Source organism: Ambystoma mexicanum, chromosome 1p (assembly GCF_040938575.1).
Source record: "Ambystoma mexicanum isolate Mex_15411 chromosome 1p, UKY_AmexF1_1, whole genome shotgun sequence".
Lineage (NCBI taxonomy): Eukaryota > Metazoa > Chordata > Amphibia > Caudata > Ambystomatidae > Ambystoma > Ambystoma mexicanum.
This window is the reverse complement of record NC_090921.1, coordinates 45,994,404-46,066,492: the sequence shown is the minus strand read 5'-3', so window position 1 is coordinate 46,066,492 and position 72,089 is coordinate 45,994,404.

Genomic DNA, 72,089 nt, shown 5'->3' with positions numbered 1-72,089 from the left:
GTGGGCAGGAGGGTGAAAGACACGGGGCAAGAGCGGGGGTGGGCTGGAGGTTGAAAGACACAGGGCAAGAGCAGGGGTGGGCGGGAGGGTGAAAGACACGGGGCAAGAGCGGGGGTGGGTGGGAGGGTGAAAGACACGGGGCAAGAGCGGGGGTGGGCGTGAGAGTGAAAGACACGGGGCAAGAGCGGGGGTGGGTGGGTGTGGGTAGAGACACACGGGGCAAGAGCGGGGGTGAGTGGGAGGGTGAAAGACACGGGGCAAGAGCGGGGGTGGGCGGGAGGGTGAAAGACACGGGGCAAGGGCGGGGGTGGGCGGGAGAGTGAAGGACACGGGGCAAGAGCGGGGGTGGGTGGGAGGGGTAGAGACACACAGGGCAAGAGCGGGGGTGAGTGGGAGGGTGAAAGACACGGGGCAAGAGCAGGGGTGGGCGGGAGGGTGAAAGACACGTGGTAAGAGCGGGGGTGGGCTGGAGGGTGAAAGACACGGGGCAAGAGTGGGGGTGGGCTGGAGGGTGAAAGACACGGGCAAGAGCGGGGGTGGGCGGGAGGGAGAAAGACACGGGGCAAGAGCGGGGGTGGGAGGGAGGGGGCAAGAGCGGGGGTGGGTGGGAGGCTGAAAGACACGGGGCAAGAGCGTGGGTGGGCGGGAGGGTGAAAGACACGGGGCAATAGCGGGGGTGGGCGGGAGGGTGAAAGACACGGGGCAAGAGCGGGGGTGGGCCGGAGGGGGAAAGACACGGGGCAAGAGCGGGGGTGGGCGGGAGGGTGAAGGACACAGGGCAAGAGCGGGGGTGGGTGGGAGGGTGAAAGACACGGGGCAAGAGCAGGGGTGGGCGGGAGGGTGAAAGACACGGGGCAAGAGTGGGGGTGGGCAGGAGGGAGAAAGACACAGGGCAAGAGCAGGGGTTTGCGGGAGGGAGAAAGACACGGGGTAGGAGCGGGGGTGGGAGGGAGGGGGAAAGACACGGGGCAAGAGCGGGGGTGGGTGGGGGAAAGAGACGCGGGGCAAGAGCGGGGGTGGGCGGGAGGGGGATAGACACGTTGGGCAAGAGCGGTGGTTGGCGGGAGGGGGCTAGACACGCGGGGCAAGAGCGGGGGTGGGCGGGAGGGGGATAGACACGCGGGGCAAGAGCGGGGGTGGGCGGGAGTGTTCGATAGACACGCGGGGCAAGAGCGGGGGTGGGCAGGAGGGTGATAGACACGCGGGGCAAGAGCGGGGCTGGCAGGAGGGTGATAGACACGCGGGGCAAGAGCAGGGGTGGGCAAGAGGGTGAAAGACACGGGGCAAGAGCGGGGGTGGGTGGGAGAGTGAAAGACACACGGGGCAAGAGCGGGGGTGGGCGGGAGGGGGAAAGAGACACGGGGCAAGAGCGGGGGTGGGCGGGAGGGGGAAAGAGACACAGGGCAAGAGCGGGGGTGGGCGGGAGGGGGAAAAAGACATGAGGCAAGAGCGGAGGTGGGCGGGAGGGGGAAGAGACACGGGGCAAGAGCGGGGGTGGGCAGGAGGGGGAAAGACAAGGGGGAAGAGCGGGGGTGGGCGGAAGGGGGAAAGACACGGGGCAAGAGCAGGGGTGGGCGGGAGGGGGAAAGACACGGGGCAAGAGCGGGGGTGGGCGGGAGGGGGAAAGACACGGGGCAAGAGCAGGGTGGGCAGGAGGGTGAAAGACACCGGGCAAGAGCAGGGGTGGGCAGGAGGGTGAAAGACACGGGGCAAGAGCGGGGGTGGGCGGGAGGGTGATAGACACGGGGCATGAGCGGGGGTGGGCGGGAGGGTGAAAGACACGGGGCAAGAGCGGGGGTGGGCCCGGAGGGGGAAAGACACGGGACAAGAGCGGGGGTGGCAGGGAGGTTGAAAGACACGGGGCAAGAGCAGGGGTGGGCGGGAGGGTGAAAGACACGGGGCAAGAGCGGAGGTGGGCGGGAGGGCGAAAGACACGGGACAAGAGCGGGGGTGGGCGGGAGGTAGAAAGACACGGGGCAAGAGCGGGGGGGATGAGGGGGAGAGACACACGGGGCAAGAGCGGGGGTGGGTGGGAGGGTGAAAGAGACGGGGCAAGAGCGGGGGTGGGCGGGAGGGTGAAAGACACGGGGCAAGAGCGGGGGTGGGCTGGAGGGTGAAAGACACGGGGCAAGAGCGGGGGTGGGAGGGAGGAGGAAAGACACGGGGCAAGAACGGGGGTGGGTGGGGGAAAGAGACGCGGGGCAAGAGCGGGGGTGGGCGGGAGGGGGATAGACACGCGAGGAAAGAGCGGGGGTGGGCGGGAGGTGGATAGACACGCGGGGCAAGAGCGGGGATGGGCGGGAGTGTTCAACAGACACGCGGGGCAAGAGCGGGGGTGGGCGGGAGGGTGATAGACACGCGGGGCAAGAGCAGGGGTGGGAGGGGGTAAGAGACACGGGGCAAGAGCGGGGGTGGGCGAGAGGGGGAAAGAGACACAGGGCAAGAGCGGGGGTGGGCGGGAGGGGGAAAGAGACATGAGGCAAGAGCGGAGGTGGGCGGGAGGGGGAAGAGACACGGGGCAAGAGCGGGGATGAGCGGGAGGGGGAAAGACAAGGGGGAAGAGCGGGGGTGGGTGGAAGGGGGAAAGACACGGGGCAAAAGCAGGGGTGGGCGGGAGGGGGAAAGACACAGGGCAAGGGCGGGGGTGGGCGGGAGTGGGAAAGACACGGGGCAAGGGCGGGGGTGGGCCGGAGGGGGAAAGACACGGGGCAAGAGCGGGGGTGGGCGGGAGGGGGAAAGACACGGGGCAAGAGCGGGGGTGGGCGGGAGGGGGAAAGACACGGGGCAAGAGCGGGGGTGGGCGGGAGGGGGAAAGACACGGGGCAAGGGTGGGGGTGGGCGGGAGTGGGAAAGACACGGGGCAAGAGCGGGGGTGGGCGGGAGGGGGAAAGACACGGGGCAAGAGCGGGGGTCGGCGGGAGGGTGAAAGACACCGGGCAAGAGCGGGGGTGGGCAGGAGGCTGAAAGACACGGGGCAAGAGCGGGGGTGGGCGGGAGGGTGATAGACACGGGGCAAGAGCGGGGGTGGGCGGGAGGGTGAAAGACACGGGGCAAGAGCGGGGTGGGCCCGGAGGGGGAAAGACACGGGGCAAGAGCGGGGGTGGGCGGGAGTGTGAAAGACACGGGGCAAGAGCAGGGGTGGGCGGGAGGGTGAAAGACACAGGGCAAGAGCGGGGGTGGGCGGGAGGGTGAAAGACACGGGGCAAGAGCGGGGTGGGTGGGAGGGTGAAAGACACGGGGCAAGAGCGGGGGTGGGATGGAGGGGGAGAGACACACGGGGCAAGAGCGGGGGTGGGTGGGAGGGTGAAAGACACGGGACAAGAGCAGGGGTGGGCTGGAGGGTGAAAGACACGGGGCAAGAGCGGGGGTGGGCTGGAGGGTGAAAGACACGGGCAAGAGCGGGGGTGGGAGGGAGGGAGAAAGACACGGGGCGGGAGGGAGATGGAAAGACACTGGGCAAGAGCGGGGTGGGAGGGAGGGGGCAAGAGCAGGGGCGGGAGGGAGATGGAAAGACACGGGCAAGAGCGGGGGTGGGAGGGAGGGAGAAAGACACGGGGCGGGAGGGAGATGGAAAGACACTGGGCAAGAGCGGGGTGGGAGGGAGGGGGCAAGAGCAGGGGCGGGAGGGAGATGGAAAGACACGGGGCAAGAGCGGGGGTGGGCGGGAGGGGGAAAGACACATGGCCAAGAGCGGGGGTGGGCAGGAGGGGGAAAGACACACAGGGCAAGAGCGGGGTGGGCGGGAGGGGGAAAGACACACGGGGCAAGAGCAGGGGTGGGCAGGAGGGGGAAAGACACACGGGGCAAGAGCGGGGGGTGGGGGAAGGGGAGAGACACGCGGGGCATGAGCGGGGTGTGGGTGGGAGGGGGAGAGACACGCGGGGCAAGAGCAGGGGTGGACGGGAGGGGGAGAGACGCACGGGGCATGGGTAGGGGGGAGGGAGAGCGACACACGGGGCATGAGCGGGGGGTGGGGGGAAGGAGAGAGAGACACATGGGGCATGAGCAGGGGGGCAGGAGGGGGAGAGACACACGGGGCATGAGCGGGGGTGGGGGGGAGGGAGAGAGACACACGGGACATGAGTGGGGGGTGGGCAGCGGGTGGGGAGAGACACACGGACATGAGCAGGGGTGGGGAGAGACACACGGACATGAGCGGGGGTGGGCGGCAGGTGGGGAGAGACACACGGACATGAGCGGGGGTGGGCGGCGGGTGGGGAGAGACACACGGACATGAGCGGGGGTGGGGAGAGACACACAGACATGAGCGGGGGGTGGGCGGCAGGTGGGGAGAGACACACGGACATGAGCGGGGGGTGGGCGGCGGGTGGGGAGAAACACACAGACATGAGCAGCGGGTGGTAGAGACACACGGGGTGGGAGAGACACACGGGGCAAGAGCGGGGGGTGGGCGGTTGGGAGAGACGAGCGGGGCACGTGCGGGGCAAGAGCGGGGGTGGCCGGGAGGGGGAAAGAGGCATGGGGCAAGAGCGGGGGTGGGCGGGAGGGGGAAAGAGACACGGGTCAAGAGCGGGGGTGGGCGGGAGGGGGAAAGAGACACGGGGCAAGAGCGGGGATGGGCGGGAGGGGGCAAGAGCGGGGGTGGGCGGGAGGGGGAAAGAGACACGGGGCAAGAGCGGGGGTGGGTGGGAGGGGGAAAGAGACATGGGGCAAGAGCGGGGGTGGGCGGAGGGGGAAAGAGACACGGGGCAAGAGCGGGGGTGGGCGGGAGGGGGAAAGAGACACGGGGCAAGAGCGGGGGTGGGCGGGACGGGGAAAGAGACACGGGCCAAGATCGGGGGTGGGCGGGAGGGGGAAAGAGACACAGGGCAAGAACAGGGGTGGGCGGGAGGGGGAAAGAGACACGGGGCAAGAGCGGGAGGGGGAAAGAGACACGGGGCAAGAGTGGGGGTGGGCGGGAAGGGGAAAGATACATGGGGCAAGAGCGGGGGTGGGCGGGAGGGGGAAAGAGACACGGGGCAAGAGCGGGGGTGGGCAGGAGGGGGAAAGACACACGTGGCAAGAGCGGGGGGTGGGGGAAGGGGAGAGACACGCGGGGCATGAGCGGGGGGTGGGGGGAAGGAGAGAGAGACACATGGGGCATGAGCAGGGGGGGCAGGAGGGAGAGAGACACACGGGGCATGAGCCGGGGGTGGGGGGAAGGAGAGAGAGACACATGGGGCATGAGCGGGGTGGGAGGGAGGGGGCAAGAGCAGGGGCGGGAGGGAGATGGAAAGACACGGGGCAAGAGCGGGGGTGGGCGGGAGGGGGAAAGACACACGGGGCAAGAGCGGGGGGTGGGGGAAGGGGAGAAACACGCGGGGCATGAGCGGGGGGTGGGTGGGAGGGGGAGAGACACGCGGGGCAAGAGCAGGGGTGGACGGGAGGGGGAGAAACACACGGGGCATGGGTGGGGGGGAGGGAGAGAGACACACGGGGCATGAGCGGGGGGTAGGGGGAAGGAGAGAGAGACACATGGGGCATGAGCAGGGGGGGCAGGAGGGAGAGAGACACACGGGGCATGAGCGGGGGTGGGGGGGAGGGAGAGAGACACATTGGACATGAGTGGGGGGTGGGCGGCGGGTGGGGAGAGACACACGGACATGAGCGGGGGAGACACACACGGGGCATGAGCGGGGGGTGGGCGGCGGGTGGGGAGAGACACACGGACATGAGCAGGGGTGGGGAGAGACACATGGACATGAGCGGGGGTGGGCGGCAGGTGGGGAGAGACACACGGACATGAGCGGGGGGTGGGCGGCGGGTGGGGAGAGACACACGGACATGAGCGGGGGTGGGGAGAGACACACGGACATGAGCGGGGGGTGGGCGGCAGGTGGGGAGAGACACACGGACATGAGCGGGGGGTGGGCGGCGGGTGGGGAGAAACACACAGACATGAGCAGCGGGTGGTAGAGACACACGGTGTGGGAGAGACACACTGGGCAAGAGCGGGGGGTGGGCAGTTGGGAGAGACGAGCGGGGCAAGAGCAGGGGTGGCCGGCAGGGGGAAAGAGACATGGGGCAAGAGCGGGGGTGGGCGGGAGGGGGAAAGAGACACGGGGCAAGAGCGGGGGTGGGCGGGAGGGGGAAAGAGACACGGGGCAAGAGCGGGGGTGGGCGGGAGGGAGCAAGAGCGGGGGCGGGCGGGAGGGGGAAAGAGACACGGAGCAAGAGCGGGGGTGGGTGGGAGGGGGAAAGAGACACGGGGCAAGAGCGGGGGTGGGCGGAGGGGGAAAGAGACACGGGGCAAGAGCGGGGGTGGGCGGGAGGGGGAAAGAGACACGGGCCAAGAACAGGGGTGGGCGGGAGGGGGAAAGAGACACGGGGCAAGAGCGGGAGGGGGAAAGAGACACAGGGCAAGAGCGGGGGTGGGCAGGAAGGGGAAAGATACACAGGGCAAGAGCGGGGGTGGGCAGGAGGGGGAAAGAGACACGGGGCAAGAGCTGGGGTGGGCGGGAGGGGGAAAGAGACACGGGGCAAGAGCCGGGGTGGCCGGGAGGGGGAAACACACGGGGCAAGAGCGGGGGTGAACGGGAGGGGGAAAGACACATGGGGCAAGAATGGGGGGTGGGGGAAGGGGAGAGACACGCGGGGCATGAGCGGGGGTGGGCGGGAGGGGGAGAGACACACGGGGCATGAGCCGGGGGTGGGCGGGAGGGGGAGAGACACACGGGGCATGGGTGGGGGGGAGGGAGAGAGACACACGGGGCAAGAGCGGGGGTGGGTGGGAGGGGGAAAGAGAAACGGGGCAAGAGCGGGGGTGGGCGGAGGGGGAAAGAGACACGGGGCAAGAGCGGGGGTGGGCGGGAGGGGGAAAGAGACACGGGGCAAGAGCGGGGGTGGGCGGGAGGGGGAAAGAGTCACAGGGCAAGAACGGGGGTGGGCGGGAGGGGGAAAGAGACAAGGGGCAAGAGCGGGAAGGGGAAAGAGACACGGGGCAAGAGCGGGGGTGGGCGGGAAGGGGAAAGATACACGGGGCAAGAGCGGGGGTGGGCGGGAGGGGGAAAGAGACACGGGGCAAGAGCTGGGGTGGGCGGGAGGGGGAAAGAGACACGGGGCAAGAGCCGGGGTGGCCGGGAGGGGGAAAAACACGGGGCAAGAGCGGGGGTGAGCGGGAGGGGGAAAGACACACGGGGCAAGAACGGGGGTGGGGGAAGGGGAGAGACACGCGGGGCATGAGCGGGGGTGGGCGGGAGGGGGAGAGACACATGGGGCATGAGCGGGGGGTGGGCGGGAGGGGGAAAGAGACACGGGGCAAGAGCGGGGGTGGGCGGGAGGGGGAAAGAGACACGGGCCAAGATCGGGGGTGGGCGGGAGGGGGAAAGAGTCACAGGGCAAGAACGGGGGTGGGCGGGAGGGGAAAGAGACAAGGGGCAAGAGCGGGAAGGGGAAAGAGACACGGGGCAAGAGCGGGGGTGGGCGGGAAGGGGAAAGATACACGGGGCAAGAGCGGGGGTGGGCGGGAGGGGGAAAGAGACACGGGGCAAGAGCTGGGGTGGGCGGGAGGGGGAAAGAGACACGGGGCAAGAGCCGGGGTGGCCGGGAGGGGGAAAAACACGGGGCAAGAGCAGGGGTGAGCGGGAGGGGGAGAGACACACGGGGCATTGGGGGGGAGGGAGAGAGACACACGGGGCATGAGTGGGGGTTGGGGGAAGGAGAGAGAGACACTACCGTCGCCACAGGTACTGATGTTCCCCTCAAATGCTTTCTCTGCTTATCACATCATCAGGGAGGCCGTCTCACTTGCAACAAAGAGCCAGTATAGGTGTAATTAATCCATATTGATTCTGCTGCAAGGAATTATGGTAGCTATAGTCATCAGTTTGGGAGGGCACCTGCTCACTCCCAAACACCCACAGTTGCGGAGGGAGGGTAGTAGCCCACAGGGTGGCACTCCAAAGCCAGGCATATATCACTTTGGTGCAGCAGCCAATAGGACCCTGGAGCATCCACCCTCCAGAGTACCTTAAACATAATCAGCAGTGAATGGAAGGGGTGCACTCTGGTTCCCTGCACAATTCACCCCCCCCAGCTACTGATGTTCTCCTTCGACCAGTTTCTGTGCTGATCACCTCATCAGGGAGCTCGTCTCACTAGCAGCAAAGAGCTACTGCAGGAGTAATTAATCAATGTTGATTCTGCTGCAAGGAATTATGATAGCTGTAGTCATTAGGTTTGCAGGGAACCTGCTAACTTCCAAACACCCACAGTGCGGGAGGGGTGTAGCCTACAGTGTGGCACTCCAAAGCCAGGCATATATCACCTTGGTCCAGCAGCCACTTTATGACACCTGCTGATTTTATCACTCTTCCAGTAATGTGACATACCTGGCAATGTGGTGATATCGATGTCAGGCATGACATCCCACATTCTCACGGGTATTTGGCATTTTTCCCCCAGGTATCAGCTTTGCGTGTGCATTTAGCACTTTATGCCATTCTGTTCTTGCAGGATGCCTTTTGCACTTCAGTATTGCTCATCTTTTAAGATTTCAGATTCTGTGATTTTAGTGCTGCTATTCCTGCGATGCACTTTGCATTTGAATGTTATGCCGTAGCTTTCCTTATTCCAACGTGGCGACAGTGCAGTCACTTTCACATGTCCAACATATAGCACATTTTACTATGCAGCGTGCAATAGTGGAGCACATCTGATGAATGATTGTAATGTAAAAATTTCGCATGTATAAGCAAGGGTGTATTTTCAGATTTTACGATAGAATGACAGCAGATATATTTTTATGCAGTTTGACTTTCATGCTATTTACACACCATTGCATGAATATTTAACTGGCTAGTGACCTATTCAAACATGGCTGACCTGAGAGACTATTGTAATGCATGCAGGTGAACACCATGGAGTTGCAGTCTAATGTTTTTAACCAATAATGTTGTGATTTTAATGTGAAAAAATGCCTAGAGTGGCACAAATAATTGTGCTTTTCTCCTTTTCGTGTTGACATTTTCTCAGTAAAATAATGTTCTAAACAGACACATTTTTGTCTGTGTACAGCTGCCATGTGTTTAGTGCTACCCAATCAACTGCCGACGTTACCCTTTTGTTTATATATATATATATATATACATATGTATTTAGTCGATTGGTTCAAACCATCTTTAAATATGGCAGCATATGACCACTGCGGTCTGTAATTAATCCTTTACTGGCCTTTCCTTTATCACTGGCAGAGCTGTTTTCATATATTAAAGGTTTCCACTTGACAACGTGTTAAATTCTTGCTACCAATGTTTTGCTTTATGATCTGTTCAGCAACCGAGTCACAAGATAGGTCTGCGCTACATAAATACGTAATTCTAATAATGAACTGCATTTTCTAACCATCCTTCAGCAAACATTACAGTCATTAAGGGATTAGGCGGATGAATTCTGGGCTGGAGTTCAATCAAAGAGAAGAACATTCTGAGTTTTAATTTCGGTGTCAGTCGTGGTCCGAACATTGCAGAGAATGAAAGTTATTTGAAAATATATTCACTTATAGTTATGAGTCTGGCGGTAATGATAAAAAGAGCAGCATTTTAAATACCACACTCCTTTACCACATTGGAAACTGACTTCACCACAACCGACTGGGTGCACTTGATCCTCCCCCTCCCTGTGACCCTCTGCGCACTTGCTCGATCCATATGCACACGCCTGAAGATCGTCTGCCTGGTCTCCCCTGTTACCCCTAATTGCGCTGTTAAACTGCAGAATCGCTGTCAGTTGCTATATTCCAAACTGTTAAATGTACTGTATACGCACTTACTTATGATCGTCTCAGTTTTCAAGGGCCCTGAGCGCCTGTTCTTTTTTTCCCCATGTTCCCAACCACGTTGAGCGCTTTGACACACTTGCCTCTGTATAGGCGCTATGTAAATAAAACATACTATACAATACAATACATACCGGATTAAAACTACTGAGGTCTTTGCTTCATGCAGTATTCTAGTGGAAAATTGCATGAAGTTAATGCCGCTTAATTACAGGGTGAAATACCTCAGAACTTACTGCAGAGACTGCCCAAACTCTGCCAAAAATCAGGGTCCAATCCTATAAAAAGTGGAGTGCTCAATAGTATACACATAGGCCCTCATTACGACCCTGGCGCAAAGCGAAAAACGATGGCGGTAAACGATTACCGCCATCGTCTTCCGCTAGGGCCGATTACGACCCGTGACTGTAAACTACGATGTCATTAGCGGCAACGTAGCTAACGCTGCCGCTGACTGCGCCAAGGGCGCGCGCACGCAAACATCCACACCATACTTAGCGCCATGGCGGAAAGGTACGCGAATGCCGTCCCAAGCGAACATGCCCCTAACGCCATCACCCAGCCCGTTAAGTACCTTACCGCCATGGTGCTAATTGCGCCATCGCGAACCAACCGTAAAGGGCCATGTAAAGTGAATGCAGCTGCCACAGGTGCACAGAAACAGCACAGGTGAAGGCAATACAGACTCAGGAAGTACAAAAAGAGCACACCCCACCCCTTCCCACACCCAGTCACACTCCACAATGATACCAATAGGACTAGCAATGTTGGGGCTGGAGGACCTGATAGCAATGCGAGTGCTACAACAGCAACTACAACAACAACAACAACAACAACAACAACAACAACAGGCTGCACAGAGGAGACGCAGGAGGAGAAGGAGGGCAAGGCAGGCCCAGCAAGCCCCACCAGCACAGCCAGTGCCACCACACAGGCAGCCCCCAATCCCACGCATCAGAGCCAGCCCATTCAACCTCACCGCTGAGCAGATCCACACCCTGTACCGACTGGACCGGGACACCATCACCACCATTGTGGACATGATACACAGCGACATCATCTGCATGATTGAAACACCCACTGCCACCCCCCCTACTGAAGGTAGTGTCCGTGCTCCACTTCCTGGCCACAGGCACCTACCAGCACACAGTGGGGCACTTGCATGGCATATCACAACCATTATTCTCGCGTACACTGATGCAAGTGCTCGATGCCCTCCTCAAGCACACAGATGACCACATCTTATTACCACGGTCTGCCCAGGAGATTGCCAACACCAAAGTGGGTTTCCATGCACTGGCGGCCGGCATACCTGGTTGCATTGGTGCCATTGACTGCACCCATGTCGAATTGGTGGTCCCACATGCCATGGAGGTACCGTACCGCAACCGTAAACATTTCCACTCAATCAACGTGCAAATGGTCTGTGACTCCAACAGGATCATCACACATTGTTCTGCCAGATACCCCGGATCAACCCATGATTCAATGGTCCTTCGGAACTCCACAATACCACGCTACATGGAGCGACATGCAGGCCCAAGATCCTACCTACTCGGTGAGTCTAATGTCATGAGCATGGAAATGCAAAGTGGGTGTTCAATGACGTACCAATGCATATTTCATCTGGCAGATACAGGGGGGTGATGCATACGTCACATGGGTGCAACTAGCAGTAGCCAGATCATTCCCTGTGGCAGCACTGACGTCAACAGAGTAGTGTACACATTATGCCTGACCTAATCATCCCAACATGTGAATGAAAGTGTATCCCAAAAATGACAGAACCATCTGCAAGTGCATTGTGCAAATTGTGACCGCATTGACCCTAAAGAAAACCACCAACATGCACGTCACCATGCACCAACTACTGAAAGGCCTGTCCCCCACAACTGCGCACAAAGGAGGCACATGACAGACAGGGACATCAATGCACCACTACAAGACCCACAAACTGTCCCCATTGATACCAGTAATGCTCACTGGGGTCATAATGAGCCAGACATCAATGTTGCTATCATGTGAGCTTCAAGCTCACAGGACACGTGCAAGGTCACATGAATGACGGCCTGAACAGACACAGTGGATGGCCATTCACAAGGCAATCATCCCCCCTGCATTGTGTTTTTGCATGCAAAACAGTACATGAGAGCCATGAACACATACTGGTTGCACAGTGTAAATCCATTAGCACAACTCTAATTGGTGCACAGTAACAGTCGGAATCAAAGCATGGTTGTGCGTCATGTTCACAAATCAATCTCGTTCCTGACACATTCATTTCTCACATTTTACAGGTGATGCGGGCTATCCCCTGAAGAGGTGGCTCCTCACACCAGTGCGGAACCCATCGAACCAGCATGAGGAGGACTACAACCGTGCCCATGCACGTACCCGTGTGGTGATAGAGCAGGCTTTTGGCCTACTGAAGGCAGGTTTCCGCTGCCTCAGCAGGTCTGGCGGGGCACTCCTGTACCGCCATGAGAAGGTTGCAAAGATCGTCATGGCATGTGTCATGCTACACAATATGTGCATCAGACGAAACATGCCTCTGCCCCCTGACGCAGAACCCCAACCACCTGATGATGGGGATGATGATGATGGGGATGGGGCAGCACCTCAGGGAGGCAGCGATGCACAGGAGGGGCATATAATGCTTCAGAATGTCATTGACCGATACTTCTAGCACACACAGCGTGTGTGTAACATATGGATGGCACTTGGGGCACTGTGTGTGTCGGGTATGTCAACACTGTGGACTGTAAAATAATAAAGCACACATACGCAATGAGCAATGTCCACACATTTCGTTTGTGAGAAATGAAAAAGTGTATTGTTCTTCTGAATAGGTATAACAGAACCCCTCCCCCTCCCCCTGAACACTCCAACACACCCAATTCCCCCCTCCCCCTCCCCCCTGAACACTCCAACACACCCAATTCCCCCCTCCCACTCCCCCCTGAACACTCCAACACACCCAATTCCCCCCTCCCCCTCCCCCTGAACACTCCAACACACCCAACTCCCCCCTCCCCCTCCCCCCTGAACACCCTGCAAACATGTGACAGTGCCCGTGGTGAAGTGTGTATAGTTTTGCACACTATTGACTGCCCCCTCTCCCGGAACCTGGGGCCCCGCTGCCTGTGCTCCTCAGGGTCCTGGATGACCTGCGGACGGGAGTGGCTTGTGCTGAACTTGCAGCTGAGGATGTACCGGGCTGCTCAGTACGGCATGTGTCCACAATTGTCTGGATGAGCTGGCTCATCATCTGCCGCACTGCAGCAAGTTCGGTGCATATGTCCCTGCTGGCAGTTTGGATGGCAGACCTGATGCCATCAGCACTCCTCTCCATGGCTGCACTGGCACTTCCACATTCTGCAACATGCTGCGTGAGGAGTGTGCCCAGTGCTTCCTGCCTGTTGGCAATCTGCTCCAGCGACAGCTGGAATTATGGCCCAATGGAGGGTGTCAATGGGGTACCAATGGGACTACTCCCATCTTCCACAACTCCCACTGGGCTTGGAGTTGCCGGCCATGAATTAGCAGGCGATTGGCCCTGGGTGTCATCTCCATGATGGCTGATTGGGGATAGGTGTGGTGAGTGAAGTTGTGTGTTGTGGTCAAGTCCAGTGTCATCCTCCACATCACTATTGGAGCAGGCAGCGATGGCTGCAGTCTCCCCAACAGTACTGCTCCCTGCTGACACATTGCCCTCAGTGGGCAACAGTGGGTGTTGTTGGGCTGCAGGCGCTGTCACGACCCCTTCCTCGGGGGACTTTTCTGCCCTGGCCTCTTCAGCCTGGCTTGGTTTCGGCCTGGGTCCAGCAGAGGTGGATGCATGGTTCCCTTCTCCCACTTTCCTGGCCTTCTTGGCTGGGGTGCTGGTGCTGTCGCCCCTGCCAGTGTCCGATTGCGAGCCTGTGGTGGAGCAGAGGAGGGTGACTGTTATTGATGGTTCAGCGGACATTGAGCAGGCATTGTGAAGAGTGTAATGGATAGATGGTGGAGTTAGTAGCCCGTGACATACAGGTTGCCTCCCTTTAGGTTCGGTTTTGCATGCAGGTGTGTGTCTGCCTACTGTACAGTGTACATGCTGCATGTGCGCAGGGTGTGGCTCATCTGCTGATGTGTTGCGTCTGCCACATTGTGATTGTCACGTGCAAGTGTATCAGGGTGACTTGCAAGGCTGGATATGAGGCACCTACCTGTGTCTCCAGATGTCGGGGCCCCTCTTTCCATCTCGCCGACACCTTCGATGTACTCAATGCCAATCAGAGAGGCACATGTCTCCTCCCATGGCTGCATCTTCAGTGGGGAGTGTGCTCCCCCGCCAGTTCCCAGGGCCAGGTTACGGTTGGCAGACATAATGCCCCGGACCCTGATCTGCAGGTCGTCCCACCTCTTGCGGCACTTTTTGGAGGTGCGTGGGGTGGTTCCAACAGCACTGACACGTTGTGCCACAAGTTCCCACACCTCCTTTTTGCGGCCTATGGCTGGCCGGGTCATCTCAGTGGAGAAGACAACATCGGCCTTCTCCTGGAGCGTGTCTGCAAGCATTTGCAGTTCCTCACGACTGTAGCGCTCCTGCCGCTGCCTGTCACATGCCTTCTTCACAACTTTCGGCATGGTTGGGTGAGGAAATGGGTGGGTTATGGGAATGACAGGGTTTGAGGGTTGGTTGTGGTGTGGTTGGGTAGGATGGCAATGGATTGTGTTTTTTAAGATGGCCGCTGTGCTGTTTCCTGTTCCGCCGCGATTACGCTATTTCTGTTTCCGCCTAATTGCGGTCACCGCTAATTACGGTGACCGCTGACTACGGTCGGTGCAATGATGGGTGGCGGTAGGTCACCCTGCACTGTTAACGAGGCCGGTAAGGGCTATTTAAGGCATGGCGTAGTTTACGTTACCGCCATGGCGTAATGCTCGTGCGCGATGGGTCGTAATATGGCGCTCTTATCGCCATCGGACCATGGCGTTAACGCTCATTACGCCATGGCGGTAATTTCGATTACTTACCGCCTGGGTCGTAATGAGGGCCATAGAAGCTTAGTATATAGGGGCAGTTGCAACAGTTCTCTTTGAGCAATGTGGGCAGGACTATCATTTTGTGCCTGTGGAGATTCTGCAAAGTATTTGCATGGAAACACCAAAAACTACAAAAATGCGGATTTGAGTGCCATGCTCCTGGAAATCACTATCTCCTCTTCTACTGTGTTCAGGCTTGGGGTCGTGCTGACATGCATTTTGCAACATTATTGCGGGATTTTCATCAATATCCCCTGAGCTTTGATTAGAGAGGAATAGTTGGGGTAAGGAAATAGGGGATCCTATACCAGAATGTTGCAAAGGCAACTCAGCAGGTTAGTTGACTGTTGCTGAGAAGTTCTTTGTTTGTACCTTCCTGTAAATCATATGGCTTTTTTCCTATTCCTACTGAAACATGTGCTGCACAATGTGGTGTTTCGACCTCAGGATTAGAAAGGCTCCCTCGTTTCACTCGGTATGGGAACCTCTGCCCCTATAACGAAAATCAAAAGCTGGCCCCCCGACAATATACACATAGTAAGTGAACATATGTTAAAGTGAAACTTGCACATTTAGTTTAATTGTGCTTTCCCCTAAGACGAAACTGCACAAGACTAAAGAGTAATGCCCTTTCAAAAAAATTAATCAATACGGAAAATAAATTACCTGAGAGAAGAGATTTTCCAATAACTACGCTGACAAAGTACAAATGGTGCCCGTCTTTTAAAAATCTATAGTGAAATATTCCCTGGTAAACACAATCCCAATACGAGACCTGTTCCTTGATGACACTTTTTATGGGTAAATGTCAGAACTGGGAACATGATAGCCTGGGTGAAATCCTGGTTGCCAACCACTTGAATAAGCTTGCGGTCCTCAAAAACACATGAGGGGGTTGTGACTGCCCTCTGAAAAACCTGGGCAGACACTGTCCACCCACATGTACCCTCTGCTTGTGCCCTGAAAAACAGCACATGGCCACAACCAGGCAAAGTCCATTTGCCAGTCTACAGGATTGCACCCTTTCTTGCCACATCCAGGATGCCATTTGCACTTCATACATGCTCATCTTTTAAGATTCTGGATAAATCTGCTCCCCATTTACATCTCGATATTCCCATTTCGTAATGCATTATTGACTGTAAGCTCAACACACTTTATAACATCTGTATATTCATTATACTTTCCAGTAATATGTCACACCTGGCAGTGGGTTACATCAATATTTATATCATGCATGGCACTCCACATTATTGTGGGTATTTCGCAATCCTACCCAGATGTCTGTTTTGTCCATATATTTAGCACATTATGCTATTTTGTACTTGAAGGATATATCCTGTCCCTAAGATTTGCCTATTGTCTCAGATTTCAGTTTCTGTGTTTTTAGTGCTGCTATTCCTGCGATGCAATTTGCACTTGAATTTTGTGCCATAGCATTCCTTATTCCAATCTCGCAGCAGTGCGGTCACTTTGACACCTCCAACATATAGCACATTTTAATATGCAGTGTGCAATAGGGGAGCCCATCTTACGAATGAGCTATTTTAATATAAAGAGTTTGCATGCATAAGCAAGTGTGTATTTGCAGATTTTATGATACAATGGCAGCAGATATATGTTTATGCAGTTTGACTTTCATGCTATTTACATACCATTGTATGAATGTTTAACTGGCTAGTGACCTATTCAAACATGGCTGACCTGAGAGACTGTTGTAATGCATGCAGGTGAAAACCATAGATTTGCACTCTAGTGTTTTGAACTAATGATGTTATGATTTTAGTGTGAACAAGCGCCTAGAGTGGCACGAATAACTGTGCTTTTCTCCTTTTTGTGTTGACATTTTTCTCAGTAAAATATTTTTCTAAACAGACTTATTTTTGTCTGTGTACTGCTGCATGTGTTTAGTGCTACCCAGGCAGCTGCCGGCGTCACCCTTTTGTTTATATATATATATATATGTATTTAGTTGATTTGCTCAAACCATCTTTAAATATAGCAGCATGTGACCACGGTGCTCTGTAATGAATCCTTTACTGGCCTTTCCTTTATCACTGACTGAGCTGTTTTCATATATTAAAGGTTTCCACTTGACAACGTGTTAAATTCTTGATACCAATGCTTTGCTTTATGATCTGTTCAGCAACCCAGTCACAAGATAGGTCTGCGCTATAAAAATACGTAATTCTAATAATGAACTGCATTTTCTAACCATCCTTCAGCAAACATTACAGTCATTAAGGGATTAGGCAGGATGAATTCTGGGCTGGAGTTCAATCAAAGAGAAGAACATTCTGAGTTTTAATTTCGGTGTCAGTCGTGGTCCGACCATTGCAGAGAATGAAAGTTATTTGAAAATATATTCACTTATAGTTATGAGTCTGGCGGTAATGGTAAAAAGAGCAGAATGTTAAATACCACACTCCTTTACCACATAGGAAAACGACTTCACCACAACCGAATGGGTGCACTTGATCCTCCCCCTCCCTGTGACCCTCTGCGCACTTGCTCGATCCATATGCACACCCCTGAGGAGCGTCTGCCTGTTCTCCCCTGTGACCCCTAATTGCCCTGTTAAACTGCAGGATCCCTGTCAGGCCTCTGTGCTGAATCCCAAACTGTTAAATGGACTTTTAACGCACTTACTTATTATCGTCTCAGTTTTCAAGGGCCTTGAGCGACTGTTGTTTTTTTCCCCATGTTGCCAAACTCCTCGAGCGCTTTGACACACTTGCCTGTGTATAGGCGCTATATAAATAAAAAATACAATACAATACATACCGGATTAAAACTACTGAGGTCTTTACTTCATAGTATTCTGGTGGAAAATTGCATGAAGTTAATGCCACCTAATTACAGGGTGAAATACCTCAGAGCTTACTGCAGAGACTGCCCGAACTCTGCTGAATCTCTGCCAAAAAGAACAGTTCAATTCTAAAAAAAAGTGGAGTGCTCAATAGTATACATATAGAAGCTTAGCATTTAGGAGCAGTTGCAACAGTTCTCCTTGAGCAACGTGGGCAGGACTATAATTTTGTGCCTGTGGAGATTCTGCAAAGTATTCTCATGGAATCACCAAAAACTACAAATAATCGGGATTGAGTGCCATGCTCCTGGACATCGCAGTTTCTTCACTTGTAAATCGCTCCCACTTTAAATGCTCTGCCAGAAGAAATAATTCATTAAGGGCTCCCTCCATGCCCCCCAGCAGTGTCAGCCAATCCCATGGGAGGGGGTATTTTTCTTTAGAGAGTCAGGGGGCTGGAAGGGGAAACCTTAGTCTGACTCAAGCTGAAAAGTGAGTTGGAAGCAGCACAGATCCTGTTTAAAACAATAATACTTGGTGTAGTTGAGCCAGTGGGGGACCCCTGCCAGAGGGCTCCTAGGCCATTGCACAGATGCCCCATGTCATGGGCCGACCCTGCCTAGGAGTCAAAAGGCCCCGCTCGGCAGTGAACTGTGTATGAATGGCTGTAGGCGCTATGGTCTTTGCAGGTAATAGGGAGGCGGTGTGTGGGTATAGTGATGGGCATGTCCCTTAGGAGGAAAGGGGGGGCTGCTTAAAGCTGCATGCTATGGGGGACAATGACACACTCATGGTGGCCATTTAAAGCATTATTGTCTTTCTTTGTGTTTTGTTAGTCATGATAGTACAGTGGAGTGGAGGACAAGAATGGGCAACCTCTTCCCCTGTCCACCTGCCCTCCATCCCTCCATATTAGTACTCGATGCCTCTTCCCTCATTTCCCTCACCACTTTACGTTCTAACCTCTCCTGCGAAAAAAAAGACATCAGAAAACAACAAAAGAAAGCTGCCTTTTAGGAACCACCTTTCACAGTAAAAAAAAAGAGCAAAATAAAATCTTATCAGCCCAAGTAAAGCGAGGGCAGATAATGAGGGCTCTGTACCGATATCCCTCATTCCAGCCCCTTTACCAAGATGGCCACCATGGAAAGGGAAGGCGAGGTGTATAAAGAACACAACGGTGCATGAGCGGGTTTGGGGGGGCACAGGGGAGACACATGGGCATGAGCGGGGGGTGAGAGGGAACAGGGTACAAACGGGGCATGAGCAGGCGGTGGGGGGGACAAGGAAGGAAACACAGGGCATGAGCGGTGGTGGGGCGAACACGAGACAGACACGGGGCATGAGCAGCGGGTGGGGAGGAACATGAGGGAGACACGGGGTATGAGCAGGGGGTGGGGAGGAACACGAGGAAGACACGGAGCATGAGCGGGGGCAGGGGGTAACACGAGGGAAACACGGGGCAGGAGCGGGGGGTGGGGGGAACACGAGGGAGACACGGGGCATGAGCGGGGGGTGGGGGGCAACAGGAGACAGACACGGGGCATGAGCGGGGGTGGGGAGAACAGGAGACAGACACGGGGCATGAGTGGGGGATGGGGGGAACAGGAGACAGATACGGGGCATGAGCGGGAGTGGGGAGAACAGGAGACAGACACGGGGAATGAGCGGGGGTGGGGGGCAACAGGAGACAGACACGGGGCATGAGCGGGGTGTGCGGGGGGCAACAGGAGAGAGACACGGGGCATGAGTGTGGAGTGGGGGAAAGCAGGAGACAGACACGGGGCATGGGTGGGGGTGGGGGGAACAGGAGACAGACACGGGGCATGAGCGGGGGTGGGGGGAACAGAAGACAGACACGGGGCATGAGCGGGGGAGTCGGGGTAACAGGAAAGAGACACGGAGCATGAGCGTGGGGTGGGGGGGTACAGGAGACAGACACGGGGCATGAGCGGGGGCTGGGGGGCAACAGGAGAGAGACACGGGACATGAGCGGGGGTGGGGGGAACAGGAGACAGACACAGGGCATGAGTGGGGGGTGGGGGTACAGGAGACAGACACGGGGCATGAGCGGGGGAGGGGGTACAGGAGACAGACACGGGGCATGAGCGGGGGTGGGGGGCAACAGGAGAGAGACACGGGACATGAGCGGGGGTGGGGGGAACAGGAGACAGACACAGGGCATGAGTGGGGGGTGGGGGTACAGGAGACAGACACGGGGCATGAGCGGGGGAGGGGGTACAGGAGACAGACACGGGGCATGAGCGGGGTGGGGGGCAACAGGAGAGAGACACGGGGCATGAGTGGGGGGTGGGGGGAACAGGAGACAGACACGGGGCATGAGCGGGGGTGGGGGAACAACAGAGACAGACACAGGGCATGAGCATGGGGTGGAGGGCAACAGGAGACAGACGCAGGGCATGAGCGGGGGTGGGGGGCAACAGGAGACAGACACGGGGCATGAGCGGGGGGTGGGGGGCAACAGGAGACAGACACGGGGCATTAGCGGGGGGGCAACAGGAGACAGACACGGGGCATGAGTAGGGGGTGGGGGAACAGGAGACAGACACGGAGAATGAGCGGGGGGTGGGGAGAACAGGAGACAGACACGGGGCATGAGCGGGGGGTGGGGGGCAACAGGAGACAGACACAGGGCATGAGCGGGGGTGGGAGGAACAGGAGACAGACACGGGGCATGAGCGGGGGTGGGGAGAACAGGAGACAGACACGGGGCATGAGCGAGGGGGTGGGGGGCAACAGGAGACAGACACGGGGCATGAGCGGGGGTGTGGGGGGGCAACAGCAGAGAGACACGGGCATGAGCGCGGAGTGGGGGGGTACAGGAGACAGACACGGGGCATGGGTGGGAGCAAGAGGAGACAGACATGGGGCATGAGCGGGGAGTGGGGGGAACAGGAGACAGACACGGGGCATGAGCGGGGTGGGGGGTACAGAAGACAGACATGGGGCATGAGCGGGGTAGTGGGGGGCAACAGGAGAGAGACATGGGGCATGAGCGGGGGGTGGGGGGTATAGGAGACAGACACGGGGCATGAGCAGGGGGTGGGGGGCAACAGGAGAGAGACACAGGGCATGAGCGGGGGGTGGGGGGGTACAGGAGACAGACACGAGCATGAGCGGGGGTGGGGGGTACAGGAGACAGACACGGGGCATGAGCAGGGGGTGGGGGGCAACAGGAGAGAGACACGGGGCATGAGCGGGGGTGGGGGGAACAGGAGACAGACACAGGGCATGAGCGGGGGAGGGGGGAACAACAGAGATAGACACGGGGCAGGAGTGGGGGGTGGAAGGCAACAGGAGGCAGACACGGGGCATGAGCGGGAGGTGGGGGTCAACAGGAGACAGACACGGGGCATGAGCGGGGGGTGAGGGGCAACAGGAGACAGACACGGGGCATGAGCGGGGGGTGAGGGGCAACAGGAGACAGACACGGGGCATGAGCAGGGGGTGGGGGGCAACAGGAGACAGACACGGGGCATGAGCAGGGGGTGGGGGGCAACAGGAGAGACACGGGGCATGAGCGGGGGGTGGGGGGCAACAGGAGAGACACGGGGCATGAGCGGGGAGTGAGGGGCAACAGGAGACAGACACGGGGCATGAGCGGGGGGTGGGGGGAACAGGAGACAGACACGGGGCATGAGCGAGGGGTGGGGGGAACAGGACACAGACATGGGGCATGAGCGGGGTGTGGAGAGAACAGGAGACAGACACGGGGCATGAGCGGGGGGAACAGAAGACAGACATGGGGCATGAGCGGGGGGTGGGGGAAGGGGAGAGAGACACACGGGGCATGAGCGGGGTGGGTGGGAGGTAGAGAGACACACGGGGCATGAGCTGGGGGTGGGAGGGAGGGAGAGAGACACAAGGGGCAAGAGCGGGGGTGGGCGGGAGGGAGAAAGACACGGGGCAAGAGCGGGGGTGGGCGGGGAGGGAGAAAGACACGGGGCAAGAGCAGGGGTGGGAGGGAGGGGGAAAGACACGGGGCAAGAGCGGGGGTGGGCGGGGGAAAGAAACGCAGGGCAAGAGCGGGGGTGGGCGGGAGGGGGATAGACACGCGGGGCAAGAGCGGGGGTGGGCGGGAGGGGGATAGACACGCAGGGCAAGAGCGGGGGTGGGCGGGAGGGTTCGCTAGACACGCTGGGCAAGAACGGGGGTGGGCGGGAGATTGATAGACACGCGGGGCAAGAGCGTGGGTGGGCGGGAGGGTGATAGACACGCGGGGTAAGAGCGGGGCTGGGCGGGAGGGTGATAGACACGCGGGGCAAGAGCAGGGGTGGGCAAGAGGGTGAAAGACACGGGGCAAGAGCGGGGGTGGGCAGGAGGGTGAAAGACACACGGGGCAAGAGCGGGGGTGGGCGGGAGGGGGAAAGATTCACGGGGCAAGAGCGGGGGTGGGCGGGAGGGGGAAAGAGACACGGGGCAAGAGCGGGGGTGGGCGGGAGGGGGAAAGAGACACAAGGCAAGAGCGGAGGTGGGCGGGAGGGGGATAGACACGCGGGGCAAGAGCGGGGGTGGGCGGGAGGTCGGATAGACACACGGGGCAAGAGCGGGGGTGGGCGGGAGGGTTCGATAGACACGCGGGGCAAGAGCAGGGGTGGGGGGAGGGTGATAGACACGCGGGGCAAGAGCGGGGGTGGGCGGGAGGGTGATAGACACGCGGGGCAAGAGCAGGGCTGGGCGGGAGGGTGATAGACACGCGGGGCAAGAGCGGGGGTGGGCAAGAGGGTGAAAGACACGGGGCAAGAGCGGGGGTTGGCGGGAGGGTGAAAGACACACGGGGCAAGAGCGGGGGTGGGCGGGAGGGGGAAAGAGACACGGGGCAAGAGCAGGGGTGGGCGGGAGGGGGAAAGAGACACGAGGCAAGAGCGGAGGTGGGCGGGAGGGGGAAGAGACACGGGGCAAGAGCGGGGGTGGGCGGGAGGGGGAAAGACACGCGGCAAGAGCAGGGGTGGGCGGGAGAGGGAAAGACACGGGGCAAGAGGGGGGTGGGCGGGAGGGGGAAAGATACAGGGCAAGGGCAGGGGTGGGCGGGAGGGGGAAAGACACGGGGCAAGAGCGGGGGTGGGCGGGAGGGGGAAAGACACGGGGCAAGAGCGGGGGTGGGCGGGAGGGGGAAAGACACGGGGCAAGAGCGGGGGTGGGTGGGAGGCTGAAAGACACGGGGCAAGAGCGTGGGTGGGCGGGAGGGGGAAAGAGACACGGGGCAAGAGCAGGGGTGGGCGGGAGGGGGAAAGAGACACGAGGCAAGAGCGGAGGTGGGCGGGAGGGGGAAGAGACACGGGGCAAGAGCGGGGGTGGGCGGGAGGGGGAAAGACACGCGGCAAGAGCAGGGGTGGGCGGGAGAGGGAAAGACACGGGCAAGAGGGGGGTGGGCGGGAGGGGGAAAGATACAGGGCAAGGGCAGGGGTCGGCGGGAGGGGGAAAGACACGGGGCAAGAGCGGGGGTGGGCGGGAGGGGGAAAGACACGGGGCAAGAGCGGGGGTGGGTGGGAGGCTGAAAGACACAGGGCAAGAGCGTGGGTGGGCAGGAGGGTGAAAGACACGGGGCAAGAGCGGGGGTGGGCGTGAGGGTGAAAGACACAGGGCAAGAGCGGGGGTGGGCGGGAGGGGGAAAGACACGGGGCAAGAGCGGGGGTGGGCGGGAGGGTGAAAGACATGGGGCAAGAGCAGGGGTGTGCGGGAGATTGAAAGACACGGGGCAAGAGCAGGGGTGGGCGGGAGGGTGAAAGACACGGGGCAAGAGCGGGGGTGGGCTGGAGGGTGAAAGACACGGGGCAAGAGCAGGGGTGGGCGGGAGGGAGAGAGACACACGGGGCATGAGTGGGGGGGCAACAGGAGACAGACATGGGACATGAGCAGGGGGTGGGGGGCAACAGGATAGAGACACCGGGCATGAGCGGGGGGTGGGGGGAACAGGAGATAGACACAGGGCATGAGCGGGGGGTGGAGGGAACAACAGAGATAGACACGGGGCAGGAGAGGGGGGTGGAAGGCAACAGGAGACAGACACGGGGCATGAGCGGGAGGTGGGGGGCAACAGGACACAGACACGGGGCGTGAGCGGAGGGTGAGGGGCAACAGGAGACGGACACGGGGCATGAGCGGGGGGTGGGAGGCAACAGGGACAGACACGGGGCAAGAGCGGGGGTGGGCGGGAGGGTGAAAGACACGGGGCAAGAGCGGGGGTGGGCAGGAGGGTGAAAGACACGGGGCAAGAGCGGGGGTGGGCGGGAGGCCGAAAGACACAGGGCAAGAGCAGGGGTGGGCGGGAGGGTGAAAGACACGGGGCAAGAGCGGGGGTGGGTGGGAGGGTGAAAGACACGGGGCAAGAGCGGGGGTGGGCGGGAGAGTGAAGGACACGGGGCAAGAGCGGGGGTGGGTGGGAGGGGTAGAGACACACGGGGCAAGAGCGGGGGTGAGTGGGAGGGTGAAAGACACGGGGCAAGAGCGGGGGTGGGCGGGAGGGTGAAAGACACGGGGCAAGAGCGGGGGTGGGCGGGAGAGTGAAGGACACGGGGCAAGAGCGGGGGTGGGTGGGAGGGGTAGAGACACACAGGGCAAGAGCGGGGGTGAGTGGGAGGGTGAAAGACACGGGGCAAGAGCGGGGGTGGGCGGGAGGGTGAAAGACACGGGGTAAGAGCGGGGGTGGGCTGGAGGGTGAAAGACACGGGGCAAGAGTGGGGGTGGGCTGGAGGGTGAAAGACACGGGCAAGAGCGGGGGTGGGCGGGAGGGAGAAAGACACGGGGCAAGAGCGGGGGTGGGAGGGAGGGGGCAAGAGCAGGGGTGGGTGGGAGGCTGAAAGACACGGGGCAAGAGCGTGGGTGGGCGGGAGGGTGAAAGACACGGGGCAATAGCGGGGGTGGGCGGGAGGGTGAAAGACACGGGGCAAGAGCGGGGGTGGGCCGGAGGGGGAAAGACACGGGGCAAGAGCGGGGGTGGGCGGGAGGGTGAAGGACACAGGGCAAGAGCGGGGGTGGGTGGGAGGGTGAAAGACACGGGGCAAGAGCAGGGGTGGGCGGGAGGGTGAAAGACACGGGGCAAGAGTGGGGGTGGGCAGGAGGGAGAAAGACACAGGGCAAGAGCAGGGGTGGGCGGGAGGGAGAAAGACACGGGGTAGGAGCGGGGGTGGGAGGGAGGGGGAAAGACACGGGGCAAGAGCGGGGGTGGGTGGGGAAAGAGACGCGGGGCAAGAGCGGGGGTGGGCGGGAGGGGGATAGACACGCGGGGCAAGAGCGGTGGTTGGCGGGAGGGGGCTAGACACGCGGGGCAAGAGCGGGGGTGGGCGGGAGGGGGATAGACACGCGGGGCAAGAGCGGGGGTGGGCGGGAGTGTTCGATAGACACGCGGGGCAAGAGCGGGGGTGGGCAGGAGGGTGATAGACATGCGGGGCAAGAGCGGGGCTGGCGGGAGGGTGATAGACACGCGGGGCAAGAGCAGGGGTGGGCAAGAGGGTGAAAGACACGGGGCAAGAGCGGGGGTGGGTGGGAGAGTGAAAGACACACGGGGCAAGAGTGGGGGTGGGCGGGAGGGGGAAAGAGACGCGGGGGTGGGCGGGAGGGGGAAAGAGACACAGGGCAAGAGCGGGGGTGGGCGGGAGGGGGAAAAAGACATGAGGCAAGAGCGGAGGTGGGCGGGAGGGGGAAGAGACACGGGGCAAGAGCGGGGGTGGGCAGGAGGGGGAAAGACAAGGGGGAAGAGCGGGGGTGGGCGGAAGGGGGAAAGACACGGGGCAAGAGCGGGGGTGGGCGGGAGGGGGAAAGACACGGGGCAAGAGCGGGGGTGGGCGGGAGGTAGAAAGACACGGGGCAAGAGCGGGGGGGATGGAGGGGGAGAGACACACGGGGCAAGAGCGGGGGTGGGTGGGAGGGTGATAGACACGGGGCAAGAGCGGGGGTGGGCGGGAGGGTGAAAGACACGGGGCAAGAGAGGGGGTGGGCTGGAGGGTGAAAGACACGGGGCAAGAGCGGGGGTGGGAGGGAGGAGGAAAGACACGGGGCAAGTACGGCGGTGGGTGGGGGAAAGAGACGCGGGGCAAGAGCGGGGGGGGGCGGGAGGGGGATAGACACGCGGGGAAAGAGCGGGGGTGGGCGGCAGGGGGATAGACACACGGGGCAAGAGCGGGGGTGGGCGGGAGGTGGATAGACACGCGGGGCAAGAGCGGGGGTGGGCGGGAGTGTTCGACAGACACGCGGGGCAAGAGCGGGGGTGGGCGGGAGGGTGATAGACACGCGGGGCAAGAGCAGGGGTGGGCGGGAGGGGGTAAGAGACACGGGGCAAGAGCGGGGGTGGGCGAGAGGGGGAAAGAGACACAGGGCAAGAGCGGGGGTGGGCGGGAGGGGGAAAGAGACATGAGGCAAGAGCGGAGGTGGGTGGGAGGGGGAAGAGACACGGGGCAAGAGCGGGGATGAGCGGGAGGGGGAAAGACAAGGGGGAAGAGCGGGGGTGGGCGGAAGGGGGAAAGACACGGGGCAAAAGCAGGGGTGGGCGGGAGGGGGAAAGACACAGGGCAAGGGCGGGGGTGGGCGGGAGTGGGAAAGACACGGGGCAAGGGCGGGGGTGGGCCGGAGGGGGAAAGACACGGGGCAAGAGCGGGGGTGGGCGGGAGGGAGAAAGACACGGGGCAAGAGCGGGGGTGGGCGGGAGGGGGAAAGACACGGGGCAAGAGCGGGGGTGGGCGGGAGGGGGAAAGACACGGGGCAAGGGCGGGGGTGGGCGGGAGTGGGAAAGACACGGGGCAAGGGCAGGGGTGGGCGGGAGGGGGAAAGACACGGGGCAAGAACGGGGGTGGGCGGGAGGGGGAAAGACACGGGGCAAGAGCGGGGGTCGGCGGGAGGGTGAAAGACACCGGGCAAGAGCGGGGGTGGGCAGGAGGGTGAAAGACACGGGGCAAGAGCGGGGGTGGGCGGGAGGGTGATAGACACGGGGCAAGAGCGGGGGTGGGCGGGAGGGTGAAAGACACGGGGCAAGAGCGGGGTGGGCCCGGAGGGGGAAAGACACGGGGCAAGAGCGGGGGTGGGCGGGAGGGGAAAGACACGGGGCAAGAGCGGGGGTGGGCGGGAGGTAGAAAGACACGGGGCAAGAGCGGGGGGGGATGGAGGGGGAGAGACACACGGGGCAAGAGCGGGGGTGGGTGGGAGGGTGAAAGACACGGGGCAAGAGCGGGGGTGGGCGGGAGGGTGAAAGACACGGGGCAAGAGAGGGGGTGGGCTGGAGGGTGAAAGACACGGGGCAAGAGCGGGGGTGGGAGGGAGGAGGAAAGACACGGGGCAAGTACGGCGGTGGGTGGGGGAAAGAGACGCGGGGCAAGAGCGGGGGGGGGCGGGAGGGGGATAGACACGCGGGGAAAGAGCGGGGGTGGGCGGCAGGGGGATAGACACACGGGGCAAGAGCGGGGGTGGGCGGGAGGTGGATAGACACGCGGGGCAAGAGCGGGGGTGGGCGGGAGTGTTCGACAGACACGCGGGGCAAGAGCGGGGGTGGGCGGGAGGGTGATAGACACGCGGGGCAAGAGCAGGGGTGGGCGGGAGGGGGTAAGAGACACGGGGCAAGAGCGGGGGTGGGCGAGAGGGGGAAAGAGACACAGGGCAAGAGCGGGGGTGGGCGGGAGGGGGAAAGAGACATGAGGCAAGAGCGGAGGTGGGTGGGAGGGGGAAGAGACACGGGGCAAGAGCGGGGATGAGCGGGAGGGGGAAAGACAAGGGGGAAGAGCGGGGGTGGGCGGAAGGGGGAAAGACACGGGGCAAAAGCAGGGGTGGGCGGGAGGGGGAAAGACACAGGGGCAAGGGCGGGGGTGGGCGGGAGTGGGAAAGACACGGGGCAAGGGCGGGGGTGGGCCGGAGGGGGAAAGACACGGGGCAAGAGCGGGGGTGGGCGGGAGGGAGAAAGACACGGGGCAAGAGCGGGGGTGGGCGGGAGGGGGAAAGACACGGGGCAAGAGCGGGGGTGGGCGGGAGGGGGAAAGACACGGGGCAAGGGCGGGGGTGGGCGGGAGTGGGAAAGACACGGGGCAAGGGCGGGGGTGGGCGGGAGGGGGAAAGACACGGGGCAAGAACGGGGGTGGGCGGGAGGGGGAAAGACACGGGGCAAGAGCGGGGGTCGGCGGGAGGGTGAAAGACACCGGGCAAGAGCGGGGGTGGGCAGGAGGGTGAAAGACACGGGGCAAGAGCGGGGGTGGGCGGGAGGGTGATAGACACGGGGCAAGAGCGGGGGTGGGCGGGAGGGTGAAAGACACGGGGCAAGAGCGGGGTGGGCCCGGAGGGGGAAAGACACGGGGCAAGAGCGGGGGTGGGCGGGAGTGTGAAAGACACGGGGCAAGAGCAGGGGTGGGCGGGAGGGTGAAAGACACGGGGCAAGAGCAGGGGTGGGCGGGAGGGTGAAAGACACAGGGCAAGAGCGGGGGTGGGCGGGAGGGTGAAAGACACGGGGCAAGAGCGGGGTGGGTGGGAGGGTGAAAGACACGGGGCAAGAGCGGGGGTGGGATGGAGGGGGAGAGACACACGGGGCAAGAGCGGGGGTGGGTGGGAGGGTGAAAGACACGGGGCAAGAGCGGGGGTGGGCGGGAGGGTGAAAGACACGGGACAAGAGCAGGGGTGGGCTGGAGGGTGAAAGACACGGGGCAAGAGCGGGGGTGGGCTGGAGGGTGAAAGACACGGGCAAGAGCGGGGGTGGGAGGGAGGGAGAAAGACACGGGGCAAGAGCGGGGTGGGAGGGAGGGGGCAAGAGCAGGGGCGGGAGGGAGATGAAAAGACACGGGGCAAGAGCGGGGGTGGGCGGGAGGGGGAAAGACACATGGCCAAGAGCGGGGGTGGGCAGGAGGGGGAAAGACACACAGGGCAAGAGCGGGGTGGGCGGGAGGGGGAAAGACACACGGGGCAAGAGCAGGGGTGGGCAGGAGGGGGAAAGACACACGGGGCAAGAGCGGGGGGTGGGGGAAGGGGAGAGACACGCGGGGCATGAGCGGGGTGTGGGTGGGAGGGGGAGAGACACGCGGGGCAAGAGCAGGGGTGGACGGGAGGGGGAGAGACACACGGGGCATGGGTGGGGGGGAGGGAGAGCGACACACGGGGCATGAGCGGGGGGTGGGGGGAAGGAGAGAGAGACACATGGGGCATGAGCAGGGGGGCAGGAGGGGGAGAGACACACGGGGCATGATCGGGGGTGGGGGGGAGGGAGAGAGACACACGGGACATGAGTGGGGGGTGGGCAGCGGGTGGGGAGAGACACACGGACATGAGCAGGGGCGGGGAGCGACACACGGGCATGAGCGGGGATGGGCGGCAGGTGGGGAGAGACACACGGACATGAGCGGGGGGTGGGCGGCGGGTGGGGAGAGACACACGGACATGAGCGGGGGTGGGGAGAGACACACAGACATGAGCGGGGGGTGGGCGGCAGGTGGGGAGAGACACACGGACATGAGCGGGGGGTGGGCGGCGGGTGGGGAGAAACACACAGACATGAGCAGCGGGTGGTAGAGACACACGGGGCAAGAGCGGGGGGTGGGCGGTTGGGAGAGACGAGCGGGGCACGTGCGGGGCAAGAGCGGGGGTGGCCGGGAGGGGGAAAGAGGCATGGGGCAAGAGCGGGGGTGGGCGGGAGGGGGAGGGGAAAGAGACACGGGTCAAGAGCGGGGGTGGGCGGGAGGGGGAAAGAGACACGGGGCAAGAGCGGGGATGGGCGGGAGGGGGCAAGAGCGGGGGTGGGCGGGAGGGGGAAAGAGACACGGGGCAAGAGCGGGGGTGGGTGGGAGGGGGAAAGAGACACGGGGCAAGAGCGGGGGTGGGCGGAGGGGGAAAGAGACACGGGGCAAGAGCGGGGGTGGGCGGGAGGGGGAAAGAGACACGGGGCAAGAACGGGGGTGGGCGGGACGGGGAACGAGACACGGGCCAAGATCGGGGGTGGGCGGGAGGGGGAAAGAGACACAGGGCAAGAACAGGGGTGGGCGGGAGGGGGAAAGAGACACGGGGCAAGAGCGGGAGGGGGAAAGAGACACGGGGCAAGAGTGGGGGTGGGCGGGAAGGGGAAAGATACACGGGGCAAGAGCGGGGGTGGGCGGGAGGGGGAAAGAGACACGGGGCAGAGCGGGGGTAGGCAGGAGGGGGAAAGACACACGTGGCAAGAGCGGGGGGTGGGGGAAGGGGAGAGACACGCGGGGCATGAGCGGGGGGTGGGTGGGAGGGTGAGAGACACGCGGGGCAAGAACAGGGGTGGACTGGAGGGGTAAAGACACACGGGGCATGGGTGGGGGGGAGGGAGAGAGACACACGGGGCATGAACCGGGGTGGGGGGAAGGAGAGAGAGACACATGGGGCATGAGCGGGGTGGGAGGGAGGGGGCAAGAGCAGGGGCGGGAGGGAGATGGAAAGATACGGGGCAAGAGCGGGGGTGGGCGGGAGGGGGAAAGACACACGGGGCAAGAACGGGGGTGGGCAGGAGGGGGAAAGACACACAGGGCAAGAGCGGGGTGGGCGGGAGGGGGAAAGACACACGGGGCAAGAGCGGGGGTGGGCAGGAGGGGGAAAGACACATGGGGCAAGAGCGGGGGGTGGGGGAAGGGGAGAGACACGCGGGGCATGAGCGGGGGGTGGGTGGGAGGGGGAGAGACACGCGGGGCAAGAGCAGGGGTGGACGGGAGGGGGAGAGACACACGGGGCATGGGTGGGGGGGAGGGAGAGAGACACACGGGGCATGAGCGGGGGGTAGGGGGAAGGAGAGAGAGACACATGGGGCATGAGCAGGGGGGGCAGGAGGGAGAGAGACACACGGGGCATGAGCGGGGGTGGGGGGGAGGGAGAGAGACACACGGGACATGAGTGGGGGGTGGGCGGCGGGTGGGGAGAGACACACGGACATGAGCGGGGGAGACACACACGGGGCATGAGCGGGGGGTGGGCGGCGGGTGGGGAGAGACACACGGACATGAGCAGGGGTGGGGAGAGACACACGGACATGAGCGGGGGTGGGCGGCAGGTGGGGAGAGACACACGGACATGAGCGGGGGGTGGGCGGCGGGTGGGGAGAGACACACGGACATGAGCGGGGGTGGGGAGAGACACACGGACATGAGCGGGGGGTGGGCGGCAGGTGGGGAGAGACACACGGACATGAGCGGGGGGTGGGCGGCGGGTGGGGAGAAACACACAGACATGAGCAGCGGGTGGTAGAGACACACGGTGTGGGAGAGACACACTGGGCAAGAGCGGGGGGTGGGCAGTTGGGAGAGACGAGCGGGGCACGAGCGGGGCAAGAGCGGGGGTGGCCGGGAGGGGGAAAGAGACATGGGGCAAGAGCGGGGGTGGGCGGGAGGGGGAAAGAGACACTGGGCAAGAGCGGGGGTGGGCGGGAGGGGGAAAGAGACACGGGGCAAGAGCGGGGGTGGGCGGGAGGGGGCAAGAGCGGGGGCGGGCGGGATGGGGAAAGAGACACGGAGCAAGAGCGGGGGTGGGTGGGAGGCGGAAAGAGACACGGGGCAAGAGCGGGGGTGGGCAGAGGGGGAAAGAGACACGGGGCAAGAGCGGGGGTGGGCGGGAGGGGGAAAGAGACACGGGCCAAGAACAGGGGTGGGCGGGAGGGGGAAAGAGACACGGGGCAAGAGCGGGAGGGGGAAAGAGACACAGGGCAAGAGCGGGGGTGGGCAGGAAGGGGAAAGATACACAGGGCAAGAGCGGGGGTGGGCAGGAGGGGGAAAGAGACACGGGGCAAGAGCTGGGGTGGGCGGGAGGGGGAAAGAGACACGGGGCAAGAGCCGGGGTGGCCGGGAGGGGGAAACACACGGGGCAAGAGCGGGGGTGAACGGGAGGGGGAAAGACACATGGGGCAAGAACGGGGGGTGGGGGAAGGGGAGAGACACGCGGGGCATGAGCGGGGGTGAGCGGGAGGGGGAGAGACACACGGGGCATGAGCCGGGGTTGGGCGGGAGGGGGAGAGACACACGGGGCATGGGTGGGGGGAGGGAGAGAGACACACGGGGCAAGAGCGGGGGTGGGTGGGAGGGGGAAAGAGAAACGGGGCAAGAGCGGGGGTGGGCGGAGGGGGAAAGAGACACGGGGCAAGAGCAGGGGTGGGCGGGAGGGGGAAAGAGACACGGGGCAAGAGCGGGGGTGGGCGGGAGGGGGAAAGAGACACGGGCCAAGATCGGGGGTGGGCGGGAGGGGGAAAGAGTCACAGGGCAAGAACGGGGGTGGACGGGAGGGGGAAAGAGACAAGGGGCAAGAGCGGGAAGGGGAAAGAGACACGGGGCAAGAGCGGGGGTGGGCGGGAAGGGGAAAGATACACGGGGCAAGAGCGGGGGTGGGCGGGAGGGGGAAAGAGACACGGGGCAAGAGCTGGGGTGGGCGGGAGGGGGAAAGAGACACGGGGCAAGAGCCGGGGTGGCCGGGAGGGGGAAAAACACGGGACAAGAGCGGGGGTGAGCGGGAGGGGGAAAGACACACGGGACAAGAACGGGGGTGGGGGAAGGGGAGAGACACGCGGGGCATGAGCGGGGGTGGGCGGGAGGGGGAGAGACACATGGGGCATGAGCGGGGGGTGGGCGGGAGGGGGAGAGACACACGGGGCATTGGGGGGGAGGGAGAGAGACACACGGGGCATGAGTGGGGGTTGGGGGAAGGAGAGAGAGACACTACCGTCGCCACAGGTACTGATGTTCCCCTCAAATGCTTTCTCTGCTTATCACATCATCAGGGAGGCCGTCTCACTTGCAACAAAGAGCCAGTATAGGTGTAATTAATCCATATTGATTCTGCTGCAAGGAATTATGGTAGCTATAGTCATCAGTTTGGGAGGGCACCTGCTCACTCCCAAACACCCACAGTTGCGGAGGGAGGGTAGTAGCCCACAGGGTGGCACTCCAAAGCCAGGCATATATCACTTTGGTGCAGCAGCCAATAGGACCCTGGAGCATCCATCCTCCAGAGTACCTTAAACATAATCAGCAGTGAATGGAAGGGGTGCACTCTGGTTCCCTGCACAATTCACCCCCCCCCAGCTACTGATGTTCTCCTTCGACCAGTTTCTGTGCTGATCACCTCATCAGGGAGGTCGTCTCACTAGCAGCAAAGAGCTAGTGCAGGAGTAATCAATCAATGTTGATTCTGCTGCAAGGAATTATGATAGCTGTAGTCATTAGGTTTGCAGGGAACCTGCTAACTTCCAAACACCCACAGTGCGGGAGGGGTGTAGCCTACAGTGTGGCACTCCAAAGCCAGGCATATATCACCTTGGTCCAGCAGCCAATAGGATTCTCAAGATTCCACCCTCCAGACGACCTTAAACATAACCAGCACTGAATGGAAGGGGTGCACTCTGGTCCCCTGTACAATTCATGTATATCTTCTTCGATTTGATACCATGGCTCGGAGGCATTCAACATCATGGCCATGTTTCTTGTGGCACTTTGTTTTTTGCCATACTCTCAGGTTTACCTGTTATATTGGGCACCTCAAAGTAAAATAGGTATTTTTGTCCCAGTCATTCTCTTTTGGATTCATGGTATCGGGTACTCTATACAGGCAAATGTTTTTCACATGCCTTGAGCATTTTATAGTAATTTGCTCTATAAATAAGCATTATGCACTTTAGATTTGCCAATTGTCTAAACTCATAGTTGATGACTATTTGCTGCTATTCCCTCTGGGATGCAATTTGCACTTTTAATGTGCTACCCATACACATTTTTATTTTTCAATTCCTAGTGTACGTCTGTATGCATGCACAATGCACTTTATGACACCTGCTGATTTTATCACTCTTCCAGTAATGTGACATACCTGGCAATGTGGTGATATCGATGTCAGGCATGACATCCCACATTCTCACGGGTATTTGGCATTTTTCCCCCAGGTATCAGCTTTGCATGTGCATTTAGCACTTTATGCCATTCTGTTCTTGCAGGATGCCTTTTGCACTTCATTCTTGCTCATCTTTTAAGATTTCAGATTCTGTGATTTTAGTGCTGCTATTGCTGCGATGCACTTTGCATTTGAATGTTATGCCGTAGCTTTCCTTATTCCAACGTGGCGGCAGTGCGGTCACTTTCACATGTCCAACATATAGCACATTTTACTATGCAGCGTGCAATAGTGGAGCACATCTGATGAATGCTTGTAATGTAAAAATTTCGCATGTATAAGCAAGGGTGTATTTTCAGATTTTACGATAGAATGACAGCAGATATATTTTTATGCAGTTTGACTTTCATGCTATTTACACACCATTGCATGAATATTTAACTGGCTAGTGACCTATTCAAACATGGCTGACCTGAGAGACTATTGTAATGCATGCAGGTGAACACCATGGAGTTGCAGTCTAATGTTTTTAACCAATAATGTTGTGATTTTAATGTGAAAAAATGCCTAGAGTGGCACAACTAATTGTGCTTTTCTCCTTTTCGTGTTGACATTTTCTCAGTAAAATAATGTTCTAGACAGACACATTTTTGTCTGTGTACAGCTGCCATGTGTTTAGTGCTACCCAATCAACTGCCGACGGTACCCTTTTGTTTATATGTATATATATATATACATCTGTATTTAGTCGATTGGTTCAAACCATCTTTAAATATGGCAGCATATGACCACTGCGGTCTGTAATTAATCCTTTACTGGCCTTTCCTTTATCACTGACTGAGCTGTTTTCATATATTAAAGGTTTCCACTTGACAACGTGTTAAATTCTTGATACCAATGCTTTGCTTTATGATCTGTTCAGCAGCCCAGTCACAAGATAGGTCTGCGCTACATAAATACGTAATTCTAATAATGAACTGCATTTTCTAACCATCCTTGAGCAAACAGTACAGTCATTAAGAGATTAAGCAGGATTTACTCTGGGCTGCAGTCCAATGAAAGAGAAGCACATTCTGAGTTTTAATTTCGGTGTCAGTCGTGGTTTGACTATTGCAGAGAATCAAAGTTATTTGAAAATATATTCACTTATAGTTATGAGTCTGGCGGTAATGGTAAAAAGAGCAGCATTTTAAATACCACACTCCTTTACCACATTGGAAACTGACTTCACCACAACCGACTGGGTGCACTTGATCCTCCCCCTCCCTGTGACCCTTTGCGCACTTGCTCGATCCATATGCACACGCCTGAAGATCGTCTGCCTGGTCTCCCCTGTTACCCCTAATTGCGCTGTTAAACTGCAGAATCGCTGTCAGTTGCTATATTCCAAACTGTTAAATGTACTGTATACGCACTTACTTATGATCGTCTCAGTTTTCACGGGCCCTGAGCGCCTGTTCTTTTTTTCCCCATGTTCCCAACCACGTTGAGCGCTTTGACACACTTGCCTCTGTATAGGCGCTATGTAAATAAAACATACTATACAATACAATACATACCGGATTAAAACTACTGAGGTCTTTGCTTCATGCAGTATTCTAGTGGAAAATTGCATGAAGTTAATGCCGCTTAATTACAGGGTGAAATACCTCAGAACTTACTGCAGAGACTGCCCAAACTCTGCCAAAAATCAGGGTCCAATCCTATAAAAAGTGGAGTGCTCAATAGTATACACATAGGCCCTCATTACGACCCTGGCGCAAAGCGAAAAACGATGGCGGTAAACGATTACCGCCATCGTCTTCCGCTAGGGCCGATTACGACCCGTGACTGTAAACTACGATGTCATTAGCGGCAACGTAGCTAACGCTGCCGCTGACTGCGCCAAGGGCGCGCGCACGCAAACATCCACACCATACTTAGCGCCATGGCGGAAAGGTACGCGAATGCCGACCCAAGCGGACATGCCCCTAACGCCATCACCCAGCCCGTTAAGTACCTTACCGCCATGGTGCTAATTGCGCCATCGCGAACCAACCGTAAAGGGCCATGTAAAGTGAATGCAGCTGCCACAGGTGCACAGAAACAGCACAGGTGAAGGCAATACAGACTCAGGAAGTACAAAAAGAGCACACCCCACCCCTTCCCACACCCAGTCACACTCCACAATGATACCAATAGGACTAGCAATGTTGGGGCTGGAGGACCTGATAGCAATGCGAGTGCTACAACAGCAACTACTACAACAACAACAACAACAACAACAACAACAACAACAACAGGCTGCACAGAGGAGACGCAGGAGGAGAAGGAGGGCAAGGCAGGCCCAGCAAGCCCCACCAGCACAGCCAGTGCCACCACACAGGCAGCCCCCAATCCCACGCATCAGAGCCAGCCCATTCAACCTCACCGCTGAGCAGATCCACACCCTGTACCGACTGGACCGGGACACCATCACCACCATTGTGGACATGATACACAACGACATCATCTGCATGATTGAAACACCCACTGCCACCCCCCCTACTGAAGGTAGTGTCCGTGCTCCACTTCCTGGCCACAGGCACCTACCAGCACACAGTGGGGCACTTGCATGGCATATCACAACCATTATTCTCGCGTACACTGATGCAAGTGCTCGATGCCCTCCTCAAGCACACAGATGACCACATCTCATTACCACGGTCTGCCCAGGAGATTGCCAACACCAAAGTGGGTTTCCATGCACTGGCCGGCATACCTGGTTGCATTGGTGCCATTGACTGCACCCATGTCGAATTGGTGGTCCCACATGCCATGGAGGTACCGTACCGCAACCGTAAACATTTCCACTCAATCAACGTGCAAATGGTCTGTGACTCCAACAGGATCATCACACATTGTTCTGCCAGATACCCCGGATCAACCCATGATTCAATGGTCCTTCGGAACTCCACAATACCACGCTACATGGAGCGACATGCAGGCCCAAGATCCTACCTACTCGGTGAGTCTAATGTCATGAGCATGGAAATGCAAAGTGGGTGTTCAATGACGTACCAATGCATATTTCATCTGGCAGATACAGGGGGGTGATGCATACGTCACATGGGTGCAACTAGCAGTAGCCAGATCATTCCCTGTGGCAGCACTGACGTCAACAGAGTAGTGTACACATTATGCCTGACCTAATCATCCCAACATGTGAATGAAAGTGTATCCCAAAAATGACACAACCATCTGCAAGTGCATTGTGCAAATTGTGACCGCATTGACCCTAAAGAAAACCACCAACATGCACGTCACCATGCACCAACTACTGAAAGGCCTGTCCCCCACAACTGCGCACAAAGGAGGCACATGACAGACAGGGACATCAATGCACCACTACAAGACCCACAAACTGTCCCCATTGACACCAGTAATGCTCACTGGGGTCATAATGAGCCAGACATCAATGTTGCTATCATGTGAGCTTCAAGCTCACAGGACACGTGCAAGGTCACATGAATGACGGCCTGAACAGACACAGTGGATGGCCATTCACAAGGCAATCGTCCCCCCTGCATTGTGTTTTTGCATGCAAAACAGTACATGAGAGCCATGAACACATACTGGTTGCACAGTGTAAATCCATTAGCACAACTCTAATTGGTGCACAGTAACAGTCGGAATCAAGGCATGGTTGTGCGTCATGTTCACAAATCAATCTCGTTCCTGACACATTCATTTCTCACATTTTACAGGTGATGCGGGCTATCCCCTGAAGAGGTGGCTCCTCACACCAGTGCGGAACCCATCGAACCAGCATGAGGAGGACTACAACCGTGCCCATGCACGTACCCGTGTTGTGATAGAGCAGGCTTTTGGCCTACTGAAGGCACGTTTCCGCTGCCTCAGCAGGTCTGGCGGGGCACTCCTGTACCGCCATGAGAAGGTTGCAAAGATCGTCATGGCATGTGTCATGCTACACAATATGTGCATCAGACGAAACGTGCCTCTGCCCCCTGACGCAGAACCCCAACCACCTGATGATGGGGATGATGATGATGGGGATGGGGCAGCACCTCAGGGAGGCAGCGATGCACAGGAGGGGCATATAATGCTTCAGAATGTCATTGACCGATACTTCTAGCACACACAGCGTGTGTGTTACATATGGATGGCACTTGGGGCACTGTGTGTGTCGGGTATGTCAACACTGTGGACTGTAAAATAATAAAGCACACATACGCAATGAGCAATGTCCACACATTTCGTTTGTGAGAAATGAAAAAGTGTATTGTTCTTCTGAATAGGTATAACAGAACCCCTCCCCCTCCCCCCTGAACACTCCAACACACCCAATTCCCCTCTCCCCCTCCCCCCTGAACACTCCAACACACCCAATTCCCCCCTCCCCCTCCCCCCTGAACACTCCAACACACCCAATTCCCCCCTCCCGCTCCCCCCTGAACACTCCAACACACCCAATTCCCCCCTCCCCCTCCCCCTGAACACTCCAACACACCCAACTCCCCCCTCCCCCTCCCCCCTGAACACCCTGCAAACATGTGACAGTGCCCGTGGTGAAGTGTGTATAGTTTTGCACACTATTGACTGCCCCCTCTCCCGGAACCTGTGGCCCCGCTGCCTGTGCTCCTCAGGGTCCTGGATGACCTGCGGACGGGAGTGGCTTGTGCTGAACTTGCAGCTGAGGATGTACCGGGCTGCTCAGTACGGCATGTGTCCACAATTGTCTGGATGAGCTGGCTCATCATCTGCCGCACTGCAGCAAGTTCGGTGCATATGTCCTTGCTGGCAGTTTGGATGGCAGACCTGATGCCATCAGCACTCCTCTCCATGGCTGCACTGGCACTTCCACATTCTGCAACATGCTGCGTGAGGAGTGTGCCCAGTGCTTCCTGCCTGTTGGCAATCTGCTCCAGCGACAGCTGGAATTATGGCCCAATGGAGGGTGTCAATGGGGTACCAATGGGACTACTCCCATCTTCCACAACTCCCACTGGGCTTGGAGTTGCCGGCCATGAATTAGCAGGCGATTGGCCCTGGGTGTCATCTCCATGATGGCTGATTGGGGATAGGTGTGGTGAGTGAAGTTGCGTGTTGTGGTCAAGTCCAGTGTCATCCTCCACATCACTATTGGAGCAGGCAGCGATGGCTGCAGTCTCCCCAACAGTACTGCTCCCTGCTGACACATTGCCCTCAGTGGGCAACAGTGGGTGTTGTTGGGCTGCAGGCGCTGTCACGACCCCTTCCTCGGGGGACTTTTCTGCCCTGGCCTCTTCAGCCTGGCTTGGTTTCGGCCTGGGTCCAGCAGAGGTGGATGCATGGTTCCCTTCTCCCACTTTCCTGGCCTTCTTGGCTGGGGTGCTGGTGCTGTCGCCCCTGCCAGTGTCCGATTGCGAGCCTGTGGTGGAGCACAGGAGGGTGACTGTTATTGATGGTTCAGCGGACATTGAGCAGGCATTGTGAAGAGTGTAATGGATAGATGGTGGAGTTAGTAGCCCGTGACATACAGGTTGCCTCCCTTTAGGTTCGGTTTTGCATGCAGGTGTGTGTCTGCCTACTGTACAGTGTACATGCTGCATGTGCGCAGGGTGTGGCTCATCTGCTGATGTGTTGCGTCTGCCACATTGTGATTGTCACGTGCAAGTGTATCAGGGTGACTTGCAAGGCTGGATATGAGGCACCTACCTGTGTCTCCAGATGTCGGGGCCCCTCTTTCCATCTCGCCGACACCTTCGATGTACTCAATGCCAATCAGAGAGGCACATGTCTCCTCCCATGGCTGCATCTTCAGTGGGGAGTGTGCTCCCCCGCCAGTTCCCAGGGCCAGGTTACGGTTGGCAGACATAATGCCCCGGACCCTGATCTGCAGGTCGTCCCACCTCTTGCGGCACTTTTTGGAGGTGCGTGGGGTGGTTCCAACAGCACTGACACGTTGTGCCACAAGTTCCCACACCTCCTTTTTGCGGCCTATGGCTGGCCGGGTCATCTCAGTGGAGAAGACAACATCGGCCTTCTCCTGGAGCGTGTCTGCAAGCATTTGCAGTTCCTCACGACTGTAGCGCTCCTGCCGCTGCCTGTCACATGCCTTCTTCACAACTTTCGGCATGGTTGGGTGAGGAAATGGGTGGGTTATGGGAATGACAGGGTTTGAGGGTTGGTTGTGGTGTGGTTGGGTAGGATGGCAATGGATTGTGTTTTTTAAGATGGCCGCTGTGCTGTTTCCTGTTCCGCCGCGATTACGCTATTTCTGTTTCCGCCTAATTGCGGTCACCGCTAATTACGGTGACCGCTGACTACGGTCGGTGCAATGATGGGTGGCGGTAGGTCACCCTGCACTGTTAACGAGGCCGGTAAGGGCTATTTAAGGCATGGCGTAGTTTACATTACCGCCATGGCGTAATGCTCGTGCGCGATGGGTCGTAATATGGCGCTCTTATCGCCATCGGACCATGGCGTTAACGCTCATTACGCCATGGCGGTAATTTCGATTACTTACCGCCTGGGTCGTAATGAGGGCCATAGAAGCTTAGTATATAGGGGCAGTTGCAACAGTTCTCTTTGAGCAATGTGGGCAGGACTATCATTTTGTGCCTGTGGAGATTCTGCAAAGTATTTGCATGGAAACACCAAAAACTACAAAAATGCGGATTTGAGTGCCATGCTCCTGGAAATCACTATCTCCTCTTCTACTGTGTTCAGGCTTGGGGTCGTGCTGACATGCATTTTGCAACATTATTGCGGGATTTTCATCAATATCCCCTGAGCTTTGATTAGAGAGGAATAGCTGGGGTAAGGAAATAGGGGATCCTATACCAGAATGTTGCAAAGGCAACTCAGCAGGTTAGTTGACTGTTGCTGAGAAGTTCTATGTTTGTACCTTCCTGTAAATCATATGGCTTTTTTCCTATTCCTACTGAAACATGTGCTGCACAATGTGGTGTTTCGACCTCAGGATTAGAAAGGCTCCCTCGTTTCACTCGGTATGGGAACCTCTGCCCCTATAACGAAAATCAAAAGCTGGCCCCCCGACAATATACACATAGTAAGTGAACATATGTTAAAGTGAAACTTACACATTTAGTTTAATTGTGCTTTCCCCTAAGACGAAACTGCACAAGACTAAAGAGTAATGCCCTTTCAAAAAAATTAATCAATACGGAAAATAAATTACCTGAGAGAAGAGATTTTCCAATAACTACGCTGACAAAGTACAAATGGTGCCCGTCTTTTAAAAATCTATAGTGAAATATTCCCTGGTAAACACAATCCCAATACGAGACCTGTTCCTTGATGACACTTTTTATGGGTAAATGTCAGAACTGGGAACATGACATAGCTCTCAATAGCCTGGGTGAAATCCTGGTTGCCAACCACTTGAATAAGCTTGCGGTCCTCAAAAACACATGAGGGGGTTGTGACTGCCCTCTGAAAAACCTGGGCAGACACTGTCCACCCACATGTACCCTCTGCTTGTGCCCTGAAAAACAGCACATGGCCACAACCAGGCAAAGTCCATTTGCCAGTCTACAGGATTGCACCCTTTCTTGCCACATCCAGGATGCCATTTGCACTTCATACATGCTCATCTTTTAAGATTCTGGATAAATCTGCTCCCCATTTACATCTCGATATTCCCATTTCGTAATGCATTATTGACTGTAAGCTCAACACACTTTATAACATCTGTATATTCATTATACTTTCCAGTAATATGTCACACCTGGCAGTGGGTTACATCAATATTTATATCATGCATGGCACTCCACATTATTGTGGGTATTTCGCAATCCTACCCAGATGTCTGTTTTGTCCATATATTTAGCACATTATGCTATTTTGTACTTGAAGGATATATCCTGTCCCTAAGATTTGCCTATTGTCTCAGATTTCAGTTTCTGTGTTTTTAGTGCTGCTATTCCTGCGATGCAATTTGCACTTGAATTTTGTGCCATAGCATTCCTTATTCCAATCTCGCAGCAGTGCGGTCACTTTGACACCTCCAACATATAGCACATTTTAATATGCAGTGTGCAATAGGGGAGCCCATCTTACGAATGAGCTATTTTAATATAAAGAGTTTGCATGCATAAGCAAGTGTGTATTTGCAGATTTTATGATACAATGGCAGCAGATATATGTTTATGCAGTTTGACTTTCATGCTATTTACATGCCATTGTATGAATGTTTAACTGGCTAGTGACCTATTCAAACATGGCTGACCTGAGAGACTGTTGTAATGCATGCAGGTGAAAACCATAGATTTGCACTCTAGTGTTTTGAACTAATGATGTTATGATTTTAGTGTGAACAAGCGCCTAGAGTGGCACGAATAACTGTGCTTTTCTCCTTTTTGTGTTGACATTTTTCTCAGTAAAATATTTTTCTAAACAGACTAATTTTTGTCTGTGTACAGCTGCCATGTGTTTAGTGCTACCCAGGCAGCTGCCGGCGTCACCCTTTTGTTTATATATATATATACACATATGTATTTAGTTGATTTGCTCAAACCATCTTTAAATATAGCAGCATGTGACCACTGTCGTCTGTAATGAATCCTTTACTGGCCTTTCCTTTATCACTGACTGAGCTGTTTTCATATAAAAGGTTTCCACTTGACAACGTGTTAAATTCTTGCTGCCAATGCTTTGCTTTATGATCTGTTCAGCAACCGAGTCACAAAATAGGTCTGCGCTACATAAATACGTAATTCTAATAATGAACTGCATTTTCTAACCATCCTTCAGCAAACACTACAGTCATTAAGGGATTAGGCAGGATGAATTCTGGGCTGGAGTTCAATCAAAGAGAAGCACATTCTGAGTTTTAATGTCCGTGTCTGTCGTGGTCTGACTATTGCAGTGAATGAAAGTTACTTGAAAATATATTCACTTATAGTTATGAGTCTGGCGGTAATGGTAAAAAGAGCAGCATGTTAAATACCACACTCCTTTACCACATAGGAAACCGACTTCACCACAACCGACTGGGTGCACTTGATCCTCCCCCTCCCTGTGACCCTCTGCGCACTTGCTTGATCCATATGCACACCCCTGAGGAGCGTCTGCCTCTTCTCCCCTGTTACCCCTAATTGCCCTGTTAAACTGCAGGATCCCTGTCAGGCCTCTGTGCTGAATCCCATCCTGTTAAATTGACTTTTTACCCACTTACTTATTATCGTCTCAGTTTTTCAAGGGCCCTGAGCGACTGTTGTTTTTTTCCCCATGTTTCCAACCTCCTTGAGCGCTTTGACACACTTGCCTGCTTATAGGCGCTATATAAATTAAAAAATACTATACAATACCGGATTAAAACTACTGAGGTCTTTACTTCATGCAATATTCTAGTGGAAAATTGCATGAAGTTAATGCCACCTTATTACAGGGTGAAATACCTCAGAGCTTACTGCAGAGACTGCCGAACTCTGCTGAATCTCTGCCAAAAAGAACAGTTCAATTCTAAAAAAAAGTGGAGTGCTCAATAGTATACATATAGAAGCTTAGCATTTAGGAGAAGTTGCAACAGTTCTCCTTGAGCAACGTGGGCAGGACTATAATTTTGTGCCTGTGGAGATTCTGCAAAGTATTCGCATGGAATCACCAAAAACTACAAATAATCGGGATTGAGTGCCATGCTCCTGGACATCGCAGTTTCTTCACTTGTAAATCGCTCCCACTTTAAATGCTCTGCCAGAAGAAATAATTCATTAAGGGCTCCCTCCATGCCCCCCAGCAGTGTCAGCCAATCCCATGGGAGGGGGTATTTTTCTTTAGAGAGTCAGGGGGCTGGGAGGGGAAACCTTAGTCTGACTCAAGCTGAAAAGTGAGTTGGAAGCAGCACAGATCCTGTTTAAAACAATAATACTTGGTGTAGTTGAGCCAGTGGGGGACCCCTGCCAGAGGGCTCCTAGGCCATTGCACAGATGCCCCATGTCATGGGCCGACCCTGCCTAGGAGTCAAAAGGCCCCGCTCGGCAGTGAACTGTGTATGAATGGCTGTAGGCGCTATGGTCTTTGCAGGTAATAGGGGGGCGGTGTGTGGGTATAGTGATGGGCATGTCCCTTAGGAGGAAAGGGGGGGCTGCTTAAAGCTGCATGCTATGGGGGACAATGACACACTCATGGTGGCCATTTAAAGCATTATTGTCTTTCTTTGTGTTTTGTTAGTCATGATAGTACAGTGGAGTGGAGGACAAGAATGGGCAACCTCTTCCCCTGTCCACCTGCCCTCCATCCCTCCATATTAGTACTCGATGCCTCTTCCCTCATTTCCCTCACCACTTTACGTTCTAACCTCTCCTGCGAAAAAAAGACATCAGAAAACAACAAAAGAAAGCTGCCTTTTAGGAACCACCTTTCACAGTAAAAAAAAAGAACAAAATAAAATCTTATCAGCCCAAGTAAAGCGAGGGCAGATAATGAGGGCTCTGTACCGATATCCCTCATTCCAGCCCCTGCAATGGGCAATGAAAGCCATTAGCACCCTGGGTTCCCAAGGCGAGAACCTGGGGTGCTAAAATAAAAGGATGAAAAATGCCTTTTCCAAGATGGCCACCCTGGAAAGGGAAAGCAGGGATCCTTACAGAACCACTCTTCCCTTTCCATGGCAGCCTGCAGAAGGTGAAAAGAGAACCCTATGACCATATTACCACGAGCACATTTTTCTTTTCCCTTTCAACCCCATCCCACTTTTAAATAACTTTACCACATAGTCGGTCCCATGTGGACATGGCCACTTTTACCCCATTTGTTGTCCCACTTGGTCATGGCCATAGCCAGATTGTCTGGGTCATGACCTTATGCCATGACCCAGACAATCTGGCCACTGCCCATGGCCTCAGGCTATACCTCAGTCCCCAAAGGTATATCACTATTTTTTGTAGATACATTATGGCACTTGTCAAAAAATAAAACGCGGGCACATTTGGGTAAACTTGCTTTAAGGTCCTTGCCAATGCTCCTTACATGAGTTTGCTGGAAATCCGTCCATGTTTGATTTTTTCAAAAGTGTCAAAATATATGTACATACAATAGTCATTTAACTTATCTGCCACTTGACAAAATCCATTCAGACGTTACACAAACATGCAAGGTTGGGTCTGTAATCTTTCTGAAAACTTTCGTCCACATTCGTCAAATGGCAACAAAGATATAAGCAATCTAAAAATGTTGAGACTCCCTCTTATTTGACAAAATCCCAATAAAACTTTACAAATACATGTAAATCTAGATCTAAAATAATGTTGCAAACTTTTGTGTGATGTCGTCAAATGGCACCGCATTTATAAGCCTTTACAATATTTTGGGACCCCCCTCTAATTTTGCCATCTCTTGACAGAATCCCACCAAACTTTGCAAACACATTTATATCTAGATTTAAAATCGTTATCCAGATTTTCGTGCAGATTCATCAAATGGTGCCACATTTATAAGCCATTGCAATATTTGGGAACCCCCCCCCCTCTAATTTTGTTTGTTCTTTTGACAAAAGAGCTCCACACTTTCCAAAACCACTCAGAATCAGGTCTAGAATACAATTCCAAAATGTCATGCTATTTTATTGAAGGCACCAAAGTTATAAGCCATCCAAAAACTGCTTTTCACCTATCCAGTAACGCTGAAAAAGGAATAGATATACCTGAATATCTGAAGTGTTTGCGAACATCACAGGACTGTATCCGAACATCCACACTGTTTGCAGACTTTGGGGGTGAATAACACTTGTTTTTTGGCTTCTTACGGCCATACCCCGTCCCATCCTCATCACCCACCAAACCTCCAGAGATTGTTTGATAAGTTTGACAAGTGCAATGTTGTGTTTTCTAATAGATTTTTACTGCGATGTTCGCGGACACGAGCGGATGTCTGCAAATCCAACATGGCAGGCATTTTAAAAAATCTGGCGCATCTCATGCTTTTCATCATTCAACCAGCGGACGCACCCAAAGTCAGCGGACCCCACATCACCTTCTGAACCAATCAGAGACTCGTCCGCAGATGGAAGAGAGAAGTGAGTCCATGGACCGAACCCAGATATCACTTTTCTTTTACCTACATTTTGGCCTGTATTTAAACAAACTACTGAACGTATTTTCACTAAATTTACAAAAGGATGCCTTTTCAGAGGACAGATGCAACACTTTGGCTTTTTTTGAGGTTGGCAAGCTTTCTCCAATATTTGGCTAACAGAATTCGTGCTCAGGCTGTCATGCTTTGCAGTGCAGACTCTTACACCAAGACCAAAAGCACTTGTCTCAAACTGGGAATATTTCACTACCGATTGCTGGGGTTAAAAGGTGAGCACCTTTCATACTTTGCCAGCAGATTTATTTGAGCATGTCCTCTCTCACGTCATTTTTCTGGTGTTCATAGTTTTTTTTTTTAAAAGTCCATTGATATTTGCAGGGTAATTCATAGAAATTCGCACAAAAGTGGCGCACGCAGCTGGCGCACAGTGTCCCCGTGCGATACACTGCGCCAGTCGCGTGGGAAAAAATCCTTTTCATCTCACAGCGTATTCATGGATTTTAGTCTCCGAAACCAGCCGTGGCGCAGAGTGGCGCAGTGACCCTGCAGCAGTGACAGTTACGCCCCCAAGAACGCCCTTGCGCAAGGAAAAGCCTTCAAAATCCCCAAATCATCGCAAAGGGCTGCGCTAACCCTGGACCAGTTCACAGGGCTGCCAAACAGCAAACGCCAAGCGGGGAACGTGTATTTCAGTGGTTCGCGGGAAGTTTCACACGCGATTGTCCTGGGTACGTGTACATCAGGGGTGCGTGGGAAGTAACATACGCGATTCCATCAGGGCACGTGTATTCCAGGGGTGCGCGGGAAGTATCACACGCAAAAGCAGCAGGGTACGTGTATTTCAGGGGTGCGCGGGAAGTATCACACGCGATTCCATCAGGGTACGTGTATTCCAGGGGGGCGCGGGGAGCACCACACGTGAATTGGACGTGTGGGTCCTCCCAGGTGTTCCCTCTACACCCTCCACGGCCCCTGCAGGTGGCCCACACCACAGGGGCCTACCCTGCACATGTCCCGCAGGCACCCCATCCACCATGGCCATGCCCCCCAGCCAACCCACATGTCACCTTGCACTACTGCCCACCAACGCATGTCCCCCTGCACCCCCAGCCACCAGGGGCACCCTCCACCAGGCCCCCACTCATGTCTCCCACCACCCCCACCCCCCAGCATCCAGGGGCACCCACCACCAGGCCCCCACTCATGTCTCCCATCACCCCCACCCCCCAGCAGTGCAGGGGCAGCCTACACCAGGCCCCCACTCATGTCTCCCACAACCCCCACCCCCCAGCATCCAGGGGCAGCCTCCACCAGGCCCCCACTCATGTCTCCCACCACCTCCACCCCCCAGCAGTGCAGGGGCAGCCTCCACCAGGCCCCCACTCATGTCCCCCTGCACCCCCAGCATCCAGGGGCAGCCTCCACCAGGCCCCCACACATGTCCCCCTGCACCCCCACCCCACAGCATCCAGGGGCAGCCTCCACCAGGCCCCCACTCATGTCTCCCACCACCCCCACCCACCAGCATCCAGTGGCACCCTCCACCAGGCCCCCACTCATGTCCAACTCATGTCTCCCTGCACCCCCACCCCCCAGCAGTGCAGGGGCAGCCTCCACCAGGCCCCCACTCATGTCTACCACCACCCCCACCCCCCAGCAGTGCAGGGGCAGCCTCCACCAGGCCCCCACTCATGTCTACCACCACCCCCACCCCCCAGCATCCAGGGGCACCCTCCACCAGGCCCCCACTCATGTCTCCCATCACCCCCACCCCCCAGCAGTGCAGGGGCAGCCTCCACCAGGCCCCCACTCATGTCTACCACCACCCCCACCCCCCAGCATCCAGGGGCACCTCCACCAGGCCCCCACTCATGTCTCCCATCACCCCCACCCCCCAGCAGTGCAGGGGTACCCTCCACCAGGCCCCCACGCATGTCTCCCATCACCCCCACCCCCCAGCAGTGCAGGGGCCACCTCCACCAGGCCCCCACGCATGTCTCCCATCACCCCCACTCCCCAGCAGTGCAGGGGCAGCCTCCACCAGGCCCCCACTCATGTCTCCCATCACCCCCACCCCCCAGCAGTGCAGGGCACCCTCCACCAGGCCCCCACTCATGTCCCCCTGCACCCCCACCCCCCAGCATCCAGGGGCACCCTCCACCAGGCCCCCACACATGTCCCCCTGCACCCCCACCCCACAGCATCCAGGGGCAGCCTCCACCAGGCCCCCACTCATGTCTCCCACCACCCCCACCCCCCAGCATCCAGGGGCACCCTCCACCAGGCCCCCACTCATGTCTACCATCACCCTCAACCCCCAGCAGTGCAGGGGCAGCCTCCACCAGGCCCCCACTCATGTCTACCACCACCCCCACCCCCCAGCAGTGCAGGGGCAGCCTCCACCAGGCCCCCACTCATGTCTACCACCACCACCACCCCCCAGCATCCAGGGGCACCCTCCACCAGGCCCCCACACATGTCTACCATCACCCCCACCCCCCAGCAGTGCAGGGGCAGCCTCCACCAGGCCCCCACTCATGTCTCCCATCACCCACACCCCCCAGCAGTGCAGGGGCAGCCTCCACCAGGCCTCCACTCATGTCTCCCACCACCCCCACCCCCAGCATCCAGGGGCAACCTCCACCAGGCCCCCACTCATGTCTAACATCACCCCCAACCCCCAGCAGTGCAGGGGCAGCCTCCACCAGGCCCCCACTCATGTCTCCCACCACCTCCACCCCCCAGCAGTGCAGGGGCACCCTCCACCAGGCCCCCACACATGTCTACCATCACCCCCACCCCCCAGCAGTGCAGGGGCAGCCTCCACCAGGCCCCCACTCATGTCTCCCATCACCCACACCCCCCCAGCAGTGCAGGGGCAGCCTCCACCAGGCCCCCACTCATGTCTCCCACCACCCCCACCCCCCAGCATCCAGGGGCAACCTCCACCAGGCCCCCAACCATGTCTACCATCACCCCCAACCCCCAGCAGTGCAGGGGCAGCCTCCACCAGGCCCCCACTCATGTCTACCACCACCCCCACCCCCCAGCAGTGCAGGGGCAGCCTCCACCAGGCCCCCACTCATGTCACCCACCACCACCACCCCCCAGCATCCAGGGGCACCCTCCACCAGGCCCCCACACATGTCTACCATCACCCCCACCCCCCAGCAGTGCAGGGGCAGCCTCCACCAGGCCCCCACTCATGTCTCCCATCACCCCCCAGCAGTGCAGGGGCAGCCTCCACCAGGCCCCCACCAGACGATACGGCCACGCATATCCCTATAGGGAAATACGCTGCTTCCCCCTCCGATGTACGGTCGGTCCACTTTGGCTCCAATCACAAAGACTCCTGTGAGTTTGACCCACTGAGTACCAAAGTATACGCATGGTCTAAAATATACAACAGGATTGGACTGTAGATTCCGTACGACCCAGTAATTCCATTGTGGAACTTCCCCGGTATTACATTTATATTTCGATAAAGCTCTGTAAAAGCTGTGGGACACAACCAAACAACTTAAAATGCGGGATGTGTTTCCTGGGAGTGTATACGTTGAACTGAAAGATTTCAAGGACACAGTGGGAACTGGGAAGTGGGCAACTCAAAATGGCCGACATTCCCTGCAGAACCTCCTGCACATTCATGCACAAGGGCTATAACAGCGACTGATGTACACCCTAGTTCAATCACACTCAACATCCTGTAACACCATGAAAGAAACCTGGGAACGTGACCTGGGTACCACACTGAGTGATGAACAATGGATCAGATGCTGTCAGCTCACTAGATCCGTCTCCCTAAACTCTGAGGTGCGATTAATTCAATTTAAAATACTTAATCAACTACATTACACCCCTGCTAAATTGACCAAATTTGTGCAGGGCTGCACAGGGAAATGTCTGAAATGTTTTACACCAGATGCAGGTGCTTATCATATGTACTGGTCGTGCCCCTTAGTGGCAACGTTCTGGGGCGAGGTCGCAGAAATCCTGGAGGAAATGACATCTATTGCAACATCCCCCCTCCCCACTGAAATATCTATTTGGAGATATTGGCAAGGTGGCCGAGACCACTAGACGACTATTCAATGTGGCATGTGTAGTTGCAAAATGCTGCATAATAAAATGCTGGAAATCTGTTAAAAAAGACTTCCTCAGGGAACTCACGGTGGTGAACGAATGTGAAGAGCAATTTGTGTTAACTGTATTGTCGACCTGTCGCCCCAGGGATATCTGGGCTCCGTTTCGAAGTTACTTATGTAATATGGTGTCAGAAAATGACATCACACCCCGATAACACTGTGAACTGTAATACAATGTGTGATGTGCTTTGAATACTACATTTTCTACTTGCGGAAACATTCTGTTGAATCTGTGTAGGCTCTGTTATGGTGTAACTCTCTTTAAAGTAAAGTTTAAAAAAATGTAAAATGTGAGCACCATGTGTCCACTGTGGACTGTTATGAATCCTATACAGGCCTTTTCTTTATCACTGACTGAGCTGTTTTCATGCATTAAAAGTTTCCACTTGACGACGTGGTAAATTCTTGCTACCAATGTTTTGCTTAATGATCCGTTCAGCAACCGAGTCACAAGATAGGTCTGCGCTATAAAAATACGTAATTCTAATAATGAATTGCATTTTCTAACCATCCTTGAGCAAACTTTACAGTCATTAAGGGATTAAGCAGGACTTATTTTGGGCTGGAGTTCCAATGAAAGCAAAGCACACTCTGAGTTTTAATTTCTGTGTCTGTCGTGGTCTGACCATTGCAGTGAATCAAAGTTATTTGAAAATATATTCACTTATAGTTATGAGTCTGGCGGTAATGGTAAAAAGAGCAGCATGTTAAATACCACTTTACTTCACCACATACCGGATTACAACTACTGAGGTCTTTACTTCATGCATTATTCTGGTGGAAAATTGCATGAAGTTAATGCCACCTAATTACAGGGTGAAATACCTCTTATGAATGTCTTCAATTGTTTCTCCACCCAATAGGTGGTGATAAAATATACCACAACACCCCCAAAAGGAAACCCTTTGTCCTGAAAGTGAAATACGGACAAGCTCATCACTTGTGCTTAAGTGCCACAATGTGTTGGTGAAAACTGCTATGGTGTTGAAAATTTAGGCATCTCAGAACACAGGGCTGTGCATTGCCCCGGAGGGTCATCATTCATCCTACTATGCATTATTTAACAATGTTCAGTAGTGCTATGATCTGCTTCACTGCCTTATCCATGCCCCACACAGGGTTGGTAATGCATCATTGTAACTTCTGAAAGGACGCTTGCAGCATTTTAAATAATCTTCAAAATGTTCCACCCTTAAAGCAGTAAACATATTATGATGCAGAGTTCTTAATGTTACCACATGTGGCAATGGTAACTAGTGCATGCAGTAATCATAGACAAACATGTGTACCACTCATGTTGAGACACCATAATCTTGGTATGAAGTAGCTTCAGAAAGGTGGATTTTCCTTCCTTGTATGATTGTAGTTTAAAATGGGGTGTTATTACTCTCACATCGAGGACATGAGAATGCAAAGTCTTGAGTCTCGCTCTGCATCCTGGGATAGGATATGATGGGTATTGGGGAGCAGACTCTAAAGGTCCGGGATAAGTCATGGACCTTAACACATGTGTGTTCATTTGCTGTTTTTTACCACATTTGCCCAGAATATGGTGCCTGTAAAAGACTAGAGACTGATTTATTACACAGGTATGTACTAGCACACATGCCTTTGTTACAATTTTCAACAGCTTGATATGATATGATATGATATGGCATTTATAACGTGCCTATAGACAAGTGTTTCAAGGTGCAACGAGGCAAGGGAGGGGGAACAAGGGGAAGACAGAGACAATGATCTTACTAGGGCAGGTGTCAATCAGATCGCGCAAATGCAGGGGAAGGGGGAAGGGGAAAAGTGCGAGGGGGAGAGAGAGGGGAAAGTGCAGTACATGGGATAGTAGAATATTAAGATAAATAACGGCCAGATGGTGGCAAATGCAAGGTAAGAGCAGACATAAGTGCTGGTGGGGGACTGTAGGGATACAGAATACAGTCCCCAGGTGAGGGGGTTGCCAGGGAGGCAGGACAGGTGTGAAAATGGTGGGGCCTGGGCCCAGGGTCACAAAGGGTTTCCAGGTAGCCAGTGAAGTTTCAGCCAGGAATTCAGCAGGGGATAGGGGGAGAGAAAGCAGAAGCAAAGAGGAAGGTTTTGAGGTGCTTCCGGAACTGGAGATGCTTCTCCTCAAGTTTCAGGGAGGCAGGAAGGCTGTTCCAGAGGGAGGCGCCTGCCGAGGAGAGAGATCTACCACCAACTCGTTGCTTGGAGAAGCGACGGACCCTGAGGGAGTTGGAGGCGGATGAGCAAAGAGCTTGAGAAGGAAGTTATTTGGGAAGAGAGAGTTGAAGGTAATGAGGCCCCAAGCCCCAGAAGGCCTTGAGGACAATGCAAAGTGTTTTGAACTTATTCCTTGCAGCCACTGGGAGCCAGTGCAGAGATTTCAGTCCTGGAGAGATACGATCCCTGGGCTTGAGGCCAAGAACAAGTCTCGCAGTCCTGTTCTGGATAAGTTGCAGAGGGCGGAGATTAGAGGCAGGCAGCTTTAGATAGAGGCTGTTGCAATAGTCCAGCCTAGAGAGAACCAGGGCTCTGGAGACTGTGAGCTTCTGGGGGAAGGAGAGGAAAGGAAGACTACCTCTGAGGAGGTGCAGCTGGTAGTGTGACTTCTTACAGACATCAGAGATGTGAGGAGAGAAGGAGAGTGTGAAGTCGAAGATGACCCTGAGGTTTTTAGCCTTGCAGTTGGGAGCAGGAAGAGGTCCAAGAGAGGCCGGCCAGAGAGCTGCAGGGAAGGAGGGAGTGGGTGTGCTGAAGAGTAGTATCTCAGTCTTACTGGCATTAGGTAGAGGTCATTGGTGGCACACCACTCCTGGATAGCAGACAGGCAGTCAGAGATGAGGGAAGGAGAGGAGGAGGCCGAGGGTAGCCTGAAAATGGAGCTATATAGTATGTGTATTCAAAGATAAGTGTAATTTGCAAGCCTTGGACGCAGATTCTTCAGTGGTATAAGCTGCGAGTGGAGATGAGGGTGGGGCAGTGACTGGAGTGGAGATGAGTGTGGGACTGTGAATGGAGTGGAGATGAGTGTGGGGCTGCGACTGGAGAAGAGATGAGGGTGGGGCTGTGACTGGAGTGGAGATAAGTGTGGGGCAGTGGCTGGAGTGGAGATGAGTGTGGGGCAGTGACTGGAGTGGAGATGAGTGTGGGGCTGTGACTGGAGTGGAGATGAGAGTAGGGCTGTGAATGGAGTGTAGATGAGTGTGGGGCTGTGACTGGAGTGGAGATGAGTGTGGGGCTGTGAATGGAGTGTAGATGAGGGTGGGGTTGCGACTGGAGTGGAGATGAGTGTGGCGCTGCGATTGGAGTGGAGATGAGTAGGGGCTGCGACTGGAGTGGAGATGAATGAGGGGCTGCGACTGGAGGGGAGATGATGGTGGGGCAGTGACTAGAGTGGAGATGAGGGTGGGGCCGTGACTGGAGTGGAGATGAGGGTGGGGCCGCGACTGGAGTAGAGATGATGGTGGGGCTGTGACTGGAGTGGAGATGAGTGTGGGGCTGTGACTGCAGTGGAGATGAGTGTGGGACTATGACTGGAGTGGAGATGAGTGTGGGGCTGTGACTGCAGTGGAGATGGGTGTGAGGCAGTGACTGGAGTGGAGATGAGTGTGGGGCAGTGACTGGAGTGGAGATGAGTGTGGGGCTGTGACTGGAGTGGAGATGAGTGTGGGGCTGTGAATGAAGTGTAGATGGTTGTGGGGCTGTGACTGGAGTGTCGATGAGTGTGGGGCTGCGACTGGAGTGGAGATGACGGTGGGTTTGCGACTGGAGTGGAGATGAGTGTGGGGCTGGGACTGGAGTGGAGATGAGTGTGGGGCTGTGACTGGACTAGAGATGAGGGTGGGGAAGTGACTGGAGTAGAGATGAGGGTGGGGCAGTGATTGGAGTGGAGATGAGTGTGGGGCTGTGACTGGAGTGGAGATGAGTGTGGGTCTGTGACTGGAGTGGAGATGAGTGTGGGGCTGTGACTGGAGTGGAGATGAGTGTGGGGCTGTGACTGGAGTAGAGATGAGTGTGGGGCTGTGACTGGAGTGGAGATGAGTGTGGGGCTGTGGCTGGAGTGGAGATGAGTGTGGGGCTGTGACTGGAGTGGAGATGAGTGTGGGGCTGTGACTGGAGTGGAGATGAGTGTGGGGCTGTGACTGGAGTGGAGATGAGTGTGGGGCTGTGACTGAAGTGGAGATGAGTGAGGGCTGTGACTGGAGTGGAGATGAGTGTGGGGCTGTGACTAGAGTGGAGATGAGTGTGGGGCTGTGACTAGAGTGGAGATGAGTGTGGGGCTGCGACTGGAGTGGAGATGAGTGTGGGGCTGTGACTGGAGTGGAGATGAGTGTGGGGCTGTGACTAGAGTGGAGATGAGTGTGGGGATGTGACTGGAGTGGAGATGAGTGTGGGGATGTGACTGGAGTGGCGATGTACAAGGACATGTGTATAGAGGAGATTGGAGCTCTGAGTGGATGTGGAGTCTCTAGGCCGCCATAGCATTTCACTAAGAGTGCCTTTCTTTGTTCTGCTGTGGCTTCTCAGCAAACACCTGCTGCATTTAGCGTTTGTCCTCTCAGCCATCCTCATGGCCTGCAGCCATTCATTCCACCTGAATGGAGGAAAGGGAGGCTGAGAGAGGCCAACACGTAGCAGCAAATAGGCAGGTCTGAAACTGCAAAGCTTACTGTATGCCACTCACTCTGTCCCAATGGCGTGTTTTTATATAGTACTTCATTGTAGCCCCCCCAGCCCCCTGCTTCTAAGCACTGTAATTATTGCCAAATTGGTACACAATATATCCACTTCAGAAGGAGGATTCGAATGAAGTGGAGACTGTTCACATGTCAGTGGCAAGCACTTAACCTATGAGCTATCTGCTTGGGTATGCGAGGCATTGGTGGCTGGTGAAGAGTCCAAGAAGTGACCTCTAAATATCTGCCTCGAGTTGCACCAAGGGGTCAGGTTAAAACCTGAGCAAGTCTGATAGTCCCAGGGGATTTGCAGGTGCCCCCCCCCACCCACAAACTATTTTCCAAAGAAATTGGGTAAAAATCATTGTGATGTGAAGTCACACTTACCAATGTGCACATTAGACAGCGTCCATAAGAAGACATATATTGGGCCACTTACTGAAAAATGCAAAAACAATGTGCCACTTTAGAAAAAAATTGCTAAAATAGGCTAGATGCCAGTTGACATACCTTTGAACAAGGTTGTATTATCACTTCAGCGGATATAAAGCATTCCATTGGCCCTGTGCGTGTTCTTTAAACGCAATCATCATTGGCCAGGCAATAAAATGTGATCGGGATAGTAGTGTTCAAAGACATTAGATTCTACAAGAGACTGAACTACCATTCCCCACAAGGCCACTCCCTTGGTAAGAGTCCTTATCCTTATTTCCAGCAATCCTGCTCCTTCCATCCCCACTATGTCATATCATGCCCAGGGCCAATCCTCTTTCGTTTGCTGCTCTCCACTAGATATGTGCCGTACGTGTGTGTGTTTGTGCACGGTGATGTTGGGGAGACTTTGTGTATATGTTTGAGCAGGATGTTGTAAAACATTATCAAATACATGTGCATGCGTGTGGTAGCGCTGCGTATGACAATTGAATGTAGTTCGTAGGGAATGCAGTTGCGACGTGGATTTAGGGAGGCTCACTGTGGGCGCTTGTGCATGACAATGCAGGGGTGCAAGATGCTGCACAACAGCTCAGCACGCCGCATCACAGCGCAAGCCGGTTCCATGAGTGAAGTCTGACTCATGCACCAGAGTGTGCAGAGGAGGCACTCACAGTCTGCGGCAAGTAGAAGTCGCACTAGTGTTATGTGACGTAGGATGTAAAGCGGGGACACACGGTACGGCCGCAAGGGGTCATGCAAGAGGAGAACTGAGAGCGGCAGCAAGAATGGTAGGACTGGACTCGTACTCAGGAGCCTGTTCACTGGCCTCAAGGACGGACTAGACCGCATACACACCAGCAGGAGGCTACAGTAGCCTGATCGCCTTGTGGTGCGGATGAACACAGCAGTGTGCTGAGTTCACGCCATGGGCACTCACCTCACTGCACTGGATAAAAACAGCATCCTAATATGAACCACGAACCCGGGAGCGAGGACAGCAAGGGAGATGAAGAAGCAGAAGAAGACAGGGACCTCACAATAGGTTTTAAGAGAATTCTGGGTGACTCTCATGGATGCCGCGTCCCAGGGGATGAAACCGCTACAAGAGCGGCGGGAAGTATTAGAAGCCCTTCTGGGAGATCAAGTCAAGGGCCATGACTCAGGGAGGGAAAGCCAGATCAAAAGGGGCGCCAGTCAAGGTCAAGGCACATCCGCTGGAGACCCCAGATGGGGGTTCAAAGAAAAGGGAGAGAATAGACCCGGGAGAGAAAGAGCTCTTCTTCTCCCAGGACCAACAAGCAAAAGGGAAAAGACAACCCCGAGAGGCAGCCAAGGCTTCTGATAAGCTCAAGCATGCTTTCTTACTGCACTCCATAATCATTTCCCTTTCCTGAGGGGTGCATAATATGGGGGACACTGGCAGTTCGTCCGATGCGACCTCCCTTCCAGAAAAAGAAAAGAAGAATAACAAAAAAGAGAACAGAGATACAAAGGATCAGGGATCAAAAGAAGATATATCAGATAAGTTCAGGCTTGAGAGCATCAGGCACCCCAGATCCACAGACTAGCTACCACCAGCCAGGCTGACAATCAATATGGTGCAAAGATTACGCAAACTACTGGAGAGAGAGGCGAGATTTAGAATGAGGTCCCAATGCCCAAGGGTGGAGCTGCCCGGTAAGGAGCCCGATCCATGTGAGCCAGACCCCAGTATGATTACATGTGTTACAAAGTCATCCAAAGATATAAGAAAAGACATGGAGAGAGCATAGAAGGGCTGACAAGACAAGCTTATGGACCTAACCGGTCCTATTGCAAGGCATGGAGACAGCATGGAAGGGGTGACAAGACAAGCTTATGGACCTAGCTGGTCCTATCATGGAGACAGCATGGAAGGGGTGACAAGACAAGCTTATGGACCTAGCCGGTCCTATTGCAAGGCATGGAGACAGCATGGAAGGGGTAACAAGACAAGCTTATGGACCTAGCCGGTCCTATCATGGAGACAGCATGGAAGGGGTGACAAGACAAGCTTATGGACCTAGCCGGTCCTATTGCAAGGCATGGAGACAGCATGGAAGGGGTAACAAGACAAGCTTATGGACCTAGCCGGTCCTATTGCAAGGCATGGAGACAGCATGGAAGGGGTGACAAGACAAGCTTATGGACCTAGCCGGTCCTATTGCAAGGCATGGAGACAGCATGGAAGGGGTGACAAGACAAGCTTATGGACCTAGCCGGTCCTATTGCAAGGCATGGAGACAGCATGGAAGGGGTGACAAGACAAGCTTATGGACCTAGCCGGTCCTATTGCAAGGCATGAGGAGAGCATGGAAGGGGTGACAAGACAAGCTTATGGACCTAGTCGGTCCTATTGCAAGGCATGGAGACAGCATGGAAGGGGTGACAAGACAAGCTTATGGACCTAGCCGGTCCTATTGCAAGGCATGGAGACAGCATGGAAGGGCTGACAAGACAAGCTTATGGACCTAGCTGGTCCTATCATGGAGACAGCATGGAAGGGGTGACAAGACAAGCTTATGGACCTAGCCGGTCCTATTGCAAGGCATGGAGACAGCATGGAAGGGATGACAAGACAAGCTTATGGACCTAGCCGTTCCTATTGCAAGGCATGGAGACAGCATGGAAGGGGTGACAAGACAAGCTTATGGACCTAGCCGGTCCTATTGCAAGGCATGGAGACAGCATGGAAGGGGTGACAAGACAAGCTTATGGACCTAGCCAGTCCTATCATGGAGACAACATGGAAGGGCTGACAAGACAAGCTTATGGACCTAGCCGGTCCTATCATGGAGACAGCATGGAAGGGGTGACAAGACAAGCTTATGGACCTAGCCGGTCCTATCATGGAGACAGCATGGAAGGGGTGACAAGACAAGCTTATGGACCTAGCTGGTCCTATCATGGAGACAGCATGGAAGGGGTGACAAGACAAGCTTATGGACCTAGCCGGTCCTATTGCAAGGCATGGAGACAGCATGGAAGGGGTGACAAGACAAGCTTATGGACCTAGCCGGTCCTATTGCAAGGCATGGAGACAGCATGGAAGGGTTGACAAGACAAGCTTATGGACCTAGCCAGTCCTATCATGGAGACAACATGGAAGGGCTGACAAGACAAGCTTATGGACCTAGCCGTTCCTATTGCAAGGCATGGAGACAGCATGGAAGGGGTGACAAGACAAGCTTATGGACCTAGCCGGTCCTATTGCAAGGCATGGAGACAGCATGGAAGGGGTGACAAGACAAGCTTATGGACCTAGCCAGTCCTATCATGGAGACAACATGGAAGGGCTGACAAGACAAGCTTATGGACCTAGCCGGTCCTATCATGGAGACAGCATGGAAGGGGTGACAAGACAAGCTTATGGACCTAGCCGGTCCTATCATGGAGACAGCATGGAAGGGGTGACAAGACAAGCTTATGGACCTAGCTGGTCCTATCATGGAGACAGCATGGAAGGGGTGACAAGACAAGCTTATGGACCTAGCCGGTCCTATTGCAAGGCATGGAGACAGCATGGAAGGGGTGACAAGACAAGCTTATGGACCTAGCCGGTCCTATTGCAAGGCATGGAGACAGCATGGAAGGGTTGACAAGACAAGCTTATGGACCTAGCCAGTCCTATCATGGAGACAACATGGAAGGGCTGACAAGACAAGCTTATGGACCTAGCCGGTCCTATCATGGAGACAGCATGGAAGGGGTGACAAGACAAGTTTATGGACCTAGCCGGTCCTATTGCACAAATGACGGATCCGCACAGACCCTGGAAAGTGGGGCGCAGAGAGCAATGTGCCTGTTAGGCAATGCAACGGCTCGCTGCCATCAGAACGGAGAAGAAGCCTTCAAAAATGGATGGCAAGCTAGGAGACTTGGCATCGTATGAAGCGGGAAAACAGGCACATGGCCTGCTGTTTAGCGAAGCACTCACAACAGAAATTAATAAGTTCAGTGTCAAGTTTACTGAATTGGAAAAAGCTCAATCATCTATCTGGAAGATATTTTCCAGCAGAGGTTTTTCCTGGACCGGCCGAAAGAGAGGTTGTTGAATCGGTCACTATAGTTTACAAAGGAGGCCTCAGGATCCCACGGTGCAGGACTGGGATACCAGGCAGCCTGATGCTTTCTTTAGTCCATGGAAGAGGCACAAGAGGTTGTAGAGGAAAAGCATACCTCAGGCAACAGAACACCATTAAAGGTGATTTTCCATGGTGAGAACTATCCTCCAGTAGGATATGACATGAACTGGCATTTATAACACGCCTGTACACAAGTGTTTCTAGGTGCAACAAGACAAGGAGGGGGAAACAGGGAGGACAAAGCAACAATCTTTCTAGGGCCTGCGTCATACATATCGCACAAGTGCAGGGAACAGTCGGCAGGACAGCGCTGTTACAGCAACTAAGTATCACAGGGCCATAGAAAGGCAGGAGGACCCTTGATCGCCCGGGTTCTTCAGCAACATGTTCTTGGTGCACAGGAAGGGCAAAGTCAGGCCAGGGATCAATTTGAAATAACTCAACAGGTGGTTAGTGTACCAGCACTTCAAGATGGAGGGCATATACCTCCTCCGGGACATCCTCAGGAAAGGAGATTGGCTAGTAAGGATGGACTTAAAGAATGCATACCTGTGGTTCCAGTTGCTTATGAGCACCAGTATTAAATTACAGTTACTTTGAAAAGAGCAGCTCAAGAGTATGTTTTTCATTCTTTCCTCAGCACCCTGGGCCTTGGCAAAACTGTTGAGGCTGGTCACAACCACCATAAGAGACAGAGGAGTGAGGATCATAATGAATCTACACAATATTCTCCTTTTAGCACAAGTATGTGGCCAGGAGCAAGGAGAATGGGTGAGGGCTCTACTGTAGCCCCTTGGATTTGTCATCAATATGGAGAAATCGGAACTGAAACCATGTAAGCACATGGAATACTTGCGGTTTGTTTTTTCTTTTTTTTTTTTTTTTTTAATTTATTTATTTATAAGATTTACAGAAAGAAAAACAAGCAAATCAATTAATATAATTAAAACAAAGCAATTAAGTACACACAGAATATAATATGCAAATAACCATCAAAGAACTAATACAAACTTATAAAATCATCCCAGATCTTTTCATGTAATCTCAACCTCCCTTGTCGCTTATAAATCACCCTCTCCATGTTTGCAAGCCCAGACATTGCCTCAATCCAGTCTTCCACAATAGGTGCAATCCGTGTTTTCCAGCCCCTCAGAACTAGTTTCTTGCCCAAACCAGCACCACGGAGCAGAAATTTTTTCCTTGAAACAGAGAGATCTTCTAGCAATTCACCTCCCCCCAAAATCATCGTCATGAAATCCAACTCAACATCCAAATTCAAAACACGCAAGCAAATACAACAAACATCATGCCAAAATCCCCGCACACGCACACACTCCCAAAGCAGATGTTCCAAGCTTCCCAATCCATTTCCACAACACCAGCAATCATCCGAATCAATCATCCCTCTCTTGAACATTCGTTCTGGAGACCAAAACACTCTATTGAGTATCTTTACTTGTCTCGACCGTTCCCCCAAATTAATAGCACAAAGCCTAACGTTCGCACACATTTCAGACCACATCTCAGGCGAAATCTCACATTCCAATCTCCTCCCCCACTCATCCCTCAATCCAGAGTTCTCCTCATAAGAAGACACAATATTATTGTAAATCCTGCTAGCAATTGAACAACCACCTGGCTCCCTCTCTTTAAGAAAGAGATTCACCATTGCACCCCCTTGTTCCACCACATCACCTATACATCTCTTCAATTTTCTGAAATCAGTAGTTCGAAAATTGTCAATGTTAAATCTCGCCTGTAATTCTCTTTCACCTATCCACTCACCGTCCACAAAGACATCGTCAATCCAGTAAATCCCACTCAAAAACCAATCCGGCCAGAATAAAGACCTACCTCCAACAGAAATCAACGGATTCAACCAGATGGATGCATGAGTGGTCTTCATAGCAACAGATCCAAGCAATTCATGTATATGTCTCCATGTTTCTCTCAGAAAAACTGTCAAAGGCGATTTCTTACACAATGTGTTCGTAGCTGTGAGAATTGCCCTAGGAGGAAGCGGGCCCAGCAAACTCGCCTCAGCAATTGCCCATTTATCGGGTGCGTCAACCAAAAAGGGTACAATGAAGTGACTTGAAAACGCTAAGTGATATGCCTTAAAGTTCGGAACTCCCAGTCCTCCTTTTTCCACAGGTAATTGAAGTTTCCACAACTTGAGCCGTGGTGGTTTGTTATCCCACAAAAAGGACTGCAATAAACCATCAATTTTCCTCCAATAGTGTTGACCAATTTTAACCGGGAGCATACCCAAAATGTAATTAATTTTCGGAGCCACATTCATCTTAAGAGCGTTCACCTTGCCCCAAAGAGACAAACGAAGTAACGACCATCGCAAAAGGCTCATTTTCAAGTCGCTACACACCTCACTCATGTTCACCACAACCATCTCATCTACCAGCGGTGTCAGCCATATACCCAGATATTTTAGTTTCCTTTCACACCATTGAAACCCAAGTCCAGTAATCAAATTCTTATCACAGTATCCCGAAATCGGCAACACCTCGGATTTGGACCAATTGACCTTAAATCCTGCCACCGCATAAAATCTATCCAAAACACCTAATAAGGCCGGAAGGGACACTGTCAAATTCCGCAATAATAATAGCAGATCATCTGCATAAAACCACAATTTCTGATCGGCACCATGAAAGTTCAATCCCTGTATTTGCACATCACACCTCAAGGTTATCGCCAATGGTTCCATTGCCAAAACAAAGATCAGAGGGGACAAAGGGCATCCCTGTCTCGTACCCCTCTGTAGAACAAAAGAATCTGACGATTGTCCATTAGTCCTGACAGTGGCCGTTGGACAAGAATAAAGCAGGGCAACCCATGAAATAAATTCTTCCCCCAGGTTCATAGCACGTAATACCGAAAAAAGATACTTCCAATCCACACGATCAAACGCCTTTTCCGCATCTAAAGAAAAAACGGCCACATCATCATCCAAATCCTGTGCATTCGTCATCAGCAGTAACAAGTTTCTAATATTACTAGATGTCCTTCGACCAAGAACGAAACCTGATTGGTCAGTGTGCACCAGTTTCACAAGCAAAGTCTGCAAGCGCACAGCCAACAACTTCGCCCATATCTTGTTATCCGTATTAATCAAACTGATCGGACGATAATTTGAAGGCAAACTGCCATCTTTATCCTTCTTAAGAAAAACCGAAATGGTGGCGTGGTTGGTAGAAGCGGGAAGCTGACCCCCCACCCTAGACTCCACATACATATCCCGTAAAAGTTCCACCGCTGAATCTGGCAAGATTTTATAAAACTCAGCAGGCAGACCATCGGGACCAGGAGACTTGCCTGAGTTCAGTTTTCCGATAGCCAACCTCATCTCATCCACAGTCACATTCTCACCCAAGATGCCCTTCTCCAAATCATTCACTCTAGGTATATCCAAACCATCTAGAAAGGACTCATCCACACCACTGACACCCAATTCATTCTGATACAATTTCTCATAATAATCCTTAAATGTCTCATTAATCTGTTTTGGATCAGAAGTCACCATACCACCTGCCGTTACAATGGAACTGATTGCACCTTCCGACTGCCGTTGCCTTAATCTGTACGCAAGCCAGCGGTCACATTTCTCACCATATTCATAATAGGAACATTTCAACCTGAATAGATCTTTCTCAGACCGTACTCTCAAAATCTCATTCAACTCTCTCTGCATATTCCTTAGTGACCTCTTAATTTCCAAATTTGCAGGATCATTCATCAAAGCATTTGAGAATTGTTTAATACGTTGTTCCAAATCTAAGCTTTTCTTCTCCAAGTTTTTTCTCCTGTTACTGGACAAACCCAAGATCAGACCCCGCATTGTACATTTAAAAGCCTCCCAGATTGTCCCAACAGTAAGCCCCTCTGTTCTGTTTTCAGCCACAAAATGTTCAGCCTCGGATCTCATTTTTTCCACAATCTCCTCGTCCTGAAGAATAGAGGTGTTCATTCTCCAACAAAATGACTTGGATGTATCAAACTTCAGACCCACATTCAGAAACACCGGTGCATGATCAGTAACAGCAATACAACCAATCTCGCAACCTGCCAAATTCGAGGTTGCAGAACCAGCCGTGAGAAACATGTCAATACGAGAATGTGAACCATGTGAGCCAGAATAATAGGTGTATTCCCTCAAATCAGAGTTATGCAATCTCCAACAATCTTCCAAGGCAAATTCAGACACAAGAGAGCGGAAAGAACAATATGTCGGATCCCTCCTCCGATTAGCACAGGGACCACTACGATCCTTGGCATCATCCATCACCAAATTAAAATCCCCCCCCAAGATCACATTCCGTGAACCAAAATCCTGCAGTATCTGAGCAACTTTTCCAAAAAAGGAGCCGTCATCCACTGAGGGAGCATAAACATTACAAAGAACAGTTTGGACCCCCTGAACCTCTACCAAAAGTGCAATGACCCTGCCCTCATCATCTGAGCGTGAACGTAAGACTTTGATCGGGGCATTTTTCCGTATCAGAACAGCCACCCCTCTACTCCTAGAAGAAAAACATGAGACAAAAAACTCCCCAATCCACCGTTTGCGGAACAAATTAACTTCATCTAACAATACATGTGTCTCCTGAAGGAAATAAACATCACAGCGCATATCATTCAAACAGTTAAAAATCGTTTGCCGTTTGATTGGATTGTTGAGACCATTCACATTCCAAGAGGAGATGGACAAAAGGTCCCCCTTCCCTAACGGCATTGAAAAGACAACAAAAAGACAAAAAACAACAAGCACAAAAATTCGTCCCTCCAAATAGCCAGAAACCCACCCCCGCCCCCTACAACAGAAGTATGAATCCAACGTCAACAAGCACTAACAAACCCCAGACCAACACCCGGTACCCCCCCCAATCACATATAGAATTAAAACAAGTCATCCCCAACCAGAAAAACATAGATAACCACTAATCAAGTAACAAATTACTTGGCATCCTAAAACCCCTAAATCTATCCAACCAACTGGACAAATAAACATTGCACATACTGGCATGGATATGTCATGAAAACCGGCAAGAGTGCACAGACAACTATCCCCTCACCATATAGGAAGGTGGAAGATCAAAGAAACCTCCTCCAGATATGTCATCAGCAAGAATGTCCAAAAAACAGTTGTAGCACTGCAATAAACAGAGTAGTAGGGCTTCTAGCATCTATTATCCAGGCCATCTTCCCAAGGCTGGTGCATTACAGGGCATTGCAGAGACTGAAGATCAGACATCTGCAAGGAGGCCTCTGGTGCCATCAGCTAGGGCCTTTACATGAAGATGACTATCTCGCTTCCGAGTCTAGCCATAGTAGTAGGGCTTCTAGCATCTATTATCCAGGCCATCTTCCCAAGGCTGGTGCATTACAGGGCATTGCAGAGACTGAAGATCAGACATCTGCAAGGAGGCCTCTGGTGCCATCAGCTGGGGCCTCTACATGAAGATGACTATCTCGCTTCCGAGTCTAGCCAGAGTAGTAGGGCTTCTAGCATCTATTATCCAGGCCATCTTCCCAAGGCTGGTGCATTACAGGCCACTGCAGAGATTGAAGATCGGACATCTGCAAGGAGGCCTCTGGTGCCATCAGCTAGGGCCTTTACATGAAGATGACTATCTCGCTTCTGAGTCTAGCCAGAGTAGTATTGCTTCTAGCATCTATTATCCAGGCCATCTTCCCAAGGCTGGTGCATTACAGGGCATTGCAGAGATTGAAGATCAGACATCTGCAAGGAGGCCTCTGGTGCCATCAGCTGGGGCCTCTACATGAAGATGACTATCTCGCTTCCGAGTCTAGCCAGAGTAGTAGGGCTTCTAGCATCTATTATCCAGGCCATCTTCCCAAGGCTGGTGCATTACAGGGCATTGCAGAGACTGAATATCAGACATCTGCAAGGAGGCCTCTGGTACCAACAGCTGGGGCCTCTACATGAAGATGATTATCTCGTTACAGAGTCTAGCCAGAGTAGTAGGGTTTCTAGCATCTTCGATCCAGGCCATCTTCCCAAGGCTGGTGCATTACAGGACACTGCAGAGATTCAAGATCAGACATCTGCAAGGGGGCCTTCTATACCATTAACTGGTGCCTCTACATGAAGATGACTATCTCGCTTCAGAGTCTAGCCAGAGAAGTAGGGCTTCTAGCATCTTCAATCCAGGCCATCTTCCCAGGGTGCTTTACAGGTCACTGCAGAGACTGAAGATCAGACATCTGCAGGGAGGCCTCTGGTACCATCTGCTAGTGCCTCTACATAAAGATGACTATCTCGCTTCAGGGTCTAGCCAGAGTAGTAGGGCTTCTAGCATCTTCGATCCAGGCCATCTTCCCAAGGCTGGTGCATTACAGGGCACTGCCGAGAATGAAGATCAGACATCTGCAATGAGGCCTCTGGTACCATCAGCTGGTGCCTCTACATGAAGATGACTATCTCGCATCAGAGTCTAGCCAGCATAGTAGGGCTTCTAGTATCTTCAATCCAGGCCATCTTCCCAAGGCTGGTGCATTACAGGGCACTGCAGAGATTCAAGATCAGACATCTGCAAGGGGGCCTTCTATACCATTAACTGGTGCCTCTACATGAAGATGACTATCTCGCTTCAGAGTCTAGCCAGAGTAGTAGGGCTTCTAGCATCTTCAATCCAGGCCATCTTCCCAAGGTTGGTGCATTACAGGGCACTGCAGACACTGAAGATCAGACATCTGCAAGGAGGCCTCGGGTACCATCGGCTGGTGCCTCTACATGAAGATGACTATCTCGCTTCAGAGTCTAGCCAGAATAGTAGGGCTTCTAGCATCTTTGATCCAGGCCATCTTCCCAAGGCTGGTGCATTACAGGGCACTGCAGACACTGAAGATCAGACATCTGCAAGGAGGCCTCGGGTACCATCGGCTGGTGCCTCTACATGAAGATGACTATCTCGCTTCAGAGTCTTACCAGAGTAGTACAGCTTCTAGCATCTTCGATCCAGGCCATCTTCCCAAGGCTGGTGCATTACAGGCCATTGCAGAGACTGAAGATCAGACATCTGCTAGGAGGCCTTTGGTGCCATCAACTGGTGCCTCTAGATGGAGATGAGAAGATGGAACTGGAGTGGTGGTTGCAGAATGTGAAAGCATGGAATGGTCGGGCTATTTTTCAGATATGTTTCAGAGTTAGTCGAATGCGAGTAGATCAGGATGGGAGTCCAGATGCGGTCATTTGGAGACGGGTGAAAAAAGGTCTCAAGAGGAGCTGGATCTTCACATCAATTGTTTAGAGCTAATACCAGGGTCTTTCACAGTGAAGACATTCCTGAGAGTCAAAGTAATATGTTGCATCCTCCTCAGGATAGACAACATATCAGCTGTGAGATACATCAACTATTTAGGAGTAACAAGAACCAAGAGGCTGACAGAGTTAGCAAAGGACTTTTGACATACTGCGTGGATAGGAAGATCTCTATTCCAGTGGAGTACCTTCCAGGAGAGGAGAACATCATAGCAGACTGGAACTCCTGTTATCTTCAATACTCCAGTGACTTCATGTTGAACAGGGAAGTATTTGCCAGTTTACAGAGATTATGGGGCCCGCTAGACATACAGCTCTTTGCTTCCAGGTTGAACGCACAGACTCTCAGATACTTCAGCTGGAGGGTACACCCGGGCCGTTGGTCACCGATGCATTCCTGCAGAGATGGAATTGATCATTGCACAATGGCCTCCCTCCGTTCACACTGCTAGCCTGGGCATTAGCGAAGATCTACAGAGAGGAAGCAGTGCTAGTAATATTGGCACCCGCCTGGAAGTCGCAGGCGTGGTTTCCAGTTCTGTATCTCCCGCCCTGATATACGTTTTGTTGTTTTGCAGGTGAAGAACAGAAGAATGGGTGAGGAGTAGCAGGTCTGGTGAAATGCAGAAGTATCAAGGAGAGATGCAGAGTGTGGTTTAGTACTGGCTTTGTTTATAGTTTGGTTCGATGTTTTATAATGGAGGGTGATCTAGGTTCCGACATGGGATTAATGGAAGAAGAGTTACCAGTTTACAGATCATCAAAAGAAGAGAAAACACTTGGCAGGATACGACAATGGAAAACGACTCAAGAGAATGGCCATGATAGTTCAGTGTCTTGTAGTGTTTTCCAGTTATGTTTTAAAGGTAAGGTTTTAAAGCAGCTGAAGGGTAGGAATAAAGAAGTTGAAGCATAATGCTCGCCTCAGTGTCTTCAATGGAATCAAGACTCCCTGCGCTGTAAGACTGGGTAATGTTCATTGTTGCCTAAATAATGCAGAGTCTTGACAGTAATATTAGGGTACTACACAACCATTTCAGATTGCTGCTACTTATGATTGTCAATGTGCTTAGCTGTAAGCGCGGTGCTGCAATATATTATAGTGTTCACAAATATGCAGCAGCTCATCTCAAGGTGGCAGCTTGTCATGTTCCAGGTTGCCATGTCAATTTCTATGTTTCCATGCCAGTTTTACATTGGTCTGGCAGGAATAAATCCATGCTACCAAATTGCTCCAGAAAATCACTACAGCAGGGTGATTTTACTAAACACCATTTCTATCTAGACTCAGATGTCTACTAGGAAAGAACCATATACCCGTGTGTTTCACTGTCAAGGCTTATTCCATTGCCTCATTTAAGTAATTTTTCATATCACATTTTGGCCTGGAAAACCCATATGCCAATGTCACACTGCCTCCAGACAAATAGCCCCATGCCAGGTTCACATTGCCTACAGAAACCTGTCACGCAGTTTCATGCTGCCCGGCAATTCATACATTGTCCCCAGGAAATGACCATGCCTGCAGCATGCGTGTTTCACATTACGTCAGGTAATTACACCCTAAAGCCATATCATTGGCCCATGCACATTATCATTATCATGGAATTGTCACACTGCCACCAGAAAATGTCCATGCTCGTTTCAGTGGTGCAATGATAGCCTCACGTCCCATGACTTCTGAAAATGCCATGCAATGCCTTTTATAAAAATACACTTTAGCTCCAAGAATTTCTGAACCTGTAAATAGGCCACTCGGTCTAATATCTTTAGTAGAAATGGCACTGTGGTCGATCGGCCTGTAATTTGTGGGTATACGCGGGTCCAACGATTGCTTCTTAAGTAGAGGGAGGACCCATGATTCCGTGAGATTACTTGGTATGGTACCTGAGGTAAATGACGCATTGATAAGTTTGGAGATGAAGGGAGATAAGTCTCTTGCAGCATCTTGTATAATTTGGGCAGGGTCATTATCGCCTCAACAATTTGAAGGTTTAAGCAATAGTATAATTTTTTCAACCCCCAGTATGGATACTTTAGTGAAGTTAAATCGCTGTTCTGGTCTAGCTGCAGTGCGTAGTTTATCGGCTTGGAGGGTGGCCGGGGGAATGTCTAATTTTTTCTTATTGATTTTAACTTGGAGAGTGGCAATTTTGTCACTGAGTGCCTTTTGTATGCCTTTTGTATGTTAGAACACCACATTTTGTTTTTGACACAGTTTTCAGGTACCGGGATAGGGTTCTCCAGTTCCTTTAGTATTGTAAAGAGCTCTTTGGTACCTGATTCAGCTTGCAATATTCTGTTGTCGAAGCTTTCCTTTTTGGCTCGCCGTATTTCGGTTTTGTATTTGGTAGAAGTATTAATAAGGATAACTTTATTAGCCTCAGATGGTGATAGCCTCCAGGTGGATTCACACTTGCTTTTTTCTTTCCTTAGAGATTTTACGTATGAAATAAAACAGGCATTTAGGTGTGCTCTAAGTTTACTGTCCCTCATTTTTAAAGTGGTGATAGTGTCAAGGACATTGGCCGTAGCTGTGTTAAATTCATTAACTAGTGTGAATGGATCTAGTGTGTCTGGTAATGAGTTTAAGATTGGGAGTATTAGCGGTAGTAGTTTTTCGGTAGTTATATTCTTTTTTATTCCATGTTAGCGTAGGAGGGATTAAAGGGTTGTTTTGGGTCAGGTGGATTTTAGTATCTATAGTGAAGGCTTTAAGAGCATGGTCTGTCCATATCTGTGGACTGATAGTGGTGATGGTGGTATTACAATTATAGTCGGCCACCCAGTCGAGTGTTCTGACCTTCTCGTGGGTAGGCTGAGTCACTTTTTGGGTAAAGATGAGCTCCGAGAGGACGTTGGCTGTGTTTGTGGCCAATGCATCTTGAAGCCCAAATTCAGGTCTCCTAATAAGAGGGCTTGTGAGGTATTTTTTAGGTTATCCGAGCGGATCATAGATATGTCCTCCCCGAAGGAGCCAACGGGGCCTGGTGGCCTATAGATAAGGTGTATGGTGATAGTTTGGGAGTTTGAAGTGAGTAGCTTGACTGTTAAGGACACGTAGGATTTAGCGTGCAAGGGTGTCGCTATTCTCATTGACAAGTTAGCTTTAGCTATGATAGCTAGACCTCCTCCATGAGTGTTGGTTCTATCTTCTCTGAAGATGGTATAGTCGGCTGGCACAGCAAGCATCAAGGCAGGGCCAGCTACTTGGTATATCCAGGTTTCGGTGATGGCTAAGAAGTCATAGTTACCTATTTGTAGAAGGCCGGCAATTTCTGTAGCTTGGGCTACTAATAACCTGGCATTAATGAGGGCCCCTTTGAGGGCTGGACTTGCTTTTGGTTGAGTAGAATGGGCAGAACTGCTGCGATCACCTGGAATAATTGGTGGTTTATTGTGTTTGTCTGTCCTAAGGTTGTGATTAGTGGTGGCGATTGGTGGTGGAGCAATTAGTTTTGGTAGAAGTATTTACAAGTTTATTTCTCTGATAGGCACAGGCAGTGTGGTGCCTGGCGGGTAGTTCGAGTATTTTGGGTACTCTCGATCGTAGTTTGGTATTCCTGTGCTTAAAGTTGCCCGGGATGTTAGTTCTAGGTGGGATAGATAAGTATTAGGAGAGAGTGATTTTCCTAGGAAACATTCCGTACCTGGGGTGGTAGTGGACACCCTAGTATTAATATTCAGCATTTTTGTGATCATATGTTGTGGTGATGGCCTTGTTAAAGGTGTTATAATCCAGGGAGCAGTTAGGTAGAGGATGATGACAAGCATTATAATCTACAACAGTGTAGCTGGATAGGTACTGTGGGATGATTCTAGACCAAAGTGGAGGTGCACAGGGTGCCTAGTTATACGTGATGATTTGTTGGCGTATAGTGCATGGTATGCCACAATACTCAATAAGCTATTTCACCAGTCAATACATGCTAAAAATCATGAGAGTGGTTCATTGGGTATGCAGTCAGGCTCGCTAGGTCAGTACAGAGTATAGTGTATGCCATCTGACTAAGAGTTGAAGCAGGAAACAATAGCCACACCAAGCATAACTAGGCTATGTAGGTAGGTGCGTATTTGGCTTCAATGAGTAGCATCAGTGATAAGGTCGTAAGCAGATGCAAAGTAGTGAACAGATTGTGAGTCAGGCGGCACGTGAACATTTGTATAGAAAAACTATAGCAGGTCAGGTAGGCAGCAAGAGCATAGTCAAAGGTACTCACACAGGTCTCAATATGGTGTTAAGCTTGCCCACATTCCGAAAGTGAAGATAGCTTTGAAGTTGTATGCAATGTGAATCCGGCCGCAAACATTTTCATATAATGCTCCATTGAGCGAACAGGGGCAAACAGGGCCTCAGAAGGCCTTCAGTGGGCCGGCACTTCCGACTGCCGGCGGATGCTGGGCAAAAGAAACAAATGGTTGCTTAGCAATCCTGAGGATGCTCAGCCTTGTTGTGGCGCTGTGTTGCGCCTGACATTTTGTTTTTAGTAATTAAATGTCAGCGCTAATGCGGGTGCATGTAGATGAACCAGGCGCAGAACGGTGAAATGGGGGCTGCAGGATGGGGTAAGGGGGCACAAGTTGTGAACATCTGGTGCTGTAAGTCAAATAGGAATGGAAAGGCCATCGAGCAGCGCACGTAGCTGTAGGTGTTAATCACTCCTTGGCGAGATCGGGTCCGGAGCTTCTCTGATGGAGATCCCTTGGTGAGAGTTGGTGTGGCTCCTGCCCTCGCCACCTGTCTGGCTGACTGGAACTGGTACCACTTCAGGGCAAACAGGGCCTTAGATATCCTTCGGTGGGCCAGCTCTTTCACCTGCCGGCGGATGCTGGGCAATTTAAACATACGGTTGCTTAGCAACCCTGAGGAGGCCCAGACTTGTTGTGGCGCAGCCTCTTGTTGGCCACAAATGTAGTCGAAAACAAAGAAATACAGTTCTATATGTGGGTGCAGAGAACCTGATTAGGTACTTTTCAGGTTGACTAATAGGTTTTGCCTTAAACTGTACAGTTCTCGCATGTTTATATTTCATACAATTGTCCCAAGTTTGGCGCCAAACAAATAAGCACAGTTTTAATTTGGCCCGATTGGGGTTTGTTATGAGTAACTCTAGCGAGATGTCAGCCTCCGCCATCAAGGTTATAGCTTTAGCTTTCCAGGAAGATGAGGACTCGTCCGCACCAGATTCTAGAAGCTTAGCTATAGCAGATAGCAATGTATTGGGTTCCGTTGGTGCGACACATAGACCTATAGAGACTGAGAATTTTCCAGATATATATTGCGTTTAACAACAACAGGTCCATTTCTTATCGTATGATCGCTATGGGTTGACTTCATGCAAGAGAGTGCACTCTTTTCCAAAACAGACCTTCTAGTCTATTCCAGAACAGCGCAGATTCAAACACCTTGGTCTCGGCCCGTAAGTTAATGTGAGGACAACTTTTTGTCTATAGAAAACAATTAGAGAGTCATACGAGAATTTCCCATACCTTTTTTGTATGATTCGGGCTTGGCACAATGCAGTTAGGACTTTTTTTTAATTCTAGCCGATAGGGGAGATCACGGGGGCTATTGTTTGTGTTAATGCCCAACTACCGATATTCGGATGCTATGCTGAGAGGAGACCCATGCAGGTGCCATTTAAAGGAATGCTTAATTGTAGAGCGTTTAGCTGGGAATATTAGTATGTTGGTCTTGTTCAAATTCATGGTGAGCTGATTTTGATCTGCATAGGCTTCAAGGGCAGGTAACAAATTTTGCAGCCCGTGAGAAAATAGAACGATTTGGTATACCAAGTGCTCCAGGATTAAGCAATGTCAGCTGTACGCATGGTCTGCGTTGATTAAAGATTGTTGAAATATTTACACCAGTCATCTTCATGTAATGCATTGATTTGATAGGGCAACTGGGCGTCTTGAAAAGCAGCATTCAGGATTGTCCATGTTTGAATATTGTTTTTGCTCGCTAGAGTAGCTAGCATCCATCTTGCTGTTTAATG